General features: G+C 40.4%; 1 protein-coding gene across 1 annotated transcript; it reads right to left on the reverse strand.

The window, feature by feature from the left end:
- Positions 1-27,120: 27,120 nt before the first annotated feature.
- Positions 27,121-41,640, reverse strand: LOC149162672 (nuclear intron maturase 4, mitochondrial-like). Its single transcript, XM_089435763.1, is given in 3 exon segments — positions 27,121-29,157; positions 29,160-29,633; positions 41,131-41,640. Coding segments are annotated over 3 exon segments (2,601 nt in total). The 5' UTR covers positions 41,237-41,640; the 3' UTR covers positions 27,121-27,136.
- Between the last annotated feature and the right edge of the window lie 30,449 nt (positions 41,641-72,089).

Raw genomic sequence — 72,089 nt, forward strand, 5'->3', positions numbered from 1 at the left:
TATAAAAATTTCTGGGAGTGAATTAGATCTCGGCAAAGGATTATTGCTTGCTTGAATTTCTGTAAAGCTCTTTTTTCTAATCAACCTCTCGGGATTATTTACAACTTTGGGAGGATTAGGATCTGGATGGGATCGGGTGTAAATCTTTCTAGGAGCTAGATCTTCAAAGAAATTATTTACAGCTGGGTATATATACAAATTCTGGATGAAGAATTCAACCTCAATATTTTCTAACTCACTATCACCCACAGAAAATAGGTTTAAGCTTTTGTAATCAAAGTTACCAGAGAAGAAGTCCCCAGTATGGTGGCCAGAATGTTAGCACTCTGTATCTTTCCTAGGCTGAGGAAAATTACAAAGGTAACAACAAACCACTTTCAAATTTGGAATCTAGCCCTTCCAGCTTCAGAGATGGCTCTCTCTGTATGATTTTTAAACCTCAGTGCTTAGATTTTAGTTAGGTATGAGAGGACGAGATAGATTTTTTAAAGTTTTGGTTGTAAAATGGAAGAGAAGTCCATTGGGCATGGAGTCATAAGGTTTTCAGTAATCAATTAAAATAAACAGAGGAGAAGAAAACAGGGCAAGGTAGGCAAACTCCTGGATCTCATAGAGTTGTTGTGGTGTGGATGAGATGAATAAGAATTAGGATCAATTAAATATAGAGCATACACAGATGAATTCTATATTTAATATCATAAAGAAAACATTGAGATTGCTTAACAAGCCAGAGCAGAGTACTGCAAGTAAATTCGGCTCTTAATATTCTTGTAAACAACTTAAGAAGGAAAACATTCATGTGAAACTTGAAAGGAAAACAGATTTACAAAAAGGGAAACATCACCATTTGCTTGACACAAGAATCCTGAAAACAAACTACCTCTGTATTACTGAATTGATTACGTTAAAAATATATGACTACTTACAGTCACAGAAAAATCTTTTCTTCTTGCATAATCCAACCCTTACTAAGTCTTTTTACAAAATATTTATAGAGTTTGTCTTGAATTAATTCAAACTTCAAATAAAATTTATTACAAAATAATATCTACTGAAAACATGTAGATATTTCCAAAATAGAACTAAGTAATAGGAAATCTAAACTATTTATGATTTTATGTTCAGAGTTTGAGGTGAACTGTTGCTTATTGTAGCTACTTTTGTGCTTCTTCTGTTTGTCTTCTCCCCAAACTGTAGGATTCATGTTTGCCTTTATTCAACTAGCTCCAGCAACTTATCCCATCGCTCTTCACTAGGAATTGAAAAATTCACCATGCTCCGAAATCTCTCATCTAATTTTGTGTATGTTTGGAAAGTTGGTTTGTTTAAAAATAGATGATGGATTTGATGTTGAATGAAGAGATCATGTTGTAGTCCTTCCATGAAAGCTTCTCCACTTATAGTTCCTCTTACTTTAGCAAACTTAGATGCATCTACAGCAATATTACATAATTGATCTTGATAATTTTCTAATGGAATCAATTTTCCATTAGAAGCTCTTAAGGCTGGGAGCCCTTTCTCCTGCAATACATTAAATTTTCTGTTAAATCTTTTTACCTGTAACTATAATTCTTTGCACTTATTCTCCAATTGTATCATGAGGTTCCTCTTCAAGCTCTTCCTTAGTTTTAAAATTTAGCATTTTAATAATTCTATTTGTTTCTGCTAGTTTGTGTTTTATTTCAATCTTTGTTTGTTCAATTGTTGCCTTGACATTCTGCACTAACTCTTCCTGCTCAAATATGATTTGAATGAATGACCATAATTCTGTGATGTTTGCATTTATGTTATGCCATATACTCTTTTTGGCCTCTGCCAACATCTGAGTTGTTAGACACGGATTATCATACTTTTGAATCTGTTGTATCAATTTGTATTTGCACCTCTGTTAGGTATGCATTATCTTCTTTTATCTTGCTTTCCTCCATCTTTGTGAGTGTTGTTGTTAACTTCTCATTTTCCTTATTTGTTAATGATAATTCTCCTAAAGCTTGAACTAGCTTCTCAGAAGAATCTGAAGTTGATGCTTGTGTTGTTTGTTGTACTTCCTGTTGTGTTGATGTACCTATTATTGATGTACCTTTTTCTTCCAATTGTTTCGTTTCCTTCAACAATGCTTCCATGTCCTGTTCCATCTTCTGGATTTGAACATTCTGTTCAACTATTATTTTGAACAACTTTTCTTTCTCCATTTCTAGATTGGTTACTTCTTTCGCTTGATGGTGCTATGTGGTTGGAAGCTTAAGTTGTTTCCTAAGGGCTTGAATATCTGCATTTTTGTTTTTAATTATCTCCTTGGTTGCCTTGACATCACTAGGATCATATCCTAGTTTGATTATTAAATCTTCTAAAGTTTTAATTCTAGTGTCTTTGGCCAGAGAAGACATTCATTCTATCTTCAACTGTGAATGCATATTATTCAGAGAGGCTTGCAACTTTGAGGCAGTCATGGTTGAACTTGTCAGTGTTGAATAAATCATCTCACCTTCTTGCTTATGCAAATCGATTTGATCGATTGCATGAACCTTTTTGGTATCAACAGAAAATATTGAAGCTTTGTAGTCTTCTGCACTTCTAGGGGCTAGAACTGTAGGTTCCAAAAAGGCCATTTGGAACTGCCCCTTTTCTGTGTCAAATGCAGACAACAACCTGTGTTGAGTGGTGGCAGTTTGCTTCCAAAACTATGAATATGTTGAAGCCTTCAATGCTTCATTCTTCCTCTTGATCTCCTTGTATCTTGCAAAAATATTTTGTTGTGCTGGAATCTAAGATGTAGAAGAGATAGGTGACTCAGTTGTCTCCTCAACATATGGGAATGAAGTGGTGGGAATACCTGTCAAAACCATTGTACTTTGCTCCTGTGAATCCTTTTCTTCTGAGGATTCTTCTTGAATATTTATTACCTGAGGATCACTCTTAGTATTAGTCTTTGGATCCTTCTTTCTCCTCTTGAAGACACAGAAGTCTGCAGCTTGTGCTTCTGAATCTGTAGGGGACATACTTTCCCTTGGTCTCTTGATTTCTTTGTCTTTTGGAATAGGAGTTTGTAGAGATGATTGACTGACTATTTTCTCTTCAGCCTCTTGTAGTGTGTTCTCTATCCACTACTCCTGATTAGCATACTGCTCTATCTCTGGCCTAGGTGTATGTGCATATGGAGTGGTCTTCTGCTCAACTCTCAACTTTGAAATTATCCCTAATGGATCATAAGACCATGTGAAGCTTAGTTTAAATTTCATCTGCTTTAATATTTCCTCCACTTCCTTTGTTGCTACTCTAGTATTTACAATATAAGGCCCAACATGTGCCTTCAATTTAAACTATGATTTCTTTTTATTTGATACAAAATGTAATTCATCCATGTTTAACATCTGTCTAGTGTATTCCAAAGCGAAAATCCTTACTAGCACAAAAACTGGTAATCTATAGGGAGGAAGCTCACACCCATAGATTTGAATCTTTGTATAGTTCTGGTAGAGATACCAGTCTCCAACTTTAGCCTGTTCTGAAAGATGCAAAACTTTCTTGATCTCTAGTGAAATCCTTGGTATAGCATCACTGCTAAGTAGACACAAGGATGTATGTAAAAACTAATCCACAAAATCGTTGAATGAATAATCTTCTGAATTCCTTCTTACTAAAGAAGTCCAGTGAATCACTGGTAATGGACTTCCCTAATCATCCATCTTCTGTAACTGGAACTTGAACATGTTTGCTTGATAAAATAGCATCAAATATACTAAAACTGATTGGTGTTTTAATGCACCTTCAGCTTTAAACTTGAGAAATTTCTCATGTATAACATCTTATAAGTACTAACTATAATTGAAAAGAATTGAAGGCTTCTGACCAACTGAAAATATTGATAAAAACCCTAACACTACCTCATCTACCCACTGGTCTGTATGATAACCTAATAAGCAAGTAACCATGGAAATGACTTGTCTTAACATCTCAGGGAAAATAGAAGCAAAGTATGGGGGATTTGTTCTAGGCAATTCAAAATTCTCAGGCAGAAAATATTCAAAAATATGGGCTCGCTGGGGGAAGGTAAGTTTTTCGTATATCTCTATGAGTGCATCATTAGAAAATGGGTGAAAAGAAGCCTGAGGATTTATCTAAAGAGCTTGACAAATGCTTTTTGGGTAATTGAAAACAAGACTTCATTGTTTTGAGAAATTACTGCTTTCTGGCTTGGGAGGTACCTGAGATGACACCAAGTAATTAATTCTGGGAAAATATGAGTCTAGGGAAAGGTAAAGTGAGGTAGAAATGATTCTCCTATATTTAAATCATCAATTTGGTCTAAATACTTTTGTTTTGCCCAATTATGAAGCTCATACAGATCGAACTCACATTGTGTTTCTACTATCTTGTACTGAGTATCAATCAAAGGGGACCTATCTAAATCAGGGACAGGAGGTACCATAAGATCCTCTTCAAGCATTTTTCCCTTTCCTTTGTGCGAAGACATCTTTAATTTCAATAGGAAATTGAAAAAAAACAGTGTTACCAGGTCGTAATTTGATTGGTTGCAAAAGGGGAAAACTTTGCAGAGGGCGCTGGCGAGCTTGGAAATCTTTCAATCTGAACCTGCGTGGATAAAATAACAAGCAAAAGGGGATAATATAGGTTGATACAGGATTTTATAATGGGAATTGAGGGTGATCAACGGGATTATTACCATTTTGGAGCGTAGCATTTATGAGTTTTTAGACGTTGGCGGGAGAAAATTTAATGGCTAACGACTATATGACTGTTGGCGGGAGATTTGAATGCTAACGGTTACATGACGTGGAGGATGGGTGACGTAGATGGATCGGCGAATGACGAGTGTCGAGGATGGAGCAGGAGCAAACGGGCAGAAGGAGCATCGAAAGGTGGTTTTTCGGGGGGTAGGAGTGGTAGGTGGTAAAAAGAAGGGACCCCCTGAAACAAACGTGGAGTCGCCACGTTACCTCAGGGGGTTTATTGTAAACCATATAATGGACACCCCCCCCTCGTTAAGTCTTGAAAGGTCGAGGGGGATCTGAATATCGTCCCCCACCATTGATCCGAGCGAGGACAATCACAACCACTCGAAGTTGAAAATGCTTTATGGAAAGCGACAAACAATCAAATCACCTTTATTCCAAACTTTTAAAACAAAATTTAATATAATTTGATAAATTGAAGGCATTTGTACTAGCGCGCCCTTTGGGGTTTTTTTTATCTATTATTTTTCGTTTCCCCTTTAATTTTTATTTCTTTTCTTTTCTATTTTTTTTCCTATTTTTCTCTTTCTTTTATATTTTTCTTTTTAAAGACTAAACAATCTTAAAATGAAAAATAATTTACAATATCCCTGTGGGATAAATGGCTAGATAAGCATACCTAGATTACTATATTTACAGGACCCTAACAGTTCCTAGACCTAGTGAGAAATTGGTTTTCACATCGAAGTGGATCTATAATATTAAACATGTTGTTGATGGAAGTATAGACAAGTACAAAGCAAGTCTCGTCGCAAGGGGTTTCTCTCAAAAGGAAGGTATTGACTATGAAGAAACCTTTGCACCTACAACAAGGTACACTACATTAGATCGTTGGTTTCATTGGCTGCTACAATGAGTTGGAATATCCATCAAATGGATGTTAAGACCACATTTCTAAATGGGACCTATTAATACTCAAACCAGCAAGGGACCTAAAATGGGTTCCTAAGAGGGAAACTGCTAGGTTAAGGGCAACGGTGGAGGCTTAGCCCACTGTCACCATAGTTAAGTCTCCCTACTCTTTACAGAGTTTCACTAATGGGAGGAGTCTTGGTAATGTAGGGATCACTTGTAAAGCATATGTCAATGGATAGGTGGAAAGTGACCCTGGAAACTGTTTCCCAAGGATGGAGTGAAGAATGGAACTTGGTTGCTCTTTAAGCAAGGGACTTGGTCATCCAGGGGTAAGGGGTGAGGATTGGAGGGTTGAGGGAGAAGGAATAGGCTTATAGGAAGTGTTCTCAATCCCTATAATCCTTGGGAAACGTGGATTCCCAAATGGTCCTTGGCAAATAATCTCTATTGAGAAGTGGGACCACACAGGGCCAAGTGGACCTAGCCCAGGTTCGGGGATGGAATGCAGCAACCAATGATGTTCCTATCATGGGAAAGGTGAAGAGAAAGGACCAAACAAGAATATTTCCTTCAAAAGGTTGAATTGATCGAGTTGAGGTCTAGCCTTGGGGATGCCTAGGCAAGACTCGATCCTAGAGCTAGGGCTTGGGATTCCTAGAGATTCCACTGTTAGAATTGCCTCAAATTTGGAGGAGAAGGAGGGGACCCACCAGCGCAGTAGCTTGTAGGAGATCGAAGTTTTTCCTTGGGTCAATTCCCAGGAAATTAATTCCCTAGGTGACCTTTGAGGGCTAGACCTAGGAAAAAGTGGTAAAAGGTGAAAAGGGTGAAAGAGATGACCACCCTTTTTAGGGATCAATGCCTAATTCACTTGGGGATACGAGTCAAGGATGATAATGAGTAAGAAGTTGGTTTCTTGATCAAGGAGGCCCGGAAAGTTAGCTTCATCCAATGTTGAGAGAAAGAAAAAAAAAGTGACATTCAAGCATTTATACTTCAAAGCAAATGATGCAAGCTTATTGAGACAAATAATCTCTAGGAAATTTCATTCATATAACATTGGCCCATACAGTAAATTAGCTAAAACATGCTTAATTCCATATTTCAATTATGCAACAACTAACCCTAATTTTAGCAGTCTGCAGCAACAAGAATAAGAACGTTAAAATTTACTTACAACGTTATAGAGTATATCTAACCAGCATTTCGTTTACAAGAAAAATCTCAAAGACAAGAAATATAGCCCAAATCCATACATCAAAATTCATCTGTCTCCAAAAATATCCTCCAAGGAAAAAAATGTGAAGTTCTCTATGATTAGAGAGATCCCCAAATCAAGTGATTATCCAAATGAATTTATCCAATATCAATATATAACCTCCTAAGGAGTTCGAATTAGCCTATGGGCCTACATTAGCCCCTAATGATAAAATAATGTGCAAATAAAACCCCTATTGGTGACAAGCCCACCAAACTAGCTCACAAGTGGAAAAATAAGCCTCACAAGGGGCCAAATAATAATATGTACATGTCGTGGGGCCCTCCAAAGGCCTAATAATGTCCTAAAGTGCCATACTGAGGAATAAATTCCTCAGAATATGATGGACAAGGGGGTGGCCCCTTGTTCTCCAAGTAGTAGACCTGTGGTGCTCCCAGTGGGTCTAAGGGCACATAAATGACCCCATGGGTCTCCATATGAATCGGAGATGCTTGTAGATCCTCTGCAATGGTCCAAGTGGTGGAATGAATGTTGCCATGACATCGTACAAGTCTTGGGACACCTTCCAAGAGTGTGGGGCTCCTGTGAGGGCCTGCTAGGCATAATGTACCAAGCATATCACCATCATCCCAAAAGTGGATCGCTAGTAGTCTTTGAGCATCGATGAAGATCCGTGGAGTGTTGTTTGTTGTTGTGGAGGTCAATGGCTCTCTATGCACACCTATATGTGCCAATGTAGACCTCTGGGGGTTAGGATCCCATATAGGGAGACCAAACCCAAATGGAAACCACCTGTAATCCTGCATAAGATCCAACGTGTCCCCTAGGTTTCTAGTACAACCAGTCATTAAAATAATCATATAAAAGAGTTTACAAACCATGGATAACAAAGTGGGCACTTCATAATGGCATGCCCTTCCGTAGTGGACTTTAGCATGTGCTAGTGTCTCCAAGCTCCAAAGGGGGTTAACCAAGTACCTTATTAGGTGGTTCCAGCCCTTACAGGGGATAGTATGTCCAAGGTACATCTTTCTAATGGGGGTGGCAAATGATAAATAAGTGGAATGGAATGGGGAATGAGAGGGGCAACCTTGGGCCACATATTGGGGCATAGGGGTAGTTGGATAAGGGGAATCCCACACTTGGGTATGTAATGTGTAGGAGGAGCAATCGTGGTACATGAGCTGCCCCGACGTTGATTTTTCCTCATTTCTTTATATGCCTTTTGCCTTTTACGAATTTTCTTTAATTAACTACTTGGGGCTCAAAGGACAAGAGCATGATGTGTAAGATATAGCAGTAATTACCCCCTTTTAGGTAGGGCGGTTCATTTCCCTCCAGGGGTTGGGACAATCATGGGTTCCCGAATGATAAAGGAGGCTCATCTAGGCCCTATGGAACCAAGGTGATGACCATGGATTGGGGTAGAGCTCATGTATTGGCTTTTTCCCACATGCTAATTATTTTGTCTCGGCCATCTTTTGCATTTTGTGGTACAATTTCCTGTTAAATGTGGACAATTATGTTTTTTTCTTTTTCTTTTAGCTGCTTCAACCTTCGGGGCATCATTCCACGCCTAACCCAAGGTGGGGGCAAGAGGATAGGGAAATTGGCCCTATGTGGACCCAGAAGGGAAATGTGGGCCCAGGTGGGAGAAATGATGAATGGAGTATAGTGAGTGGAAAGGGAGTAATATATGCAGATAAAGGAGCGGGATCACGCACCCAAAGTCGGGGTTTCCCTAGTAGTACCACCCTAGAACCAAATGGTCAATAAATCCCACGAGACTAAGATCCAAGGGTAACATCCAAAAGAGATCAAGGGGACAAGAGCACAAACTAAGCCCACCCTTTCCGCCAAATCCCCCCATCAATCCATACCCAGAAGTATCCATGATAGGTAAACCCAATTACCAAATGACAAGACACACCTTCAGATTCGGGAGGCCCACCTTCAAACATATGATCAATACAAGTGGGTGAGGGACCACATGCTTGGCTCAGGTTCCAGAGAAATGGCACAACGAGCTAGTACGAGGCTGCAAGGGGCTATTGGCTGCCAGCTGAGGTTCATCATGGAGAAAAAAAATTCCTAGGGATATCACTCACGAAGTGGTGGGTAACAGGACCATTGATGAGAAAGTGTACATCGAACAACCCGAAGCATTTGAAGTGAATAGCAGGGACTCGCGTGTTTACAGAATCAAGAAGGCTCTATATGGTTTGAAGCAAGCACCGAAGGCATGGTATGCAATAATAGATGCATATCTACTTAGAATTGAGTTCGTGAAGAGTTCTGATGATCTGAATCTATACATCAAGGTCGTGAATAATGAGCCCAACGTTATTCTACTATATGTGGATGATCTATTCGTCACAAGTGTAGAGCGAAGAATTCAAGAATGCAAGAAGATGTTGGCAGCTGAATTTTAAATGAAGGATCTAGGACTGACGCACTATTACCTAGCTCTAGAAGTATGGCAGAGACCTGGGGAGATATATTTGGGGCAAGGAAAGTACATCATCAAGTTATTGGAGAAATTTGGGATGATGGATTCCAAGCCGATGACTACTCCTATGATCTCCAACCTCAAGAAGTTGAAGAGCTCTGACTCTAGTCTTGTGGATCCTACATCATATCGACAATTGGTGGGTTCCCTAATGTACTTGGTAAATACTAGGACAAATATATGTTTTGTAGTGAACATTCTTAGTCAATTTCAGTTGAAGCCTCGTCATGATCACTGGATAGTTTCCAAACATATATTGAGGTATCTTTGTGGCACTATTCATCACTGCCTAAAGTATGATAGTAAGGAAGTCAAGCTAATTAGCTTCACAGACTCTAATTGGGGTGGCAGTAAGACTGATGGAAGGAGCACTATTGGAGGATGCTTTAGTCAGGGAGCTACTATGATCTCATGGATGAGTAGGAAGAAATATCTCATTGCATTGAGTAGTGTTGAGGCAGAATATGTGGTTGCATGTGAAGTAGGAAAAGAAGTTGTTTGGTTAAGGAAGCTTCTGATAGATTTGTTCGAGAAGTCTTTGGGTCTTACTGTGATTAATTATGACAATCAAAGTTGTATCAATATGTCTGGAGATCTCGTGTTTCATTCGAGGACGAAACATATCAATAATAAGTTCCACTTTATTAGGAACTTGGTGCGGGATGGGATCGTGAAGTTAAAGTATGTCCCGACAGATGAACAGGTGGCAAACATACTAACAAAGGCTCTTCCTAATAAGAAAGTTCGAATATATAAGGAACATGTTGGGTTTGGTAAATATTGATGATAAATAAATGGAAGAGATTTGGCTTTGCGAGTGAAGCATTACCTGGGGAGACATCAAGCCGACACTCTGTGTTGATGTCTGGATCCCGAAGTTGAAAAGGTGGTGTTGGTTATTGAGCTTTGTTTTGGATACACACATGTATGTTTGGGTTGGTGGTTAGCAAGTAAGCCTGATGGTACCTAGAGGGGTTGAAATCTTAAGTCCACCTTAGTCCCACTTGGATAGATTGCTCTGGTCAGGGATCTAGTCCATGGCATTGCAGTGCTTAAATTGTTGAGTGACTGGTTGGATAGATTTCCCTGGTCAGGAATCTAGTCCATGGCATTGCGGTGCTTAAAAGTTCTTCATGTTTCCATATAGTTTGAGATCTTCCATTGTATGTGTACATTATGAATACCTCCCTAGTTAAGAGGGAGTGTTAGAAAATGTAACTATGTTTAGTCTTCAATAATGTACTTGTCAAAAGAATAAAGAAAAAGAATTTGTATTATTGTAACAATGACTTATTAAAACATGGGTTTCATGCTTGGGTCATCATTATATAAGTCAAAGTCCCCATTGTGGACTCCTAGGATTAATATTGAGTTTATAGAGTCATTGTACATTCAAAGAGACCCTTCTTGGGCTTTTGAATCATGTAAAAATGTTTTGTATCAAGTCAAATATGAATTATGTACCCTCCACATCATGTTGGCCTAAGAGAGATCAAGTCGGCCTAAGGACCCTCATTCGACCCACAAGAAGCTTATGTATACAAGGAGGTCGAAGTAATTTGGAGAATTCACTCTCAAGCAAGTTCGATATCTCAAGAAGAGTTGAAGAAGTGTGAAGTCTATTGTCAGGAGGTCGAAAGAAGTGTGAGTTTGGGTAAGTCTATAGAGAGGAAGAAAATCAAGATTTTGGTGCCTCTCTCTCTGTTTCATGGTCTGGGTTGGGAGATCAAAGTCTCCTAAGATTTCGCTGTTATCGGAAGCTGCATGTTGTCGGAAGGTGTTGTCTAGTCGAAGTTGCTGGAAGGGGTCGAAGATTTGTGAGGCTGACATGGTGTGGAGGTAAAGTCTGGGCTTGGTCTAGGGTAAAGAGTCTCAAATAATACTATTGAAAGGAAAAATCATCTTGACTGGTTTTTCCCCTCGAGGAGGGTTTTTCCCTGCCATGTGCCTATATCTTGTGTCTCTTGTTTTGTGATCTTTATACACACATAATATGGTAATTGCTTGATGAAAGATAAGATAATAAAGAAGCAAAAGAAGCCAACACACTCACAAGTAATTATCAGGAAAAGAGAATCAAACCCTAATATAATATCTTTGATTTTCCAACGCCTCCCTGGCAACGGCACCAAAATGTTACCGCTCAAAATAGTAGGGGACCTAGGAGGGGATCTTAAAGGGACAACTACTAGGTCAAGGGCAACAAGGGAGCAACAGTTCATTGTCACCTCAGCTAAAGCTCCCTACTCTTTACGAACTTTCATCGATGGGAGGAGACCAGGTATGAAGGGAATCACTGGATGAATAAGTCAATGAAGGGGTAAAGAGTGATTCCTAAGGGCTTATTCACAAGAGAGACTCAATTTTGTGGCTTGCTTGCTTGAGAAGCAAGGTGTATACCTCTCTAAGAAGGGCCAAGGCGATTTCAAGGGATAGGGTTTGCAAATAAGACTTGTGAAGGAGGGACCTAGTCCAAGAGATCCTTGTGAAAACTTGGATTCCAAGCGTCCTTTGTGAAATTATTTTCAAAACGTTGTGGGACCACAGGGGACCAAGAGGACCAAAAATTAGGTCAAAGGGGTGGAGTTGATCAATCAAGGGTATGCTTGAGCTAATTGAGGGGAAGAAGGGGATCAAAGGAAGAATATTCAACAATCTTAATACAATGATCTCATTGAGGTCACTAGCCAAGGGAATCAAAGGGCAAGAAACAATCTCGGAGTTAGGGGTTGAAGTATCTCGACATCCCACTGTCGGAATGGCTTCAAATTTGGAGGGCTCCTAGGAGACACAATATCGTAGTAAAGGTTAGGAGATCGAAATTTTTTTATGGGTAACTTGTGAGAAATGTGATGCCCTAGGTCCCCTGTGGAGGCCAGGAGTAGAAGAAAGAGGGAGACGTGATAAAGATTGTGCTTTTTAGTTATCACCTATGGAAGACAAGTGCTTAATCTTTTGGAAGAAATGGAGCCAAGATGATTCCAATGCTTGGAGTGATTTCACTTAGTCAAGGAGGCCTCTAGAATAATTTTGCATGGCAATTAGGGCATGGGACAATTGCTTCAAGGTCTTTATACTTCGATATGTGATATGTGATGACCTATCGAGATAAAATTTTAACAAAATATCTCTAAAAACATTCACTTATTCAAACATGGCCCATGACATGATGCAACGCTAATGAAAGACAAATTTCCACCATTTCACACAAAAAAAGAAGCAAATTTCAACCTAGTATAGCGAAATTCTTTAGCAACATGCATGTGACATAAGAAAAAGACAAAATAGCATTAAAAGAGCACTCACATGTGAGAACAAGTATATCCAATCATCATCATATGCCAATATAGAAGCTCCAAGACAAAAGTGAAGAGATCCAAACATCAAAATTCATCCATTTATCCAATTTCGTCCTCCAAAAAGAACAGCAAAAAAATCTCACAAGAGAGAATGATCCAATCCAAGTGATGATGATCAAACGATTCCATCGCACTTCTATTTATACACTTCCTAATGAATTTGATTTAGTTAATTAGGCCTAATTTAGCCCCTAAAATAAAATAATGTGCATAATAACAAAACCTTTAGCGACAAGCCCACCAAATAGCTCAATAATGTAAAGATAAGCCTCTCAAGAGGGTCGAATGATCAACAAAGTGATGTCGTTGGGACTTTGAAGAGGCCTGATGATGTCCAAGGGGTGCCATGGTGAAGAAAAAGACTCCAAACATAGTGGAGAAGGGGTTGACTCTTTGTTACCTAATCAAAAACCTGTCATTAGAGGAAATTTCAGCCCAAAAGTGCCCATGAAATTTTCATGTACATAATATGTAAATCAATCAAAATCATTTAAATTTAAAAAGAGGTACATGTAAATATTTTGGAGGGAAGAAAAAATAATAAAAAATAAAAATAAAATAAAAATAAATAAATAAATAAATTGTTTTTTTAATTGTATTTTTGGCTTAGCTCATTATACGTTTACTCAAATTTCAAGTGTATACATTCGTAGAATGCGAAATTAAATTCCACATCCAACGAGTACCCATTATGCATACTTCTGAGAAGACCCATATTGATAAAAATTGAAAATACATTAAAAAAACATGTTGAACACACTTTTTTAATGTATCTTCAATTTTTATCGATGTGGATCTTCTCAAAAGCATGCATAATGGGTACTCGTTGGATTGCCGAAGGTTGGTTCTGTAGAGAGTAAGTGAAGTCAAGAGCTAAGGGGAAAGTAAGTCAAGAGCTAAGGAGAAAGGGAGTTGGAATTGAATTCCACATTCAACGAGTGTCTACACTTGAAATTTTTGTAAACCTAGAAGGAGATAAGCCAAAAATAAAATTAAAAAAACCAGCTTTCTACTTTTCCCTCCAAAATTTATAACTTATTTTATTATTTTTCCTTAGGAGGTCACTTTTAGGTTGAAATTTCCTCTAATGGGTGCTCCCAAGTGGGTGTGGGGGCACAAGGACAATCTCATGGGTCTCCAAATGGATCAAATATGCCTGTAAACCATTTGTAAAGGCTGGAGTGATGATATAAACCCTCCATTCGCGTCGAGAGGCATCCTGGAACATATGCCAAGTGTATGGTACAACTGTGGAGTCCGTTGGGCAAGGTGGACTAGGTGCATCATCCTCATCCAAAGGTGGAATATGAGCAATCAATGAACGTTGTTGAGGATCCATGAAGTAATATATGTTATGGTGGAGGCCCATGGCTCTCAAAGCTCACCCTACAAGTGTCAATGTGGCCTTTTGGAGGGCTATGACCTCATATAGGGAGACCAAGCCCTAGATGAAGACCCACATGCAATCCTGCATAAGATCCAATGTGTCCCCTTGCCCTCCAATACAACAAATCATTAGAATAATCAAGTAATAATGTTTACAAGTTATGGGATCAATGGGGCACTTCATGGTGGCATGCCTTTCCATAGTGGGCTTTGGTAAGTACAAGTGTCTCCAAGCTCAAAAGGGGGTTAACCAAGGACCCTATTAGGCAGTTTCAACCTTTAAATGGGATGGCCCGTCCATAGTACATCCTTTAAGAGGTAGGTGTTAAATGATATAATGATGGAATGGAGTGGCAGTGAAGGGAAACATCCAGACCACATGTCAAGGTACATTAGGTAGATATAACAAGGGAAGCTCGCACACGGGTATATGTATGTAGGAGGGAGTAAATCGTGGTGCATGAGTTACCTCGGCCTTTGTTTTTCCACCCTTCTTCATATGCCTTTTTCCTTTTATTGATTTTTCTTCATAATTGCTCGGGGCTCCAGGGGATGGAGAGCATGATGTGTAATATGTAGCAGTGGATACCCCCTTGAGGTGGGGCAGTTCATCGCCCACTAGGGGTTGGGACAATCATGGGTTCCATAATGATGGAGGGGGCTCATCTAGGGCCCACAGGAACCAGGGTGATGGCCATGCATAAGGGGTAGAGCTCATGTTCGGCTTTTGCCCACGTGCTAAATTTGTATCTCTCAGCCATCTTTTGCATTTTGTGGTACATTTCCTATTGAGAGTGGCCAAATTATGTTTTTTACTTTCTTTTTAGCTGCATCAACCTCTGAGGCATTGTTCCAGACCCGACCCAAGGTGTGGAAAGGGGGAGGAGGAAGTTAACCCTATGTGGACCTAGTGGACACATGTGGACCCGGATGGGAAAAGAGATGAATGGGGCTAAACAAGTGGAGAGGGAGTAATGTAGGTGGTATTGCGAAGCAGGACCACGCAACCAAATTAGGGTTTCCCATGTAGTGCCAAACCTAAAGCTAATGGCCAATAAAGGAGATCCCACGAGACTAAGATACAAGGGTAACCAAGAAATCGGGCAATGGAGACAAGAATACAAACCTAACCCACTCTTTCCTCCGAATCCCCCCACCAATTCATGCTTCAAAGTTCCCATAACAAATAAGGAAAATTACCCAACTATACCAATAAAAAGTCATACCTTTGGGGTTGGGAGGCCCACCTTCAAACATACATTCATAACAGATGGGCGAGGGACCACATGGTTGGCTCAGATAGCAGAGAAAATGGCACATCGAGTTATGTGAGGCATGCAAGGGGTTGCTCGCTATCAGCTGAGGACCATCTAAGAAAAAAAAAATCCTCCCATATATACTACCCACAGATGGTGGGTAACATGTGGCTCCAACTGGGTCATGAGCTCTCAGAAAAGTGCGCAAAGCCACTCAAACAAGAGGTCATGAGAACATCAACAATCTTTTAGTTACCGTAGACCTGTTACCTGCACATATCAAAGACCAAGCACACGGGGCAACATGCCTTTTGTGGTGTCTTATGATCACCCATGCTTAGTATTAGGTCATAAAATCAATATAAAAGTAAATAAAATATGCAAATTTAAATCTAAATGCAACCATTCTACCATTCAAAATATCATATGATGTTATTTCTAATGAGAAAACCATCATGCAATGCATCCTACTCTAACATACATATACTACAATTTCATGTGTCGAGGAAAGGGGTGATACGACTTAACTTGACCGGTTGTGACCATAGTTCATCGTTGAGTTTAGCAATGTAATAATAGTCCTCCCCAACTTTCTCGTGGATCTTGACAGGCATTAGGTCTTTATCGACCAAGACCAAGTCCCCAACCTTATATTCTTTTTTAGGCTTCCACTTTTTGCTTATTTTGTGATTTGGTCATTTGAGAACACAGAATTCTTGTGAAGGGAGAATGGGAGAAGGCTTCTCGATCTCATGTGTCTCGTAGTATGGGATTGGTCCTGGCTTAATCACATGAGAAGGGTAAGTAGGCTCTCTATAAAGGATGAAGGGAGTTCCATCAGATTGCGGGATAGTAGCGTATGACAAGTCCATTTGGAGATGACCTCCAACAGTGGCTCCCCATTTCCTTGATAAGAGCATACCCCACACATCAGGGATGTCTATGACCACAACATCCATGAGAAGTGATATATCAGGGTTCCTAGCCAAAGAAACCTTAAGGTCCTTTATGAGACCTTCCACCTCCATGAGCTTAGAGTTAAAACCACATACCTTCTTATATGGTCGAGTGATGTTAAGACCCAATTGCTTCATGACTTTTAAAGGCATGATGTTTGTGGAAGCCCCTGAGTCTAACATACAATTATGCAATAGGAGGTCGTTGATGGTCAAAGTAAGCATGAATGGCTCATTCCCAGGGTTAAGATCAGGAAGGTGAATGTTTTGCAAGTCTTCGGGTAATTCTTCTTCCTCAAAACCTAGGGATTTCTTAATTTGTTGTTGTTGCTCTGGAAGTTTCGCAATCTCTTTCAAAGGAATGAGTATAGTTATTTTCCCTATAGTAGTCTCTATGTCAATGTTAAGTCCAACCTCTTTGCCCTTCTCCTTCTTCATGGTTTTCTCTTTCCTTGGGGGATCTTTTTTTGGATTAGCTTTTGTTGGGGAATCCTTTTTAGGAGGACTTTTAGGAAGAGGTTCCTTAGGAGAGACTTGCTTGGGAGTTGGGCCATCTTTGTTTGGTTCCTTAGAGGTTGTGAGGCCCTTATTATTGTCCTTTCGTGAATATTGAACCCCTTTAAATCTTCCACTATCATCAGCATTAAGAATGGGCTCCTTCTCTTCTTCTTTAAAGGTGACCTCATTAATTGGAGGATGAGTGTATGAACCTCCTAACAAAATGTTGAAGACATCGAATTCTACAAGGTTAGACTGCTCATCTACCTCTTCATCATCACTTTCGTCCTTTTCACTTTGCTCATCCTCAAAAGATGAATCTTGCTCCACTGCATTAGGCAGAGCTAAGGTGTTTGGGACTTGAGATGAACTTGGCTTGTCCTCTTCATTTTGCTTTTTAGGAAAGGGTTCCCCTTTTGGTATGTAGCTATACTTTTTGGCCCTTTCCAAGGCAATGGTTTTGTTCATGTAATGCCCATCTCGTGAATTTACTTCTTAATTAAGCTTTTCCATTTGTTTAGGATGGCCAGAAGGGTTTCTTCGTGTTGATCTTTGGATTTTCCCTTTTTGACCTTTGTTTTTGCCTTGGGATGGTCATTGACATCTACTCTAGAGATCCGTAGGTTTTCTTCAACCTCCATTGCTATCTCTTTAGCCTAGCCAATGTTGAAGGTTTCTTATCCCTTAATGCATAGGTAAGGTGGCCACCCACAGCGTTGATGAATTTGTCGATGTTGAAATTTGTAACCAGGTTCGGTCTTCATTAATGTATTTGAGATGTATTTAACAAAAGAATGGAGAAAATATTTTTATTATTATTATTATGACTTATTAAAACATGGGTTTCATGTTTAGGTCATCATGTTTTAGGTCAAAGTCCCCATTGAGGACTTCTACTATTTATTCTGAGTCATTGGAGCCATTGTACATTTAAAGAGACCCTTCTTGGGCTTTCAGATGATGTAAAAAGAATTAATTTTGAGTCAAAAATGAATTTAGTCTCCTCCACACCAAGTCGGCCTCAATACAAGTAATTCGACCTCCCCAGAAGGCTATAGATACAAGGAGCTCAAATTCATTTGGAGCATCTCATTCTCTCTCACATTTTTATTTGTTCTTAAGGTTATAGGTATCCCTCAAGCTTGGAGGGAGCCCTTATCAACCTCCAAAGATAAGTATCTCATTACCAATTTCCTTTTTAGGTTTCCTTACTTATCTAGTTTTATTTGCATCAAATACTAATCACATTTCTACTCTTATTTTCCTTGTTTAGGAAAACTAGTTGAAGATTCAAGAAAGAAGTCATCACAAAAACAAAGCATTGGAATTACAAGGTTCGTTAAGAAACAAGAGGTATGTTTTGAATTACAAGTTTTGCTATCTCCATATTCATTCTTGATCAACTATTACTAACACCTTTGTGTCTAGCTTTCCTAAATCTTAAATATTCTTGATTGGGTGATTCATCATTAGATAAATCTACCCTCTTCATATCTTTGATTGCTCTTGTGGAACCCTAGAAAGGTTCATTGTGAAACCCTAACTTAAGGGGATGTTGATGATTATGTGTGAAACCCTAATCTACTTAGGGTTATTGTTGAAAGAAAATGCCTGATTTTTTATGAAGTCTAAAGTAATTGATTGATGTTTTGATGATGTCTTGTTTGGGGTTTTGGTATGGTTATGGAAACCCTAACTTGTTAGGGTTGAATGGTAATCTCTGAAATACTAAAACTTTGAAGTATTGATAATTTAGGGTTTTTTATATTTTGTGTTGAAACCCTAAATAATTAGGGTTTGGTAGAATGTATAAGCAAGACCCTTATAATGTCTTAGAAATGATTTCCTTGGGATGTGTGTGTTTGTCTGATCAAACCCTAGTCTGATCAAGTTTGTTATATGTCTAACTCTTATTGATATTTGTGTAGTTGGGTTTGACTAACACATGTGATATGCTTTTACATGATGATGGAATCCTAGATATATGATTTGACCTAATTGTTGATAGTCACGAGTCCTAGGGTTTGGAACTAAGCCCTAGTCCATGTTGTTTCTCTAAGATGATAGTATTTGTGAATTCTAGAGTTTTGGGAGATAAACCTTAGTAGAAGTGAAAATCTCTGATGTATGATGACAATGTGATCATTTGAGATTTGTATAAGATTGTTGAAATCTGAGTTTTAGTTTTCACTGAGAAAATATAGGGTTTGCAATAAACCCTAGTTAAAGCTAGTCATGTTATTGATTAAGTTGTAATTGGTTTTGATTGTTAAATCTCATGTATGAAATCTAGGGTTTGTATGAAACCTTAGTGGGAAGTCTAACATATGAATTCTGAAAGTTGTTTGATACATTCTAGTTCTATATTTGTTTGAAGTTGTTTCTAGGGTTTGCAATATGAAGTGGTAGGGTATGACATACCTCTGGAAGAAACATTGAAATCCTAGATGTAATGAAGGTTGTTATGAATTGCTCAAAGTTTTGATGAAATAGTCTAGGGTTTATGACAAAAACCCTAGCAAAAAGTTGAAGAGTATGTGTCTCTTGATTGTAAGTTTGTGTATCTAATATATAAAGTTGAATGCTTCCGTGATTTTGATATGGCTAACTTCATGCTTCTATAGATTTGGTTGTACTTGCTATCTAAGTTGTACAGGTACATAATCTTCAAAGATGGTGAAGATGTTCGTAAAATAAAGTTGATGTAATAAGCATGATGTGAATGATGATGATCACGATAACTCTAATGAGAAGGATGGAAGCCATGAAGGATTCTTCGATGTCGAACTCCCCAAATTAAGAGGAAGCTTGATGAAATATCCATAGGTTAAGAGGGAGCTTGAATGAAATAATTCTCCCTAGATTGAGAGGGAGCAAGGATGAAAGGAATCGCCCTAGTTGAGAGGGAGGTCACATCATGGTCATAAAGGACACCTTGATAGAAGAAATTGGAGAATGTATTTTGAAGCACCGTTGAGATAAGAAAATTCGGATCAATTTATAAAATATGTTGTTGCATGAGAAGTAGGAAAGGAAGTTGCATGGTTTAGGAATCTTCTGCCAAGATTCATTAGAAAAGCTCTAAGTCCTACTATGAAAAGTTGAGAAGCAACATCAAGTTGTTTGGAAGACTCAGGAGGTTTGTATCTATTTATGTACATTTGAATGTTTGTTACTGATTGGGTTGTGTTTGTACAAGTAAATATCTCGGAAGTTTGATAGCATGTTTTGACATGTTTAGAGTTGTCAATCAGTTTGATTGAGAGCGATTTGGAAGGATTTGTTACCGATTGGAATAATCGGGAAGTTGAGGCTTTGGGTGAGACATTGCCTAGGAGGACATCTAGCCAACACTTTGTGTTGATGTCTAGTTCCCGAAGTAGGGAGGGTGACATTGGTCATGGAGCTCTGACCTCAGATACGCACCCAGATCCCTGAGTTGATGGTTAGTAAGTAAGCCTGATGATACCTAGAAAGGGTGAAAGCTTTAGTCCATCTTAGTCCCACTTGGATAGATTGGCTTGGTCAGGAATCTAGTCCATAGCATTGCAGTGCCTACACTGTTAGAGAACCTTAGATAGATTACCCTGGTCAGGAATCTAGTCCATGGCATTGCGGTGCCTAAAATTATTCATGGTTCATGTGTTCTGAGATCTTCCTTGTACTTGTGCTGATGAATACCTCCCTAGTTAAGAGGGAGTGTTGAAATTTGTGACTAGTTTCAGTCTTCATTAATGTATTTGAGATGTACTTATCAAAAGAATGCAAACATTATTTTTATTTTTATTATTATGACTTATTAAAGCATGGGTTTCATGTTTGGGTCATCATGTTTTAGGTGAAAGTCCCCATTGAGGACTTCTAGGGTTTATTCTGAGTCATTGAAGTCATTATACATTTAAAAAGACCCTTCTTGGGCTTTCGGATCATGTAAAAAGAATTGTTTTTGAGTCAAAAATGAATTTAGTCTCCTCCACACCAAGTCGGCCTCAAGACAAGTAATTCGACCTCCCCAGAAGGCTATAAATACAAGGAGCTCGAATTCATTTGGAGCATCTCATTCTCTCTCACATAGTTCGATCTCTGAAGCTGGAAACTGGAAAAGTGTGAAATTGTTTAAGGGCTAGAAAAGGAACTGGAAAGAAGTGCGAATTTCTGGAGGAAGAGAGAATGGATGAAAAATTGAAATTTTGAGACAAATCTCACTCAATTCCGAGGTGTATCAAGGGAGATCGAAGTTCTCCAAGTTTGGTCGAAGTTGTTCCTGCAACTGTTCTTGGGTCGAAGTCACTGCTTATGCTGCCAGGTCGAAGTTGCTTGTGAAGGGTTGTCATTTGAAAGAAGGATTGAGGGTTGACTTGGTGTGGAGGGAATCTTTGTCTGGGTCTAGAGTCTTGGATTATCTCAGGAAACTACTGAAGAAAGAATTGTTGACTGGATTTTCTCTTAGATATGGGTTTTTCCTTGGTTGTCCACCTACATTTGTTGTCCTTGTGTTATTGTTTTGGTAATTACTTGATGAACTAAAAAATAAAAGAACATAAAGATAAAAGAATCTCAAGTAATTATCTATATAAGAAAATCTTTTTTGCCTTTCTGATTTTCTAACAGTCGAGAATGTTGGCATCAGGGGGCTTCATCTATTGTCCTTGTGTTACTGTTTTGGTAATTGCTTGATGAACTAGTAAATATAAGAACATAAAGATAAAAGAATCACAAGTAATTATCTATATAAGAAAATATTTCTGCCATTCTGATTTTCTAACAGTGGAGAATGTTGGCATCAGGGGACTTCAAATGGTCAGGGATATTCCTGGCTACCCTATACAAATTTTGGATGAATTCCCAGATATCTTCCCTTTCCCTACTTATATGATTATAAAAAAATCAATGTTGAAGGTTCCTTGGGCATTGCATGACCATCTTCTCATGAATAGGTCCTCAAATTGGTCAGAATCTTCTATGCATGTTGGGGGAAGACTAAGGTACCATTCTCTCGTTTGTCCTTCAAGTGATAAATCAAAAAGCATCATGAGCCTATCTTCATCAAAAATCATCCTAGGGGACATGTGCCAATAGAATTCTTCAACAAAATCACAGGCACTTAGGGTACCATTGCCTTTGAATTCGGGTAACCATCTATTGTATTTTTTATGTAATGGTTTAGGGTCATGACTCAACTTCAAGGGGGCAAAGACACTAACCAAATGCCTCTCACTCTTGGTCAGTGTGGGAAGGTCATTGTTAGAACTAGTTGTCATTTTTGGGGTGGCGTCACTGACCTTTTCAAACTTAGGGAGAAGGGTGGTTTTAACAAGCGATGGAGTTCGTTCTCCTCTTCTTGCAGCAGCCCTAGTTAAAGGAGGAATATTGTCACCTTCAAGTAAACTAGGGGCTTGGACAATGAATGGAGTCGCCAAAGGAATATTAGAAATGTCATTTATGAATCAATTCCTTAATGATTCACTAGGAAGGTAGACCTGCTTCCTTCCCAACAACAACACGAAAGCGTTACCGCTCAAACTAACTGGGGTCCTAGGAGGGGATCATAAAGTGACAACTACTAGGTCAAGGGTAACAATGGAGCAATAGCCCACTGTCACATCAGCTAAAGATCTCTCCTCTTTACAGACTTTCACCGATGGGAGGAGACCCAATATGAAGGGAATCACTAGATGAATAAGTTAATGAAGGGGTAAAGAGTGATTCCTAAGGGCCTATTCACGAGAGAGACTCAATTTTGTGGTTTACTTGCTTGAAAAGCAAGGTGTAAAGCTCTATAAGAATGGCCAAGGGGATTTCAATGGCTAGGGTTTGCAAATAGGACTTGTGAAGGAAGGACCTAGTCCAAGAGATCCTTGTGAAAACTTGGATTCCAAGTGGCCTTTGTGAAATTATATGCAAAAGGTTGTGGGACCACACGGGATCAAGTGGACCCAAAATTAGGTCAAGGGGGTGGAGTTGATCAATCAAGGGAATGCTTGACATGATTAAGGGGAAGAAGGGGATCAAAGGAAGAATATTCAACAATCTTAATACAATGATCCCTATGAGGTCACTAGCCAAGGGTATCAAAGGGCAAGAAACAATCTCGGAACTAGGGCTTGAGGTATCTCGAGATCCCACCGTTGGAATGGCTTCAAATTTGGAAGGCTCTTAGCAGACACAACAGCGTAATAGAGGTTAGGAGATCGAATTTTTTTTATGGGTAACTTGTGAGAAGTGTGATGCCCTAGGTCCCCTATGGGGATTAGGCCTAGAAGAAAGAGGGACAGGTGATAAAGATTGTGTTTTTTAGTGATCATCTATGGAGGGCAGGTGCCTAATCCATTGGGAGAAATGGAGTCAAGATGATTCGAATGCTTTGAGTGATTTCACTTGGTCAAAGAGGCCTCCAGAACAATTTCGCATGGCAATTAGGGCATGGGACAATTGCTTCAAGGCATTTATACTTCAACATGTGATATGTGATGACTTATCGAGATAAAATTTTAACAAAATATCTCTAGAAACATTCACTTATTCAAACATGGCCCATGACATGATGCAACGCTAATAAAAGACAAATTTTCACCATTTCACACAAGAAAAGTAACAAACTTCAACCTAGTATAGAGAAATTCCCCAGCAACATGCATGTGACATAAGAAAAGACAAAATAGCATTAAAAGAACACTTACATGTGAGCACAAGTATATCCAAGAGAAAAATGAAGAGATCCAAATATCAAAATTCATCCATCCATCCAATTTCGTCCTCCAAAAAGAATAGCGATAATATCACAAGAGAAAATGATTCAAACCAAGTGATGATGATCAAATGATTCCATCACACTTCTATTTATACACTTTCTAATGAATTCGATTCAGCTAATTAGGCATAATTTAGCCCCTAAAATAAAATAATGTGCATAATAACAAAACCTTTGGTGACAAGCCCACCAAATAGCTCAATAATGTAAAGATAAGTCTCTCAAGAAGGTCGAATAATCAACAAAGTGATGTCGTTGGGCCTTTAATTAGGCCTAAAGTAGTTCAAGGGGTGTCGTGATGAAGAAAATGACTCTAAACATAGTGGACAAGAGGTTGACCCCTTGTTATCTAATCAAGAACCTGTGGTGCTCCCAAGTGGGTGTGGGGACACAAGGAAAACCTCATGGGTTTCCAAATGGATCAAATATGTCTGTAAACCATCTGTAAGGGCTGGAGTGGTTATATAAACCCTCCATTCGCATTGGGAAGCATCCTGAAACATCTGCCAAGTGTATGGTGCAACTGTGGAGCCTGTTGGACAAGGTGGACCAGGGGCATCATCCTCATCCAAAGGTGGAACATGAGCAATCAATGAATGTTGTTGAGGATCCATAAGTAATATCTACTATGGTGGAGGCCCATGGCTCTCAACGTTAACCCTACAAGTACCAATGTGGCCCTCTGGAGGACTAGGACCCCATATAGGGACACCAAACCCTAAATGAAAACCCACTTGCAATCATGCATAAGATCCAATGCGTCCCCTTGCCCTCCAATACAACAAATCATTAGAATAATCAAGTAATAATGCTGACAAGTTATGTGATCAATGCGGCACTTCATGGTGGCATGCCCTTCCATAATGGGCTTTGGCATGTACAAGTACCCCCAAGCTTAAAAGTAGGTTAACCAAGGACTCTATTAGGCAGTTTCAACCTCTAAAGAGGATGGAATGTCCATAGTACATCTTTTAAGAGGTGGGTGGCAAATGATATAATGATGGAATGGAATGGGAGTGAGGGAAAACATCCAGAGCACATGTCAAGATACAATGGGTAGCTATAAAAAGGGAAGCCCACACCTGGGTATATGAATGTGGGAAGGAGCAAATCATGGTGCATGAGTTACCTTGGCCTTTGTTTTTCCACCATTTTTCAAATGTCTTTTGCTTTTTATTGATATTTCTTCATAATTACTCGGGGCTCCACGGGATGGAGAGCATGATGTGTAATATGTATCAGTGGATACCCCCTTGAGGTGGGGCAGTTCATTGCCCACCAAGGGTTGGGACAATCATGGATTCCATAATGATGAAGGGGGCTCTTCTAGGACCCACAAGAACCAGGGTGATGGCCATGCATAAGGGGTAGAGCTCATGTTCGGCTTTTGCCCACGTGCTAAATTTGTATGTCTTAGCCATCTTTTGCATTTTGTGGTACATTTCCTATTGAGAGTGGCCAAATTATGTTTTTTACTTTATTTTTATCTGCATCAACCTTCGGTGCATCGTTCTAGGCTCGACCCAAGGTGTGGATAGGGGAAGGGGGAGGCTAACCTGGACCCAGTGGACACATGTGGACCCGGATGGGAAAAAAGATGAATGGGGCTGAATAATTAGAGAGGGAGTAATGTAGGTGGTATCGAGAAGCAAGACCATGCAACCAAAATCGGGATTTCCCATGTAGCATCAACCTTAAAGCTAATGACCAATAAAAGAGATCCCACAGGACTAGGATACAAGGGTAACTAGGAAATTGGGCAATGGAGACAAGAATACAAACCTAACCCACTCTTTTCGCCGAATCCCCCCACCAATTCATGCCCCAAAGTGCTCATGACAAGGTAAATTACTCAACTATACCAATGAAAAGTCATACCTTTGGGGTTGGGAGGCCCACCTTCAAACATACACTCATAACAAATGGGTGAGGGACCACATGGTTGGTTCAGGTGGCGGAGAAAATGGCACATCAAGCTATATGGGTGCTGCAAGGGGTTGTTGACTGCTGGTTGAAGACCATCTAGGAGAAAACTTTTCTCCCATATATACTATCCACGAGTGGTGGTTAACAAGAACAATTCCATGGCTTTTTGCAGAGTCCTTAAGCAAGCGTTTCCCCCTTCCCTATTATTAACATGCATTTCATCACTTTAGCCACAAGAATCGAATCCAGAAATCCCCCCTCCCTCGCCCCTAGTAGATGGGAAAGATGTTGCTAGTGAAGTTTTTCAGTGCCGGACTACAGACTGTCAATCAGCCCGAATTCTCCCATTATTAGTTCAAAACTCTTTAACTTAAATTAACAAAACCCACAAGGGCAAACTAACGCATGCCTGTAAACAAATTCAATACACTTAATATTTGAAGTCTGCATTATATAATATAAACTTCCTAATTGTAAACGACAAATGTTACTGTTCATCCTACTTCATCATGGATTCATATAGACATGATCCAAACAATAACCAAACCTTAGATCAGTATATAGTTCCATCCAGTGTGAAAAAAATGAGTACAATAAATTCATACTCTGTTCTACAAGAAAATGTAATCATAAGAATAACACAATAGGAATAGAACCACAAGACAAAAGACATTTTACCGATTTATGCCAAAAATAATTGCTGAAACTTTTGACAAGGTCATAAGCTCTTGAATTAGGCTTAGAAGGCAACAAATACATTGGACTTCCAGATTAATAAATGTTCAAGGGACTGACACTGAATGCCATAAGCAAAGATACAAAGTTACAAACTGAAACCAATAGAGATGCAAACACTGTATTTACTGATAAGATTTGGCCAGTGTGGTGAACAAAATGGCAAGTTTTCATCACTGATAATTAGTGCAAGAGAGGACAGGACCATTATAATGGGTTAAAGATATCCATTTGGTAATTGTACACCTAAGCTGAAGTTTAGCGATGGGATTATTTCAGAAGGCATTGCTTATATTGGTTACCCAGGTCAGGCAAACATGGAAAATAAGGGGTTTCATGGTGATCGCAGGCTGGAAGAAATCTTATCTGCATAGTAGATGTTGCTGCGACTTATGGAAATTTCCAGTATTTTCTGATGATGAAATAAGAATTGGGCAGGGGGAGGGACTGTTTTTTCCCCAATAGGGTATGTGTTCTTCTGTTTGTTTAATTTCATTTATGTGAGAGTTTAACAACCCTGGTGGGTGTGTTTCCCAGCAAGGAAAACTTCCTGCATGCAGAATTGCCGAGGGCACTTCCCCTGCTGGTAGACACTCCCAGCAGATCATAGGCTGGCTAGGTGCACATCGTAAAAGCACCCAGTCAGCAAATGCCCTAAATGGGTGCTTTGGGTACAGATGCCTGCATCTGGTTATGTGCCCAATGTGGGTGTGACTGCAGGTATGGACACCAGAACCTAGGGGACCAAATCCGATAATCTAGCCATGAAGTTATATGCATTTCATTCCGAATAAAAAGTTCCATTGTGAAATCAGTAAGATTGAATTGTTCATTAATTTACGTTGTAGGAGTAATAAGTAAACCATTGTTGAGGATTCAACCAAGGAAATAATCCAAAAAAAGAAAATCCATATGATAAAGAAAGAATAAAATTAGCCATGTGGTTGATATGTGGTTTTTGAAAATGGGGCAAATGTAAAGTCAATGTCTTGAAGTGTGATTTTGCCCAAGTACAAATCTGTTACATGCTCCATACATAGGTTTATATATTTTCTTTCAAAGATTGGATGAGTACTACCCAAACCAATTGGGCATATCTTATGATTCACACCAGAATTATGTCCTTTTCTGTTTCCATATATGGAATATAATTCCGTAACTTTGGTATTGCAGCATGCAATAGAGCATCTAGCAGATGAATCAATACTTTTATGGACTACTAAAAGCCACAAGCTATTACCGAAAGATATTCTGTCACTAAAACAGGAGTTGCCTAGTGATAAAATGTCAAATTTAGATGAGGTTCCTGATTCTGTTTCTTCAGATGAAGGTATGGCACTTAGTTCTTCAGCAAATTGATTCAGTACCCAAGTACTGGATGTCCTGTGCTTCATTGCGAGGGTTACAACACATGAATTTTTTACATGTTTACTAATGATGCTCATGACCATCAAGAAATTTTTGCAGTCAAAAAAGTTATTTATCAATCTCATGGCAAGCCCAATATACCAATGTATAATTAGTGAATCTTCTTGATGAATGAGTGCATGCAGACACTGAGGATGTCCTTTCCTATTTAAAAGCCCAAAATGAATGAGACTACTCTTGATACTGATAATAGGTGCATCTATCACAATTCTCATTTCTGCTGAACACTTAGCATCAGCCATCGAACTTTCAAGGCCTTTCTTTAGTGAATTCATGGTTGCAAATTCTGAATTCACAAATTCCTCAACTTTTTCCTGAAACCGATAATATGAATCCCTTAGATCTTGAGGTAACTCTGATTCAATGATGAGTTCAGACAAAAGATCCTCCTCAGAAGCCTTTCTAAGCCATGCCTTTTTCCTTTTATCCATCTCAGATCGCTTATCCAAGTCCTGTATCCATATAATCAGCATCTCTTTGAACCAGTGATCTGCTTTCATGCCAGGTTTTCGATATTCTCTTAGCTCGTCAGTCATCCCAGGTTTGCCATCATCTGACTCCTTGATTTTCTTCAAAGCATGAGCCAACCACTTCTTTCCTAGTCTTTTGGTCCACGCTTCCCAATGCCATTGCTTTTGTTCAGAAAATAGCTTGATTTTACTACTAAGCTTGTTCACCACTCTAAGAGGAGCTTTATTTTTAGGATTCTGCAACTCAGATAGTGGAACAGTCCCAATATCCATGCCAAGAAATTGTATACCCTCAAAAGCAGTATTTCGTACTCGTGCTTTTGAGTGGTTCACCTTTAAATCAAGGGAATCCTCCAGGAATACAAGGATCACATCTCTAACTTCAATGGCAAGTTCATAAGGACCTGAAATGGCAATAAATATTTCATCCATATACCTGCAGGCATGTAATTTTTTAGAGCTATCAGCAGTTGAATGAGTTCCTTGAGAATCTTGTTTCATTTGATTGCGAAGCCACTGCCGGAGCTTCGAAAAATGTTGCATTTGATTTAGTAAATTCATCTTATGCTCACAATCAGACTTATTATCTAGTGCTTCATAATGCATACAGATCTTATAAAATTCCTGGTCAAAAAGATCCAAGTAGATATTCATCAGAACTGAGGAAAGAATACCTTCTTGCAGATATCCTTGGCCCTTTGGAAAACCACCAAATTCTACATTTAGAACATCTGCATCAAACATCTGGCCCAGAAATTTGTACAGGCTATCATCATGGATATTTTCTTTCATTGCAGCGACTAATTTCATAAAGACTGAAGCATCAAGTTTCTTTTGTATGACAATGCTAAACCACCAATCAGAATTGTGAATCTGATTTTGAATGTATTTTAGAGCCGAATGTTGTCCTCTTCCATTTCTATGACTATGTGAAATTGTGGAAAACTGTGGCCTGTAAACAACCTTCAAAACCATTATAATTTCCTCTTGTACAGCTTTCGATTGTAAGCTGGGAAGCACCAAGTATTCATGTTTAGTTTTCGAAAAAAAAATGTTTGAATATTTGATTTTACATCAAAATTACCATCTACCAGCTGCTTTGCTATAGAACTGAAACAAATAACGTTAGCATCAACTGTAGACAATCCTGTCATGTCTGGTGTTATAAGGTTCAAGTTATGTGTTACACTTTGATAAGCTATTTTGAGAACTTCTGGGGTTGCAATCACATTTGTCAGAAGATCATTGAACTTCCCATTGCTGTATTGCTGTTTAACATACTTCTTCACACGCATTTCAAAATTTCTCTTACAACCAATATGCCTTGGACTTTCTCCCTTAATAGGACTACTATCAATGGACCATCCTCCTAATCTCTCTTCCACAGTATCTACAGGAAAATCAGCTTTTGCAATTTTATCTCTTTTATGGCCACTCACATCAGTCTCCAACCTGCTTCCACAAAAATCATGCTCTAGATTCAAAGTCGAATATTCTTTATATTGGGGGAAGTACTTCAAGCAATTCCCATCTGTCACAAAACAACCGCTCAATAGAATCACACTGATAAATCAATCATACAAAAATCTGTATACATTATATTCACAACAGAAAGTAAAGAAAAACTCAAGAGAAGGAAAGAAGATTGTAGTCAAAAGAAACTATAAGACTCCAAAAAATTGTATAAGTCCAGTTTAATTTTTTGCATGCACCCAGTAGCCTAACTCTGATTCTACAAAATGTCCACTTCCTCGCTCTTCAGAAAATTGTTATGAATGCATTTCTGAATCTCGATACATTTCCAAAAAACATTCTTGATAAGGTTCAACCACTTGCAAGGACAATTAATATGGACTGCCACTATCCTAAACAAATGAACACAGATTGATCGAAGAACCAAGGTTTGCTCTAACACATTTTGGACTTCTTTAGTTAAAATGGCCTAATTACAGTCTAAAATGAAGACTGATTCTTTAATAACCCGTCAAATGATATTCATTATTCTCAGGATAATTGGTTGTAGGCACCTTGAAACATAGCATAAGTTGAGGCCATTTGATGTCTGTTGGTTGCCATGTAGTTTAAGTTGCATAGACCTAACGCCCTAAAGTTGCCAACATCCAAGAAAGTCCTTGGAAACTGTAATGAATAAAATATATATAAATAATGTAAAATAATATAAATGATAATAAGCATAAATAATTATTAGTTAAGTAGTAATTAGGTTGAAGAGGCATGTCTAATTGAGACATGACTCTTCATGAAGAGACACTTGCCTGATATATAAGCAACCCTCTCGTTCTCATTTGTAAATCATTCATTCATTCTTATTCATATTTAATATATATTTGTATGTTCATCTTTCTCTTTCTCATCTTGATTGGGTACGGATTTATGGGCCTCACTCTCTCCACACATGCGAAAGGAAGACTGTCTTTTTTCACTGCTGCATTGACCAAATTTGACCGAAATTTCAAGAGGTTGGAATTTCAAGAGGCCGGAATTTCAAGAGGCTGACTTTGACCAGCGTTAACCGTGTTTGACTTCGGTTTTGTGAGGGAGACTTCTGTTTAGGCAGGTCATTGTTCTAGGCACAAAAAAGAGCCAGTTTGACCCCTGCATTGACTGCCCTAATTCAGGTTGTTGCGTTGACTTTTGTTGACCATATTTGACTGGTTATTTTCGGACTGTTTTGGGTTGCATTATCTTGTTGTTGGAGGCCGAGTTGACCAAGGTTGACCGAGCCGTTTTGGAGGTCAATTTCAACCCGGTTAACTAGAGTTGACTTTCTGGTTAGGGCTTTCTGTTTCCGCTATTTTGACTTATCAGTTTGGGCAAGTGAATATTGTAAATTGTACTCTCTCTCTCTGTTGAAGTTTTGAAGAATTATAAGGAGAATTGATCAAGGGTTTCCCCACATTGGGGTTTGTCCCTGGCTGGTGCAAATCTTGTGTCCTCTTGTGTTGGCTCGTCTTCCACTGTTATTGTTTATGTTCTATCTGCATTTTACTATCATGTTGATGTGATTGCTATACTGGATATGATATTGGGCTAATAAAGAAAATTGAAGTAAAATTGCTCTAAGCATAAACATACCATTGTTATCCTAAAATTAACATGGTATCTAAGCTGAGGTGAAAACAAAGCACAAGCAAGAGTGAAGAGCAATCACTAAAAGGAGCAATCACTGATCAAGAACAAATCTCAATGACCTCCACATCCTACTTCAAGTTTGATGATAAGCTTCATGATAAGTCTGATTATCATGCATGGAAGATGTCTCTTGATTTGACTTTAGAAGAGCAAGATGTCATGAATTATGTGCAGGGAAAGATTTCGGAACCTCCTTCAAATGCATCGACTGCTGCTAAAACAAAGTACAAGAAGGGTGAAGTCAAAGCCAAGAAGATCATCAGGGATTCTATTCATAAGCACTTAGTTGCTTACATCTCCAATTTGAATACATCAAAGGAGATATATGAGAGGTTGGTTGGCATGTTCAAATCTAGCAATGCAAACCAAATTCTTTTCCTCAAGAACAAGCTTAAGGATATAAAGAAAGGAAGAAATGAAGATATTCAAACCTACTTCATGAGGATTACAGAGATCAAAAATGATCTTCTTTCGATTGGTGAAGCTATTGCTGACAAGGAGCTCACTCTCATTGCCCTTGGAGGTCTTCCTCCCGAATGGCATGTGTTCAACACTACTATTCTCAATAACGACAGAATTCCAAGTTTTGAAGAATTGTTGACTAGATGTTCTCAAGAAGAAACAAGGATGATGGAATTGGAGATGCCTTCGAATAGGAATAATCCTACCGCATTCTTCGCTCATGCCAAGAGGAAGAACAATGCAGGTTCAAAGAAGCAAAGTCAAGGAAGACCGAGATTCAAAAATGGAAGGAAGGGAAGATGCTTCGTTTGCAACAAGTTTGGTCACTATGCCAGGGAGTGTCCAAATAGAAGGGACACATCTCATGATGATGATCACAATCATTCCAGGGGCAACAACAACAATCAAAGGAATGGCAGGTTCAACAACAAAGGGAAAAGGAATGCTTTTGCTACTCAACTTGGAAATGATCGAGCTTTGAAAAGAACAAGAAACTCCAAGCACTTCACCAGGTACAAGGAAGCTCTTTCAAATCTGATAGAGAAGGATACAAATTTGAGATTATCCTTGGAGACAATGCCACCTATCCCGTGAAGGCAATTGGGAATGTTACCCTTCAATTGAATCAAGGTAACACCATTCATCTTCAAGAAGTACTATATGTCCCTGATCTAAAGAAGAATCTAGTATCTATCTCGACGATGGAAGACAAAGGATTCAAGGTGGCATTCATAGATGGAAAGGTACATGTGTGGAAAATAAATTTCAAAGAAGCATTTACTGTTGGACTCAGGGTTGTCAGTTTATATCAAGTTGGAGGAAGTCCACTGGGAGCCATGTCTTGCGACACATCTCTTCAATCCGAACTATGGCACCGGAGGTTTGCTCATCTTCAATATAAGGCTCTACCCGATGTAAGGAAGATGGTTACAAGTATGCCCGAAATCAAAATAGAGCATGAAGGTGTATGTCAGGGATGTGCCAAGGGAAAATATACAAGGGGACCATTCCCCTCAAGTGATAGCAAGACCACAGACATTTTGCAATTGGTTCATTCTGATCTATCTGGTATGTTGCCTGTGACATCATTAGGAGGATATTTATATTATGTTGTCTTTGTGGATGACTTCTCTCGCAAAACTTGGATATATTTCTTGAAGAAGAAGGACGAAATATTCTCATGGTTCCATGCCTTCAAAGCCTTGGTGGAAAATCAAACAGGGAAGAAGATCAAGATATTGAGGACCGATAATGGAACCGAGTATGAGTCAAATGAATTCAATGACTATTGCAGGGAAGCTGGCATTAAGAGGGAGACTACTACTGCATATACTCCTGAGCAAAATGGTGTTGTTGAAAGGAAGAATTGTTCCATTATAAAAGCCACTCGTGCCATGCTTCATGATCAAGGACTTCCAAAGTTCCTATGGGGAGAAGCTGCCAACACTACTGTGTACGTTCAAAATCGATGCCCTCATCAAGCATTGGACTCCAAAACTCTCGAAGAAGTTTTCACCGGTAAGAAACCTGATGTTTCTCATTTTAGAATTTTTGGTAGTCTCGTATACTTTCATGTGCCGAAAGAAAAGAGAAGTAAATTGGAGGCATCTGGGAAGAAAGGAACTTTTGTGGGCTATAGTGAAACTTCTAAGGCATATAGAATCTATGTGCCTGGTCAAAGAGAAGTAGAGTTGAGTCATGATGTCACCTTCGATGATGATGTTGCCCTAAGGAAGATTAGCAATCTCCCTATTCCAAGGAAGGACAAAGAAGCAGATGCAGGAAATCAGGGAGATTCACAGGATGAGCCGATGCCCACTGTTGAAGAACCGATGGATCCCACTGATCCTCCTCCTCATGAGCCCTCCTCCTCCAAAAGGAGACCCTCATGGCTAAGAGAAACTCTCGAAGATGCCGAGAGACATGTTGCACCAAGGGGGACATTTCGTGAAAGCAAGAAGCCTAATAGGTAGCAAGGGTACTTAACTGTTATGAGCACCGTTATTCAGTCTGAACCTTGCTCATTCAAAGAAGTTGTGAAGCAACAAGTATGGAAGGATGTTATGACGAAGAGTACGAGTCAATTATGAAGAATGATGTCTGGGATGTGGTCCCTATACCCCAGGACAAATCTGTTGTCACCTCTAAATGACTCTACAAGATCAAGCATGGTGTTGATGGAAGTGCTGAGAAGTTCAAGGCCAGATTTGTTGCTCGAGGCTTCTCTCAAAAGGAAGGTGTAGATTATGATGAGATATTTGCACCCGTTGCTCGCTACACCACCATCCGTTCGATTATAGCCCTTGTTGCCTCGCAAGGATGGAATCTACACCAGATGGATGTCAAGACTGCCTTCTTGCATGGTTCACTTAAGGAGGAAGTCTATGTGGAACAACCTGAGGGGTTTGAAGTTCAAGATCGTCAGACACATGTATGCAGGTTGAAGAAAGCCCTCTATGGGTTGAAGCAAGCACCCCGAGCTTGGTATGAGAGGATCGATAGCTATCTGATGAAGCTGGGATTTACAAGAAGTAAAGCTGATCTGAACCTTTACTTTAAGGTTGAGAATGATGGACCTCTCATCTTGGTACTCTATGTGGACAATCTCTTTCTAATAGGTGCAGACCCTCTTATCGACTAATGTAAGAGAGAGTTGGCTTCCGAATTTGATATGAAGGACCTAGGACTGATGCATTACTTCCTAGGGTTGGAGGTCTTGCAAAAGCCACGGGAGATTTTCCTTTCTCAAGGAAAATATGTTGTGAAGCTACTTGAAAGATTTAGGATGGTGGACTGCAAGTCCTTTACTACTCCGATGGAACTTAACTTCAAGAAGTTATGCGGAAGTGTTGTCGGGCCTGATTTGGGAAATCCTTCTAAGTATCGTCAACTCATAAGGGCCCTAATGTTCTTGGTGAACTCTCGTCCCAACATATGTTTTGTAGTGAACACATTGAGTCAGTTTATGGTCGAGCCTCACCATATACATTGGATTGCTGCCAAGAATATCTTAAGATATCTCCGGGGCACAATCACTTATGGACTGAGATACACTGTCGGGAATGTGAGGCTCCATGGTTACTCTAATGCAGACTGGGCTGGCAGTGTGGTGGATCGCAAAAGCACATCAGGATGTTGCTTCTCTCTAGGTTCTGCTTCAATATCATGGATGAGCAGGAAGCAGAAGTCGGTTGCTTTAAGCACCGCTGAGGCTGAATACATTGCTGCTAGTTTGGCCTCCTGTGAAGCTATTTGGTTAAGGAAGCTCTTTAGTGAGCTGTTTGGACATGTGCTGGATACCACCGTGATCTTCTGTGACAACCAGAGTGGGATTCGTCTTTCTGAGAATCCTGTGTTTCATGATTACTCCAAGCATATTGATATCAGGTACCACTTTATCCGGGATATGGTACAACAAGGAGCAATAAGGTTCCATCATATTGGGACCGATGAGCAGGTCATCGATATTCTTACGAAACCCCTCGGGAAGGTCAAATTCTTAACCTTTCGTGAACGACTTGGAGTCGTGGAGAGACCCTCTTATGAGGGTCCTGTATGAGATGGATAGTGAGCTCTAGGAGCTCTGGGAGGCTTGGGGTACTTCTTGGAGCGATGAGCGACCATAGGGTGACTCACCCTCCCCTAGTCGTGCATTGTGTACAAGGCGAATGGTTCACCTTCCCCTGTGATACCCCATGGTGGCATATGCATAAGCTGAGTGGTTCACCCTCCCCTATGTCATATGAGCAGGATGAATGGTTCACCTCCTCCTGCTGGCACATCCTACCCATGCAATCCAGGACTCATGGGAAGTACCTCTCATCTGACCAATGGGTAGGGAAATGAGGATAGGGACCATAGTACTATGGATGGACGCATCGTGTACTACCGTACTCCCTATGCTAAGATGTTGATATTGATCTGGGATCAATGGAAACTGACTACGGGTCAGTTAAGAGTGGTATGACACACTCGTTGTTGGAGACTGACTTCAGGTCAGTGGAGAATGGTATGATACATTCTCAATCATTTCTTCTTTCTTCATGGTTTAGCAGTGCAGTGACAGGGATGGTACAGATTGTCAGACAATTTGGCAGGTGATGTTCTCCCTAGTTGAGAGGGAGTGTTAAATTTGGCAACTAGGGCCAAACATCACTTTGGATAGCTCTTATGAGGCAGTTGATATTTTTTTTGGATTCCTCTTTCCGAGAGGTGTAGGATTGATATAAAGATCATTGCATTCTGACATGTACGAATAAATTTATGAATTTATTTTGATTATGGACAAATTGTCAAGGTCGACCAGCCATCAAATTAGCCTCCTCCAGCCTTCAACGTTGCATATAAATACAAGGTGCCTCCTCCTCATTTTGGCATCTCATCTCATTCATCTTTCTCTCTCTCATCTTGATTGGGTACGGATTTATGGGCCTCTCTCTCTCCAAACGTGCGAAAGGAAGACTGTCTTTTCTAGCTACTGCATTGACCAGATTTGACCGAAATTTCAAGAGGCTAACTTTGACCAGCGTTGACCCTATTTGACTTCGGTTTTGTGAGGGAGACTTCTGTTTGGGCAAGCCGTTGTTCTGGGCACAAAAAACGAGGCAGTTTGACCCCTGTGTTGACCAGCGTTGACTGCCTTATTTCAGGTTGTTGCATTGACTTTTGTTGACCTAATTTGACTGGTTATTTTCGGACTATTTTGGGTTGCACTATCTTGTTGTTGGAGACCAAGTTGACCAAGGTTGACCGAGCTGTTTTGGAGGTCAATTTTAGCCCAACGTTGACTTTCTGGTTAGGGCTTTCTGTTTCTGTTGTTTTGACTGATCAGTTTGGGCAAGTGAATATTGTAAATTGTACTCTCTCTCTGCTGAACTTTTGAAGAATTATAAGAATAATTGATCAAGGGTTTCCCCACAATGGTGTTTGTCCCTAGCTGGTGCCATATCTTGTGTCCTCTTGTGTTGGCTTGTCTCAACTGTTATTGTTTATGTTCTATCTGCATTTTACTATCATGTTGATGTGATTGCTATACTGGATATGATATTGGGCTAATAAAGAAAATTGAAGTAAAATTGCTCTAAGCATAGAACATACCATTGTTATCCTAAAATTAACAATACTATTAGGGGGAGGTTATGATTCTTAATCATTCCTGCAGAAGCTATTTGTGAAGAGCCCTATGAAACCCTTGATGAGTCACACATGGATAAGCATCTTTTAAAAGATCGTCACTTGGGAGCAACTCCATTGAAGAACATGATTCCTTACTCATTTGATGGACTATTGTTGAATATTTCTTCCACTTGATCACATGGTAGCAATCTTTCTTGAAAAAGAAGAAAAAGTGCTAGAGGAGTTTATGAAGGCAAGGGAATTGGTGGATCATCTACATCATCCATTTCCATGAAGACATGCAGAGGCTTAAGGGAAGCAAGTACATTAAAGAAGAGCACCATGATAGGGGGAGCAACATATCTATGAAGAACTATCATTGATGAAGAAAATATGATGAAGAGAAGCAGCTTGATAGGGGGAGTACTTGGGCACCCCATTTGCCATTGATGTCAAAGGGGGAGAGAATGTTGAGAAGGCAAGAATATTGCCATCAATGACAAAGGGGGAGATTGTTGGTCAAGGTTGTCATTGATGTCAATATGGCATTGTTGAAAATGGCTAAACCTTGATTACTTGGAAGCCCTAGACTAATATAGCATTGCTTGTTAACCTAACCTAGAAGCAAACCCTAACCCTAGATGTTATGTGAGCCCCAGGTGAGCAAAATCTAGATCCTAAATACATGAAATCCTGACATTGATGAAATTGATGAAACCGTAGCTATATCATCATGAAACCCTAAACCTAAATACATTGCCAACCCTTAGCTCTAAATACATATGCATATAACTATATAAATATACATTAATATATAGTCAAAATAAACTAAATAATTATATTATTATATTACATACATTTGAATTAAATACCAAACGTTAATATATAATAAAAAAGTCTCTTGATGCTAGCGGTAAAGACCTTGAAATATATTACACGTTGGATGTTGCATTACGTTAAACATCGACTTCACCAAAACAATTGTCGGCTTTTCTGGTTGGCTTGCCCTCCAAACATGTCCACTCATACGCACACGATCAAATATAAATAAACCATCAAACTTCGGCTAAATGCATGGATTTGAGTTTCAGAGTATAATAAAAAACGACAGATCGTGGAAAATACAGGACTCGGTCAACACATAATTTTTGGAATGCGTAGGGTTCACAACTCGTGAACTGAACAATTTAACAACAACAACGACAACAACAACAACAAAAACCGGATCTACAAGATATCTCAAATACCTTTATTGTTGAAAAGAGCAAGACGTGGACTATTCTCCTCAGTTTAGACAAGGAAAATACATTGCAGGGTGAAGGAGGAATGATTCGAGGAAACTCGGACCTATAGAAAGCATATTTTCCAGAAGTTTGTTTTTCAACCTGTGATCGAAATTTTGTGGCACATGTAGCAGACTGAAGTTTTTTGCATAAATTGAGAACCTAAGCTTTGAAGCCTAACTTTGGTGCACATCGAAGACTAGACCGTAAACTGATTGCAAGGCAAGCGTTTTGAATAAGCATATCAAGTGGATCGAATCTCTTACATTTCCTCTTTGAGGATTGTAGAACACACACTAGTATCTTGAAGTATTGTGTTCCTATGGAATAGTCTAATGTTGATCCAGTTTTTATCTAGCCATGATTGTTCCCATGGCTTGGAGATGTCTGGCATTTCTTCTTTGAGCACACATTTGTTGATCCATCTAACTCTCTGACCAGAAGTTCGACATGGAACCAATGCTCATTGAAATTTCCTGAACTAAGATGCAATGGTGACAACTTCAAACATATTTTAGTAAATGATCCTTAAGAACAAATGAAGACCAAGTGGGTTTGAAAATATTAACACATAGCATGTTCAGAATTCTCATTCCATTAAAGAGTGAACCTACCGTAGAATCTTATTGAAGAAACCTTGATCAGACCTTAAAGTGATCTTAAAGGAGTATTGAAGGACAAGCAAGATACATGTTGAAGTAGCCTTGTTAAAGTGAAGACTTCTAAAGGAGTATAGGAGAACATCCTTTGAAGCCAGCATCAAGAAGCTTGTTGAAGATATTGTGAAGACATCTTGGGAAGGCATTATTGAAGATCTATTTGTAGAAGGTACTTGGAGGCATCTTGAAGACTTGGTACAAACATCTTAAAGCAGATCTAGGAGGCATCCTTGGAGAGCATGGTGCATTGTTGAAAGTCCTCATGGAGTGACGTTAAAGAATTTTGGTTGGGCGACATGAAGAGCAGTGGTGACACCTTCATGTGAAGAACAAGGTTGTCATTGATGATGTGATGAGGAGACTAAGTGAATGGATAGTTGAAGATTGACAAGGTTCGTTGAAGAAAACATTGGGAGTCGTGAAGTATAACCAAATATATCTTGACGAAGTAAAGGGTTGGATCCCAAGAGGTTGGAGCCTCAAAAAGACAAGGTTGGTGCCTTGGAGGATAGGGTTGGAGCCCTAGAGGATAGGAGTCCTCAAGAAACCAGGTCGAAACTTAAACCAGATATAGGGTTGGAGCCCTTGGGGTTGGTGCCTCAGAATTGACAAGGTTGGAGCCTTGGAAGTCCAAGTTGGTGCTTGGCAAATACAAGTTGGAGCTTGGGAGATTGAAGATCGGTGTCTTCATCTAGGGTTGGAGCCCTACATATATTGTACTTGATTTATTGAAGAAATTAATAAAAGCATTTATTCTTATTGTTGTTCATTTTGTGTTCTAAATATAAGTGATCTAACTAGTAAAAGTAGCAATTGGAAAGGAATACTGATTCACCCCGCCCCCTCCCCTCTCAGTATTTCCAACAAGATATGTATGTGTTTATGAACTAAAATTTATGTAAAACTGTAAAAGCTTGAAACATAAAACCCTGTGATTTGAACTATAAAACCAAACTCTACCCCATTAAACAGCAGTACTCCACAATTTATAGGGCTTTGCCAAGACTCGAGGGAATGATACCAGTCAATATTTTGGCACTACACACATTGGTTGGATCCATGTAAGAGATTTCCAAGCAATAGAAGGTACATATCCAAATACACAAAAAACCTCCATATCAGCTAGTTGGGCATGAAATATGCCAGTCAGATTCTTAGAAGTTAGGATAGCTTACTGCACAGATTCATGTAGCAGATTAGAGGAAATGAAAATGAAAATCAGACCATACATCAGACCATTGGGCATGGAAGGCACGGATCAGACCTTAAAAATGAGAATGCCAGGCATGCGAATAGACCATATCAATCAGAATTTTGGATTGTTTTCAGGGGAAGTCCCTCGAGTTTCACCAAAAATGCCACCCCACACCCAAGGCACGGAATGGGGAGACAAGGGAAGGTTTGTGAACCCATTCTTGGCAACACAGCATGGGAACCATCAGGCCAGGCCAAGAGAAGTTTTAACCTATGGTACTGAGAGATGAATATTCGATTAGGATTCTCGCCGGTGTGTGCATAAGATAACTTGAACCTATTTTTGAAGTCAGTACATTTTATGGATAATTAGAATAACGGGAAGGGCAGTCCTCTGGAAATGTTAGTCCTAGCTAAATGCAAACCTTCTGTTCATTATCTTTCTCCTCCTAAGGCGCTGACTATTAAAGAGGGTTCTCTATAGGCAATTTTCGTCAGTGCTACCAGAATCACCTTGGTGATTTACCAATTAATCTGAGTCAAAAAAAATTATTGTTCAATGATTTTTGCAAATTGGTTAAAACGTGTTCTTGAAGGTAACTACTCAACACATTGTCAACATTGGACTTCATCATCATTTACCCTGAGCGATTAAGCAAGTTTGCATCTATGCTATGTTACTCCGTAATTCTCTCTCTGCTTCCTCTGTTTAAGTTGTTGTGAATAGATATCTGAAAAAACACTTGGCTCTGTTCGATCGATTTCAACCACCATGAAGTTAATGTTTCTATCATTTTATGCATAAAGTCAAACCTATCCAAGGCTTTCTCCATGGTCTATTTTCTTTCAGAATCAACATGGTGTTTTCTCCCATCCTAATCTGTATTTTTATGATATTTTTACACAAACATTGGAACTCAAGCCCACAATTTTAGCAGTCCCTACTTCAAAGCAAAATCCTACAAAATCCTGCATCTAAACAACCGAGAGAATGAGATAGATGAAGTGAGTTTTACCAAATGAAGACAATTTGGCATTTTGTCCAACAACCCACAGAGATTTTGATGTTAAACATTGGCATACAAATAAAACAGAGAAGCTGGACATTGAAGGAAACATGTGCATAAAATACAGTACAATTTTTTAAGTGATAAGTACTTACCAAGCTCGCCCACTTCCACAGCTAAAGGCTTCATCCTAAGACCTTTCAGCATCGCCTTCACACTGTGACACCCTCTGCAAAAATTGCCGATACTCATTATGGGCATCCAATGTGCCTCGCTACAGCATGGGGCACGTTCACAGCCGTCCAAATGTGCAGGACACCAATCAGAGCAAAATTAGGAGTCCATCCGTTCTAGATTAATTTTAGGCTAAGTAGGCATCTAGCGCACAATCCCCTTAATTCCCTTGTCCACATTTTACTCCGCAGCTTCAGGAGACTCGAAGAGGTTTTACCATTGTTCACAACAAATAATTTCAAGATGCTCGATATTTACAGTCGGATGTTGATCAAGATGACCTGAGGTGCAGATAGATTTTGATTAATATTATCAAGGAGCTCACTGATTTTCTCCACCCCTAAATCATGGCTGATTTGCAGGTGTCCAAGCGTCAGAAAAATTGTTAAACAATGATTGCAGAAGCACGGCGGGAAAGCGAAAGCGTGAAAAAGAATTGTGTGACCCTCGGCTAGCGTGGTAATTATCATGCCAAGTTAAAGTACACATACTTTGGAACTTAGGGTTTTATGAAAAACTAGAAAAAAAAAAATGAAACCAGCGATGGTCTTTGTTGATAATATTGTTTTCCACCAGATATCTATATCTATATTTATGATTTGCCCAATGTTGTTACGAGGATTGTGAGACTCGTAAATGGAAATATGGTTACTTTTTTTCCTATTTTGGTTTTAATTTTGATACATGAGATGTTGAGTTTATAACAAGTATAAGAATAGTGAGCTTAAGAGTGAGGTATCATGATGGGTAATGCCCATATGAGTGAGGATTTTGGTCCCATGAGAAGTTTTTTTCGGTGAACAATATAATCATATATAATATAATATTATTTTATTAAAAATAAATAAAAATAGTATTTTTCCTTAATTATATTGCCTCACGTGAAATTCAAGGCGCTCAACGACTAGAATTAGTGATTGTCTTTTGTTAGGGTCCCACCCTAACCCCTTATTTATGTCATGGGATCACGTCATAGTCAAGAGTCAATAAAGCCCATATTAATATTTGTAAGTGGTTAACCCGCAATTAATGACGGGACCACAGTTAGTTGCAAATGGGCGGTAGTATTAGATAGATGGTATTAATAAAACCCACGGTATTGGCCCGTGGTATTGCATGTATGAGTCATATATAAAGGATAGAGACTCCCTGCGAGGAGTATCGTGTCTTGTTTTTGTATTCAAGCTCTGCTCTATTGGAGGTTGCCCCCTCGAAGAGGCCTGTGAACATTTCTCTCTGAATAATAAAATCATTGCTATTCTGTGTTCTGGGTATCTTTTCTTCGCATATTCTGTGTTTGGGTGTTACTTTGCAGGTTAAGAGCATAACAAGTGGTATCAGAGCACTTTCCAGGGCTCGGTGGGATCTCCAATTTTTAGCAAAAAAAAATTTGGCTAGAGACGTGTTCCGGCGTCTTTAAACCACGGGATCTGTCGTTAAGCGCATAAACCTGTGGATTTGGGGAGGCATGAACGCAGGAAATACAAGAGGTGGTCACGTCTGTTGGACTCCCTTGTAACCCCTGTGGGTACCCCTTCGAGTAGTAGCGCATTAGACAGAACCGCGCACAGACTGTCTTCCACGTACCCTCTGGGTATATAGGAAGCCCCCTAGCTCCCTTGAAACCTCGCCATAGATAAACCTTCGGCCTTCTTGTGGCTACAGTACACCGAGAACAGCACTCGGAGAGATTACTCGCCCGTACGATAGGGTAGTCGGGTTGTACGGCTAAGGGTACGGTCGATCCTCCTTAGTTAGAGCCCTGAAACATTGGGCCGAGTACTACTGTCAGACCCTTATGTATATTGCGATCTGTAGCACCTGACACTCCTCAAGACCATAGTTCCCTTTCTATCGGGGGATCACACATCATCTATTCCAGATCAGCAAGTGCAGCAGCAGCAGACATCAGTCCCGCAGCTCCATCAGATCAACAGCAGCAATTGTTCCACCATTCAGATCTCTCAGATCCACCAGATCGGAGTAGTTGTGAAGGGTTCTTGTACCTGGATATAATTTTCGCAGGACTTTTGGCGGCATTGACATTTTGAGGATTTGGCGACTGCAGTATTAATCAAGAAGGAGTAAAACTTCGTTAGGAGTTTTCCAAAAAAAAAAAAAAAAAGTCTGAGATCTTCCGAAGCGCTTATTGGTGATCTAGCCCATCAGCATCAGGATGACGAGCTGAGCACGGTGGTACCATTCAATTTATTAGAAAAAAAAATTTGGCGGTCCCAATTTTTCATCAAGTTGGTGTATGGTAGAAACTAGAGCTCAAGCAATGGCCAATGAAAGGCTAGACAAACTTGAAACAGATATGAACGAGCTCAAAACTATGATTAGCGGACTAACTAGCCAGGTACGGCAAGCACTCGATAAGGGCAAGGAGCCAGCTCTCGAGGAACCGTATAATGACCATGAACACCATGAGGGTGAGTCTAGCCACTCTCCTCACGTCTGGCACACCCATTCACCACCCAGTCAGCGACCTCCCAAGTTGGATATGCAGAAATTTGACGGTTCTCACCCGTCCGCATGGCTAGCACAAATGGACCAGTATTTCAAATTGAATCGTCTCCAAGATGATTGGACTAAGCTTGGAGTGGGGACCATGTACTTGGACAATGAACGATGGCAATGGGCAGAATGGCATCAACGTCGCAATGGACCTTTTCCAAGTTGGGCCCAATTTGCCAAAGCTCTTCGAGATCGCTTTGAACAGGGAGACTCCTTTTTGGGCCGTCTCACTAAGCTCCGACAGACGGGTACAGTGGATGAATATATCACCGCTTTTGAAGCCTTAGCCTTCTACACTCAGCATCTCTCAGATGAGTTCTACATGGAATGTTTTATCAGTGGTCTTAAAGAAGCCATCAAAGCTCAAGTTCTACTCCACCACCCTCCCACATGGACGGAGGCTTGCCAGGTAGCCCGTAAGGTGGAACGTGCCATAACAGCCCAATACAGCCGCCCCAATTTCCCCACTAAAGGTCGTCCCCCACAAGCTCACAACACGACTCAGACACTTAAGGTCCAAAAGGTGTCACCTCAGGAAATGGCCGAAAGAAGGAAGCAAGGACTATGTTACTACTGTGATGAAAAATATTCCCCGGGTCATAAATGCAAGGAACCCAAGTTTTTTCAAATAGATGCCACTGACTACAGCTCCACCAAGGAAGATCCACCTATTGAGGAACCGGAGGTGATAGAAGAAGACAACCAAAAGGAGATTGTATCTGACGAACCAGTTATTTCGCTCAATGCGTTGGCAGGAATCTCTTCCCCTCAAACTCTCAAAATCAGGGGTTTTCTTAAACATCGCCCAGTAATAGTCTTGATTGATAGTGGAAGTACCCATAATTTCATCCATCAAAAAATCGTCGAAGCAGCGCATTGTTTTGTACGGGCAGTGTCTAACTTCCAAGTCCAAATTGCAGATGGGGGCACAATGAAATGTGAAGGCCGCTGTGAAAATGTCAAACTTCAAATGGGAGATTATCAGTTGAAAACCCACATGTTTGCCATACACATGGGGGGATGCGACATTGTCCTAGGCGCTGAATGGCTCCGCACCCTTGGGCCAATCACAATGGATTTACAGGAGTTATATATGAGTTTTAAGCAGAACAACTCCACACATACCCTCCGTGGCCTCCAGGCGGGAGCCCCCTCTGTCATAAGCTCGCATTGGATGGAAAAATTGTTAAAAAAGGGCCATCATGGAGTGGTAGCTCAATTTAATGCCATCCATGTAGTCGAAACGAGGTCTCTGCCAATTCATCCTGAGATGCAACAGATTTTAAATAACCATCGGACGGTCTTTGACAAGCCTCATGAGCTTCCACCCTCACGAGGGGAACATGATCATAGCATCACCTTGGTTCCAGGGGCCCAACCCCCAAATGTGTGGCCATACAGATATCCGTTCACTCAAAAGAATGAAATAGAAAAAATCATCAAGGAATTGTTGGAAGCAGGTGTCATTCGTCCCAGCTTTAGTCCTTATTCATCCCCAGTGGTCATGGTCCTCAAGAAAGATGGGGAGTGGCGGATGTGTCCCGACTTCAGGGCCCTCAACAAGTTGACAATCAAAGATAAATTTCCCATTCCGGTGGTTGACGATTTGCTGGACGAACTCAATGGGGCTCAATTCTTCACTAAGTTGGATCTTCGCTCCGGCTACCACCAAATTCGCATGAAGGAAGTCGACATTCCCAAGACGACTTTCAGAACTCATGAAGGCCATTATGAGTTCCTGGTCATGCCATTTGGTCTCTGTAATGCCCCTTCTACTTTTCAGAGTCTTATGAATCACATCCTTAAACCATATCTCAGAAAATTTGTCCTTGTCTTCTTCGATGACATTCTCATCTATAGTGGCACTTGGGCGGCACATCTTCAGCATGTAGATCTACTCTTGCAACTGCTCCGCAAGCACAAATTATTTCTCAAGATGTCTAAGTGTTCGTTTGGCATGGAAGAAGTTGAGTATTTGGGCCACATTGTGGGGCGTGAAGGTGTCAAGGTGGACCCCAAAAAGATTCAGGCAATGCAAGAATGGCCTCAACCTAAGACTTTGAAGAGCTTGAGAGGATTTTTGGGTCTCACAGGCTATTATCGTAAATTTGTCCGCAACTATGGCCGCATAGCAAAGCCCCTCACTCAACTCCTAAAGAAAAATTCCTTCTTCTGGACCGAGGAAGCACAACAGGCATTTACCGCTCTCAAAAACGCCATGTGTACCACTCCAGTCTTAGCACTACCTGACTTCACCAAATCCTTTGTCATTGAATGTGATGCTTCGGGTACAGGTATTGGGGCGGTCTTAATGCAGGAAGGGCGACCATTGGCCTTCACAAGCCAACAACTCAGTGGGAGGAATCTGGGCCAATCTACCTACGAGAAGGAGATGATGGCCATCTTACATGCAGTCGAGACCTGGCGACCTTACTTATTGGGGCGACGTTTCCAAATCCGCACAGATCATCACAGTCTTAAATATTTTTTGGAGCAACGCCTATCCTCCCCACAACAAAATAAATGGTTAGCCAAAATGTTGGGATATGATTATGAGATCATTTACAAGAAAGGGAAAGACAACAGTGTAGCAGATGCATTATCGCGCCAATTTGAGGAGGAAAGTACTATGCTCGCAATTTCCCTTCCCATTCCAGACTGGATTGAAGAGGCTCGCAGGGAATGGTTTTCACACCCAGGGCTCTCCCAACTCATTTCTCAATTGCAGGTAGATCCTAATTCCAGCAAGGGCTACTCGTGGCAGAATGATATTCTTCGCTACAAGGACAGAGTCGTAATATCACCAACATCTACCCTCAAAAGTCGCCTTTTGGCAGAATTGCACTCATCTCCCATTGCAGGACATTCGGGCTTTCAGAAGACGTATGCTCGCACCAGAAGATCATTCTTTTGGACAGGCATGAAAAAGGACATCCTTACTTTCGTAGCCGAATGTGATGTCTGTCAACGCCACAAAGGGGAAACCGTCAACACACCAGGCACCTTACAACCATTGCCCATTCCGGCCTCAATTTGGACGGAGGTTTCTATGGATTTCATTACAGGTCTTCCAAAGTCAGGGAACAAGTCAGTCATCATGGTGGTTGTGGACCGACTGTCAAAGTATGCTCATTTCTGCGCCCTACCCCACCCGTTTACACCAACCTTGGTTGCTCAAACTTTCATGGATCATATCTTCAAATTACATGGCATGCCCACTTCTATAGTGTCTGACCGCAACCCGATCTTCACCAGCAATTTTTGGCAGGAACTCTTCAGAATACAAGGCACTCAACTCAAACTCAGTACTTCATATCATCCGCAAACAGATGGTCAAACCGAAGCCGTCAACAAATGTCTAGAAACCTACCTTAGGTGTTTCACTTCAGAAAAGCAACACCTTTGGGCACAGTGGTTACCTCTGACTGAATGGTGGTATAACACCAACTATCATGCCACCACCAAAATGACTCCCTATGAAGCAGTCTATGGTCAACTTCCGCCTTCCCCTACTTCTTATCTCAAGGGATGCTCCAAAGTACAAGCAGTGGATCAACTCCTACAACACCGCGCAACCATGCTCGCCCATCTTCGCGAGAATCTTCATCAAGCTCAGAACCGCATGAAGCAACAGGCCGACCAACATCGCTCAGAGCACCAATTTCAAGAAGGGGATCAGGTCTTTTTGAGGCTGCAACCATATAAGCAAACATCACTCAAAGATAAGGGTTGTCAAAAGCTCTCTCCAAAATTCTACGGACCATACCAAGTACTTCAGCGCATTGGAGAAGTGGCTTACAAGTTGGCTTTGCCACCTACGGCAAAAATCCATCCAGTTTTCCATGTATCATGCCTCAAGAAAGTGATTGGGAACAATTGTCGAGTTCAAACCAGTCTACCTGAATTAGACGAAGAAGGGTCAATCTGGCTTCAACCCGAACAGGTTCTAGACACACGAGACAAGCACCTGCGCGGCCGCATGATTAAGGAGGTCCTCGTCAAATGGAAAGACACCTCTCCGGAAGATGCAACTTGGGAACCAACCACTATTCTTCAGCAGTTTCCGTAGCTTCAGCCTTGAGGACAAGGCTAGTCTTAAGGGGGAGGGCATGTTAGGGTCCCACCCTAACCCCCTTATTTATGTCATGGGATCACGTCATAGTCAAGAGTCAATAAAACCCATATTAATATTTGTAAGTGGTTAACCCGCAATTAATGACGGGACCACAGTTAGTTGCAAATGGGCGGTAGTATTAGATAGATGGTATTAATAAAACCCACGGTATTGGCCTGTGGTATTGCATGTATGAGTCATATATAAAGGATAGAGACTCCCTGCGAGGAGTATCGTGTCTTGTTTTTGTATTCAAGCTCTGCTCTATTGGAGGTTGCCCCCTCGAAGAGGCCTGTGAACATTTCTCTCTGAATAATAAAATCATTGCTATTCTGTGTTCTGGGTATCTTTTCTTCGCATATTCTGTGTTTGGGTGTTACTTTGCAGGTTAAGAGCATAACATCTTTACTGATAATAATGATTTCCACTATATATCTATATTTATGATTTGCATAATGTTGTTACAAGGATTGTGATATTGATTTCCACTATATATCTATATCTATGATTTGCATAATGTTGTTACAAGGATTGTAAGACTGGTCATGAGAAATATCTTTATCTTTTCATTTTGGTCTTAATTTCCATATTGATATGTTGAGCTTTAATCAGTTTAAAAATAGTGGCTTAGGCACTTCCCCCTAATTATAGTGCCTAACTTGATAAAGACATCTAGTGAGGCATGCAACAAAGGTAGCCAACTCAAGGAATCAATTCTAAGACCTCCCACATGAAACTCAAGGTGCTCAACTACTTGAACTAGCCCACCAAGCTATCTACATATGTAGCCAACTCAAGGAATCAAATCTAAGACCTCCCACATGAAACTCAAGGCGCTCAACTACTCAAACTAGCCCACCAAGCTATCTACATATGCAACCAACTCAAGGAAACAACTCTAAGACCTCCCACATAAAACTCAAGGCACTAAATTACTCAAGCTAGCCCACCAAGCTATCTACATATGTTGGTATTTTCAAATGAGAGACTTTGATGAAGTCTTTGCCTAAAGTGAGGCTTCCTCATTTTTCCTAATTTGAGAAAGAAATTTCATTTCATCATTACATATCAGTCAAAGCTAAATATTACACAAATGCTTATCAATCAACATTACCAATGTCTATCATCATCGCTAGCAAAGTCGTCCCTTGTTCTTTACATATTACCAACCTAGATCCATTTTAACCCCAGAGCTATCAAGCGTTGAGAGGGATCAAATCTCTTGAGGTGCTAACCTCTTTTTTGAGCGCAAAACTTCCAGATGGGTTTGCAGCTCAAGAGATTTGATCCCTCTCGGCGCTTGATAGATCTAGGGTTAAAATGGATCTAGGTTGGTTTTACTCGTGTGTGGCCATGGAAAATTTGTTGAACATCTATTATTCTAATCATTTAGAATATGCTAAATATGTCTTAAGATTAATATGGTCATTTCAATTTTAAATTTGCTCAGTTATTTCAATTTATTAAGATGATAGACTTTGTTAATAACTTGAATGATGATAAATGATGATAAACCTTTTGTTTTGAATGCAAAGTGACAATGTAACGATGTTGAATGATAGAAAATGTGAATAATAAGAATGTAGTCAATTACAAATAGTCTTCATTGTGATCAATCTAAAAGTACCTTTTTATATTGTTCTTATTGGCATACCTATTAGTTTTGTCATCTTTTCATATGGATCATATGAAAAGGGTGGCTAAAATTGTAGGTCATTCAAATCTTTAGTTCAATCTATTGTAGTAAACATCATACTTTGTCTCTCTTGCTCTCCAATATTAATAGTAGCTTTCTCCAAAGTCAATGCGACTTATGAAGTGTTAAACCCCAAATAAGTTTCAATGGTAGTTGTTTTCTATTACATTGTTTGAATGGAAAGTGGCTAACACATTTGAATGATGGAAAATGGAAATAATAAGAATGTAGTCAATTATAAATAGTTTACAATTTCAAGAAGAAAACAATTTAGGTAAGTGAACATTTTATTTAAGATGAAAACTCAAGTATTTTATTTATCGTTGAATTATCGTAACACAGTGATCAATGCACGTCATCAATAAAAAAATGTGTACTCACAGTGAAATCAATGCACATTATTAATCTAATTATGTTGAAATTAATGTACGTCACACATATAGCTATATCAAATAAGAAATCAACATCTACACTGAAACCAATGCGTCTAGTGCAAGTAATCAAATAGGATTAGAAAGCAACATCAACACTAAAATCAATGCATCTACTCCAAGCAACCTGTTGTTGTTGCTACAACACCCTCCAAAATTTTGGCCTACACCAAATTTTGGAGCCTACTTTGATCTTGTATATTGTCATTATAAACATTAAAACTTATTGCATGTGTTTTCTCTAAGTGTTTTTCTCTCATTTGCAAGAAAATCAAAGTGTCGTATTTTCACATGTTAAGTGTCGCACGATGTACAAAAGCTAGTTTTGGTGGTTTCAAGGGGTAATCTTTGCATAAGTGAGTTGGTCTTACCATGTAAACATGTGTCACACTCATTTCCAAAGTTTTAAGCACTGTCACACAAGTGTCATCACGATTGTCGTAAAGTGTATCTTTGGTGTCGCACTTGTCGTTGCAAAGTTGTCGCATTGAGGGATGTTTGTTGTTCATGTGTTCTGGATGATCTATGTTGTATCTTCAAGTGTTCTAAGTGTGTGATCGCAATGAAGTCTTATCATTGTTCACATCAATTTCAATGATCCCACACTTAACCAAATTCAGAAAACTCCCCGACCAAGCAACTTAGCCTCATCTAGCCCTCCTAAATTGCGCATTACACAGTCTCAGCCCTCAAGCAACAACCTTGCATCTTGACACTATACAATGTGCAGTTCCTGCCTCCTAGGACTATGCATTGTGCAGTCTCAATGCTCAAGCTCAACCCATGAGTTCCAAAACTGCACAATCATGTCCTCCAACCAGGCCTAAACTGCACATTGCACAATCTCAGCCCTCAAGCCCATCCCTTGAGCTCCTGAACTGCACAATTGCACATTCACCTAGCCTCCTTGTCTTTCCATCATTGCGCAATGGGCAACTTCAGTCATCAAGCCCTTAGCTTGGCTCCTTAAGCTCCCCAACTATGCAATCATCATGCCCAGTGCAGCCTGAACTGCGCATTGCACAGTCTCAAGGCTCAATCCTGATCCCTGACTGCCTAAGTTGCACAGTCACTGAACCTCTCCCTCAACCTGCCACCTGGTTCTGGCTCAGTGAGTGGATCATCATGCAACATCTTAGACTAGGGGTTTATCGTACTCATGTCATATTGTCATGAGTGAAATTCAAATGCAGGTACTCTATCATACCATGATATGATGATGAAGAAGGAGATGGAGAAGGGAAACATACTAGAAGACACCTTTGTAGTTGAATATGCAAGTTGATCAATTAGAAGAAAGCAAAGGGACACCAGTTTGCGACCATAACTCAAGACTTGATATCACTGAAGACTCCTTATCTCTAATCCATATGGAGGTGGACAAAAGAACATTCTCAAGAAGACACATAGCAAGAAGTAGCAAGAATGACTTGACATTGCCATGTCATCAGTGTCGTGTCATGTCATGTCATGACTCACCATATGCCACATCATTTTTATGGATGATGTAAATTCTTATTAGAAAATGTATTGTAAAGTGGAAGTCTAAAGGACATGTACAAAAGGTGAAGAGTCATGTAAAGTCGAAAGCTCATTGGAAGTCAAACAACCATGAGGGTAGTCAAAGAGTCAGAAGGAAGGTGAAGCATCACCCCATTGGTTATATATACACCCTCATTGTATGAGCAAAGGATTTTTCACCTTGGCTCCTCCCACAAGGCATCAAAGATACAAGCTAGTTCTTTTGAGGAGCAAGTGGTGGCTCCAACACTCCACTATTGGAGCCAATGGTGTTTGATGTATACATGTTTCTTAGGAATTTTACTTAATATATGAAGCTTGATGGCTAGCATGTTCTTAATGCATGGATTATGAATATTGTAAGATTGTTCTATGAATGTTTATGATTCATGTTTGTTTTCAGCTATACTAAAGTAGTTGAACTATTTCGGTTATTTTAGTGCTTATCATATTGAGAATGTATTGTAATGGTTGCAATGACCGTCACATCTTTGTGGACTATTTCGCTTGATGTTAGATGGATCTTTCATGTTCATGTGTGTCTCTACTAGGGCGATATTGCTACCTCTCTCTTGGAGGCTCACTTTCTTTTCCCTCCATAATATAAGAAACTTGACACACCTACATTCGAACACTCAACAAGATGTTAATGATTAACCAATAAGGAATTAAGAAATGCTTGAAAATATAGTGTCTGTTTATACTTGTTTAAACTGATTATATGCCTTAAATTTTGTTGTTGTGTTGTAAGTTAATGTGCTCAAACTGATATATAAATGTACATAACAATAAATAAAGCAACAGTAAAAACAAACACATAAGACAACAAATTAATTAGGAGTTCACCCACAACTCTTGGGCTACATCTCCGTGAGCTCTAGTCAACTCAACTAGGCTCTCTGGGATTATGGTATAAGTCTTTTTTACAAGCTCTTGGCTTAACTCTTGCTGTGTTTACACAAAAATAGCGGGTTCAGGCACCATGTTATCCCTTGGCTCTTGAAGCTCTGGCTCTTTGGCTCTTGGTTCTGGCTCTTGGCTCTAACTCTAGCTCTTTGGCTCTGGTTCTGGCTCTTTGGCTCTGGCTCTGGCTCTCTGGCTCTTCTACTCTGGCTTCTTTGCCCTCTATCAGTTTACAGCTCTCTCTGGGCTTTTCACTTGAACTCCAAGTGACTCCCTTGGCTGTTATGTTGCTTCTGCGCTGCCACTTTGGCTTCTGTACTGCCTCTTTGCCTTAGCTTCCTGCTTTGGCTTCAGCAACAGCTCCCACAATGACCAACAACCCAACAACAACCAACAGTCCCTTCGTTATGTTGTTTTGTGGCTTTTTAAGCCAAATCGCGCTTCCTGTTCATTGTCCCTCTCGGGCTCCCTGTCTTCTAGCCGTTCCTTTGTCCCCAATCATGAGGAATCATTCCCTTTTCGCCTATGTGGCTCTCTGAGCTTCATAACGCACAGGTGTAATGGCGGTTTCCAATGGAAAGGGACCGACACATGGGAAACTGGTAGTTTTTCCTTCCTATTCTGGTTCACTCGAATCCCTTCTTTGAGCATTAGTAATCATTGCTAAACGCTCTTAGGGATGAATGCCACCTATTCCACAACGGAAGGAGCTATCGGCGCTTTAAATTCTCCAGAAACAGTTGTTCTGTGCTAACACAGGAAAACGCTGAAATACACGGAAAAATCCGCAGAAAACAATGTTCCCGGACTTCAAATTTCCATAATCCCGCTTTATATCCCTATCGGGTCTACCTGGGAATCGCTATCGCATATCACAATTGGCCTGCCCCTTTGTATTTCGCAATACATTAAAACTGCGAAAATACATATAAAACATGAAAAAAAACCCCGCTTGTCGGACTTGAAATATTATACAGAGGCATTTCGGAACCCTTTCAGGTCCATAATATCGCATCGCATATCCATATCCGGAGCCAGAGTGTTATCAGAGCCGCCATGCTCGAAATGAATTTGAGCCAACTTCGAGGCTGCAGCAAAATTAAATCTCCCACCTTGAACTTGTTAAATCCACCTACGACCTGTACCATGCAGTCTGCCGGCCTGCCATCCGTTAGGCCAGCTGTCTGTCCGGCGTAGTTCTTCATTGATTGCTGGAAGGATCACCCGCATCCGGGTCTATTGGATTGATTCTTGGAGTACACAATCTTCCTTATTTTCCAAAGAAGAACACAACCACTCCTACTGGGATATTGGTTTCGACAGTCGAAGATATGTTTCTCGCCGCCCTTGAAGAGTTAGCAGAGACTGCAGAAAGCGCAGAGAAATCAGATCAGTCCCCATCTTTTAACAGTGGTGACGAAGACGATGTTGTAATCTCAGACAATACTTTCCGCAGGTTAGGCAGTTATGAAGAGGAGGAATAAGATCCATCATATTATGACGAAGAAGAGGAGCACATAGATCAAGATATGGAGGACCAAGATTTGTATTGGATGTCTTAGGGCCCACTTGCTCAATTGGATGTTTTACACAAGATGTTGAGGCACCCAGAGAAACTGTTAACAAAGTACGACCCTGATAAAGGAGTGAAATCGAAGGACCATTTGGAAAACTTCTACCTACATCTGCAAATGCTTGAGGTAAATTACGATGATGTTGCATGTAGACTTTTCCTTTGTACCTTAGATGACAGAGTAGTTGTATGGTACCACAGTCTTCCTCCAAACTCAATCCAGAATTGGAATGGGTTTAAAAAGTTGTTCCTTGAAAAGTTTGTTGATGACAAAACCCCTTCCATGTTATTAAAAGAGTTGGGCAATCTAAAGATGAAGCAAGAAGAGAAAGTTAAAGATTTTAATTATAGGTTTAATCGTATATTGAATATATTTCCTACATATATGAAACCTCGTGAATCCATCACCATTGATTATTACATTTCTGTCTTACCAATAAGCATCGCGCAATTCGTGAAGAGAAATATGAAAGGAATTTTGGCAAAAAATTACGAAGAGGCCATTGTGGTTGAAAAGGACTTACACGCAATTGGAGTCATCATGGACGATGAATAATCAAAGGACTCCAAGGACACGGGCAAAAGGTCTCAGACCTCCTTAAGTAAGGATAAGGGTAAAGAAGCTACCGACCTTGAAAGCTTGACCTGTACCATCAAGTCTCTATCCAATGAGTTGGCACAATTGAAACAAAGGTTAAGCGAGACAACCATCAACGGCAAGCCCCCAAAAAATTTAACTTCTTGAGAAGGGTTTCCAACTATAGCAATAACAACAATCAACCAGCCAAGTCTGCACAAAACTCAAACATCATGCTAAATGTTGATAGCATGGGCATGGATCAATATTGTTCATTTCATCAAGAATATCATTTAGAAAAGACATGCTCGCAATGGAATCACGACATGAATTCTCTAGCTACGCTTATCATTGACATTGTACTTTCAAATGAGCAAACTGAGCCAGCGGAAGAAAAGGAAGAAACTATTGCGGCTGAAGAAATTGCAAGTGTTGGGCATGCAGTGAATACGTTCAGCTGTGTATACGCAGCTGAAAAGAAAAATGTCGAAGAACTGCCACTAAGTGAGGACCCAACTCAAAAGCAGAATAGTCGATATAAGTTGAGAAGCCAAGGTTCAATTTCTGAACCAAAGTTGACAAGGAAAAAACTGAAAGAACATTTGTTAAGGAAGATCACTCCGCCTGTCAACTCAACACATAACACTCATAACAAGTTTGGAAATACTGCTATAGCGAAAAGTACTTCTGCCAACAACAAAAGAAAGCCTACCATTCCAAAAGTATCAGATAAGGTTACTCCTCTAGACACTTTGGCAATGCCCATTGCGCTTGATTATAATATAGTTGAAGACATGAAGAAAGCTCGCACTAATATTTCACTCTTCGAACTTACAAGAATCATGAGCCAGTGGGAACTACTTGTCCGCGCTCTTGAACAACCTGCCTCAGGTAACAATTCTTCTTCACAGAAGGGATCTGGTAAGTCTTCTGGTCCCCTGGAATATGTTCTTAATGCGTTAACATTAGATGCTAACACACTCTGCTCCGTTTTTATTGACATTCAAAATTTTTAATTACAATGTACATAATTGCTTAGTTGACTCCGGTGCATCTGTAAATGTAATGCCATTATCTATAGCTAAGAAAATCAATGCAAAATGGGATAAGACAGATGCACATATCATTCAGCTGGACAAGACTCTTGTCCATGCGATTGGTGAACTCAGAAATGTGCTTATTCGCCTATCATCCGATCAACGAGTTCACCAATGCATAAACATAGTAATTGTGGACATCTTGGAAGCATACAGTGTATTGCTAAGTAGAGACTAGTCCAGCAAATTACAAGGGTATTTTTCTACTGAATGGTCACATTTATGGCTTTCGTATAAGGGCAGAAACAACCAAATCTAGGTAGACTCAAAACCTTACATGAAGCACACTGTCACACCCTTCAAGGGAAAAAATGAACTAGTTGCTTTCGCAAATCTGATCTTTGGTAATTGCTTCTTGGAGACTGACCTAGGGTGCTACCTTGCTCGACCTTCCCTAGTCCCACCAGACACACGGTTGGAACTCCTTCCTAGTCCAACTAGTGCAAATTACCTTTGTACAATAGATAGTAGTACTACTACTACTAGTGTGGGGTGTAGATTTTGTACATATGATGTATGGATTTTTGTTTTTTGAAGGTTCAAAGATGTAGGAGGGCTCTGGATCTGGTTGTGTTTTAGTAGACCTGTGACAAAGAAAACACTTGATCTCAAGCCGCTTGGAATTTGAGTGCACTAATAACACACCGGAATACAAAGCACTCCTCTTGGGCTTACATAAGACCATTGACCTCAATGTTGGGGTTTAAAGCAATAGGTGACTTAGAGATCATTGTGCGGCAAGTACGCAATACTATACATTGTGTGTCGCCTACTTTGAAAAGTTACAAACAAGAGGTATGGCGTTTAATTTCTCAATTCCAAGCTTTTAACATTATATTTGTTCATAGAATGTGTAATGCAACCGCATTTGCATTAGCAAATGTTGTTGCTAGGTTGTCACCGCTTAGGGACGGTTTTTCTATTGAAATTCTTTATAAGTCATTTGTCCTTGATAATATCACTAATTTACGTGTTTTTAATGATGACCAACAGATACTGCATTTCATGGTGAACATTGATGTATTCAAAGATGCAGCTATTGATGAAGACGAGCACGAAAAAGCATTGTAAGATGCAGCTCGCATGAACAAGGAGAACCCCATGTCGAAGAGCGTGGTATCATTATAAAATTTGTATGACTTATAGACTCGCTTTAGAGGGCCATTCAATGCCAAGACCCACAGTTCAATGTTGTTGCATGAGAAGATTAATCTTGGAATGGAGAAAGATCTGAAGTTTGTTAATCTCGACACTTATTGCACACCACAAGAGCGGCAAGCTTTTATCCGCCTATTCAAGTAGTACCGAGATGTGTTCATGTGAACATACAATGAGTTCAAAACTTACAACACACAAATAATCCAGCATGTTATCCCAATTAAGGAAGGGGCCAAGCCTTTTCAAAAGAAGTTGTGAAAGGTACATCCAACGCTTGAGCCCCTGATTCAAAAGGAGTTAAGGAAGTTGTTGGATGCTCAAATCATATATAAAGTGTGACATTCAACATGGGTGTTAAATCTGGTCCAAGTAAGGAAGAAGTCCGGGGAAATGAGCTTATGCGTAGATTTCTGAAATCTCAACCACGCCCAGACAAAGGCAATTACCCCGCGTCGTCTATGGAATAGATATTGCAGACAGTATCGAGGTCAAAAATGTTCTCTTTGCTTAATGGCTATTCTAGATACAATCAGGTTCTGGTGTCAGAGCCTAATAAACTTAAGACTACCTTTCGAATGAAGTGGGGCACGTTCGCATTCAGGAGAATTCCTTTTGGGCTAGTTAATGTTGGTGTGACCTTTCAATGTTTGAGGGACATCGCATTTCGCAGACTAATTGGACAGAGCGTGGTGGTGTATCTTGATGATGTCATAGTGTTTTCAAAGAAGAGATCTAACCACCTACACCACTTGAAGCAAATCTTCGAGCAATGTCGAAAATACGGGATATCTCTTAATCCCAAGAAGAGCATTTTTGCAGTGTCCAAGGGAAACCTCTTAGGCCATATCATTGTGAAAAGTGGGATTAAAGTGGACCCTGAAAGGGTCAGAGCTATTACATAGATTCCCTTCCCAGTGAACAAGAAAGCCATGCAGTCCTTCCTGGGGAAGATCAAATTTCTCCGCAAGTTCATCTCTGATTACACTCAAATTGTCAAACCTATACAAGAGATGGTAAAGAAGGATGGAATATACAAGTGGGATAAAAGGAAAACGGATTTGTTTTCCCATATCAAGCAAGTTATCGCAAAAGCACCAGCCTTATAGAACCCAAATTTCAACAAGGATTTTTTGATCTACACCTTCGTTTCTGATACTTCTCTTGACGTTGTACTTATGCAAAAAGATGATCAAAGCAATGAGTGACCAATATCTTTCATGAGTGACTGCCTGCAAGGACCTGAACTTAATTATCCCACCTTTGATAAGTAGGTGTATGCAATTTATAAGGAGGTAAAGCACTTATGTCCCTATCTCTTGAAGAATCATTGAATTATCTTTGTTTCGCACCTAGCAGTCAGATCAATGTTTGTCTAACAAGAGTTGGGTGAGAGAAGAGCAAACTGGATGACCGATTTACAAGAGTATGATCTAGAATTTAAACCAGTTCACACCATCAAGGGCCATGGTCTATGTCGGCTAGCAGCAAAAGTGGTGGATGCAATAGAAGATGATCCATTTGGATGGGAGCAAGAAAACAAGATGTATAATGTTGAACGAGCCTCCCCCACTACTATCACAAATTCTTGGTATGCGGATGTACACAAGTATCTCGAGCATGGAAATTTTTACTCTCACTTATCCGCACGACAGAAGAGGGCAGTCAGATTAAAAGCATTATCCTACCATTTGGTGCATCCATAATGGAGTATTGCTCAGATGCTTGGAAGCACATGATTCAGAGAAAGTGTTGCATGATCTCCACGATGGACCAATCGGGGGACACTTTACAAGTGACACAACAATGCACAAAGTTTTGCGAGTTGATTTTTGTTGGCCCACATTATTCAAGGATGCTCATGCATATGCCCACAAGTGTCCAGTCTATCAGAAGTGTGTCTTTCGATGAAAGAAGTCAGATGCCCCGTTGCAGGCTATCATAGTGGAAGAACCATTTCAACAATGGGGCCTATATGTCATTGGTGAGATTTTTCCACACTCATCGAAGAAGCATCACTATATTCTCACTACTACATACTACTTTACGCGGTGGATAGAAGTGGTTCCACTCAAACAAGTGAATGATCAAGAAGTCATCAACTTCCTCAAGCATAATATCATTTCTAGGTTTGGTGCTCCAACTTCACTTGTTTTTGACAATGCAAAATACTTCTCATCGTTAAGGTTCTATGATTTTGCATTGGAAAATGGTATTGTATTGAAACATTATGCTAATTAATATCTGCAAGGAAATGGTCTTGTTGAGTCTACTAATAAGAATATTATCAGCATTATCAAGAAGACTGCTCTATATGAACAAAGGAACTTGCACTCTGCTTTGGTGAATGCCTTATGGGATGATCGCATCACGCAAAAACCTTCCCTAAATATGTCTCCTTGCTTCTTGGTGTATGGAAAAGAAGGCATCCTACCCCTGAACATCTATTTTCCTACCCTTCAACTTTCACAAGAATCACAGGGCAAGCCATGCTTATTGGCTCAAAGTAGGATAAACACCCTTCGCAAGTTGTGGGAAGAAAGATAGAAAGAAAAAGAAAAATTATCTCTCCACCAGAGTCATATCAAGAGGTGGTTCGACAAGAAGTTTCCAGGAAAAAATGAATTCAGTGTGGGTGACCTAGTCTTGAAGTGGGAAAAATCCCACGAAGACAAAGGCAAACATACTAAGTTTCAAGCACTGTGGATTGGACCATTCACTGTGCATGAAAAGCTTGGCCAACACACATATCATTTTCAACCTCTAGACGAGAATATTGACTCTCTTCTTGTTAATTTTATTTTATTTTATTTTATTTATTTATTTTTTCGAAGAAAAAAGCGAACTTTTTATTGAAGTGATAAAAAGTTACATTGCATATGCCATAGCATTCCTTTTGCTGTTATGAAATAGACCATACAGCTGCTGCAATCAAAACTGTCCTTCCTAAGAAAGACCACCTGTCAATGAAAACTGCTGAAAAACGTTAAAGCCTTAAGCTCTTAACTTTTCCAGCCATAAACCTTAAGAAGCCTTCCAAAAAGGGGCATGAAAAAGTCTAAAAACGGGTCTCCTCAGGAGAGGAAAACAACCCTTACATAAAAAGATATTGAGCAATATGTTTTTGTAGTTTTCATTTTTGCAAAGTTCAAAAAAGAGACTAAGATGAAAGTAACAGAACAGTGATGAAATGTAAGACTGAAACGACATCCATGGATCTAGATATGAGGTGGCTGATCCGACACACGGATCTGTCCATGATCCTCCTCTACAATTTTCCAGCTGCCCAGATTCTGCTGCAAACCTTCCTTAGAAAGTTTGTCTGCTGATTCATTACGATCCCTGTATATATGACACAAAGAGAAACTGTTAAAAGAGATTTTTAGGTCCTGTATTTCTTCAAGTAATGATTTCAACATATAATTTTTGCAAGTGCTTTGACCATTAACCCAGTTTATAACGTTTAGAGAATCTCCGAAGATCTGAATCGTGAAGATATTCCTTTGAATGAGCCAACAGAGAAGGAGTTTTAAGGCTGACATCTCTGCAAAGTTATTGGATCCAGTCCCTAGTCCAACTGAAGCTTTGAAAGACTGATTTGCGTTTACATGTATGATCATTCCTGCTCCTGCCCTATTATTCTGCGAGGCCCCATCAAAGTATGCCCAGGGGATGCCTTCTTTTATTTGTTCTGCCCTTATCTGTCTTGGGGTTTTGTTCTCCTCTGGTTCTGGGATATTTGAGTAGATGGAAACGCTTTGGATTGCTATAGATGATGCATGAGATTCCTTGTCCTGAAAAATACTCCGGTTCCTGGCGATCCATACCCCCCAACAGATGATAAGAGGTAAGTTCCGCATGTTTCCTTCTGGATATTGTTGCCACCATTTGACCCAGACCTCAGGCAGATTTTCTCCTACCCAATCTATCTTTTTGTTCATCAATTTTCCTACCTCCACCCACACATTTTTAGCTGTTGGACAAGTTAAAAACAGATGATTGATGGTTTCGGCTTTAGATTTGCATAAAGTACATCTCCCTAGTCCTTGCATATATCTGGATTGTAGGATATCCCATGTAGGGATTTTCCCTTTTAGAATGCACCAAAAGAAAAGTCTGGCTTTTGCTGGACATTTGAGTTTCCATAAATTCTTAGCCCACCATTCCAGGTCTCCCCATCCTTTCCTTGACATGATGAATTTATATCCATTTTGTGGGGAATACTCTCCAGTGTCCGCATGGGCCCAGACCAGCTGATCCTGTCTGTCTTTCAACCTGACATTTGATCTGGAAAGTTCTTGGATATAATCGTTCCATTCATTCCACCAGGTGGGCTCTAAATCTAAGTCTTCTCCGGTTTTCCAAGCTTGTCCCCATATTGTAGAGTAGCCAACTTTCTCCACCTGACTTAAGGAGAGGATGCCTTTTGATTCTAGGTGTCTGATTAATCCAGGGGAAAGGGCATAATTTTCATTACAGCCAACCCAGGGATCCTTTCCTATCTTCATATTTCCTCCATTTCCAATCTTCCATGCCAAACCTTGTTCGATCACTTTGAATGACTCCACAGTTGCTTTCCATACCACCGAAACATTCTTCTTTTTCTTATTTGGGTTTCTGATCCAATCTTCTAAAGGGACCGGATCTATATATTTTCTCTTTACCACTCTCGTCCATAGATTTTCCATCTTAATAATTCTCCAGCCTGATTTAGCTGCCAAAGAGAGGCTGAAGTCAGTAAGATTTTTGATTCCCCATCCTCCCCACTCTTTTGGCCTTGCCACTTTTTCCCAGGCAACCCATGGAAGAACAGAATCCTCCTTTGAGCCAACCCAAAGAAATCTGCAGCATATTCTTCTTATTTTCTCCAGTATCCCTTTAGGTACCCATGTTAATGCTGCCCAGTAAACTGGCATGGCTAGTAGCACAGATTTGATTAAAGTCAATCTCCCAGCTCTGGACAGCCATTTGTAGCTCCAATGCGTAATTCTGGCTTCAATTTTAGCAATCAACCAGTTCCAGTCTTCTTTCTTATAGGCATTGGGCTTCAGCCAAAAACCTAAATACTTGAAAGGAGATTCCATGTTACTCATATCAAAAGGAAAGATTGAAAAAATCTGTGCTTTTTCTTGTCTGTTTAAACCTTCCAGAATTAACTGAGATTTTCTGGAGTTTATTTGCATTCCTGTTGCTTTCAAGAAAAGGTCAAAAATGTTTTTTAATTCCTTTATTTCATTTGAGTTTCCACTTGAGAACACCAATATATCGTCAACAAAAAGGAGATGAGATATGAACATGTTGACCGCCACTTCTAGTCCGTTTACCTTGCCTTCCCTTTTGGCCTTTTGAATCAGTTGGCTTAATCCTTCTGCAACTAAGAGAAAAAGCAAAGGTGACAAGGGACAGCCTTGCCTCAAACCCCTCTGTCCTTTGAAAAAGGAAGTGGCTGCACCGTTGATGAGAACTGCATAGCTGACATTTGTGATACACCCCATGATCCAGCTAATGAAGTCCGTTTTGAAGCCTAAGTGTGTTAGAAGCATCCAGAGATATATCCAGTTTATTCTGTCATAGGCTTTTGATAAGTCGATTTTTATTACTGCTCCCTTCTTGTTCATCTGCTTTACACTGTGCAAAGTCTCCTGCGCCACACCTATAGCTTCATGAATCTGTCGACCATTCAAGAACCCAAATTGTTCGTTGGATATGCATCTTGACAAAATTGGCTTTATTCGGATCGCAATCACTTTTGCAATAATCTTGTATATACTATTGCACAGCGAAATAGGTCTGAAGTCTTCAAAGGTTTCAGGTACTTCCTTCTTAGGGATGAGGGCTATAAAAGTTGCATTGAACGGACTGTAAACCTCTCCCTTCCTTCTGGACTCTTCGACCACTTCAGTTATTTCTGCTCCTATCAGGTCGAAGAAGTGATGGAAGAGTTCTATGGTCCACCCATCCGGACCAGGGCTTTTGTCTCTTGCCATAGATTTGATGACACTTTCTACTTCCTCCTTAGTAACTTCACTCATCAGATCCTCCGCTTCTTCCTCCTCCACATACCGAGGGAAGCTTTGAGCAGTCTTGATTACTTCTGCAATAGTGATCTCACCTTGGTCGGCATACAAGTTCTGAAAGTGGCTTTGCCCGAGTGCTGATAGAGACTCAAAAGTCTTTGCCTCCCTACCTTCCTCATTCTTGAGGTTCCAGATTGTATTCGCAATTTTCCTCCCTTTTGCATAGTTATGGAAAAATCTCGTATTTTCATCCCCTGCTTTGAGCCAAATCGCTCTGCTCTTTAGCCTCCATTCCTCCTCTCTTGCCAGAAGTATTTGGTTTTTGAGTTTTTCAAGAGAGAGGATCTTCTCTTTTGATTCCTGGGAAGCATAGCCATCCTCCTCTGTACTTTCCAGCCTTTGTAATTCCTCACTGATCTGGATTAATTCCTCATTCTGTTTTTGCTTCCTGCCCTTTGCCCATTCAACAGTAGCTTTCTTTAATCTTTTTAGATTTTCCATAAACAAAAACCCCTTATCCTCTGTAGAACTTCTGACTGGATGTCTCCATGTTTCTTTAAACAGTTTGTTGAAAGAGTCTTCTTGCAGCCATGATGCATTGAACTTGAAAGGTGTTGTCGGCTTATGAGGAGGCTTGGAAAGTTCTAGAAAGATTGGAAAGTGATCTGAGGATCCTCCCTCTTCGACCCATTGTCTAAACATAGGAATTCTGGAGGTTAGCTCTTCGTTTATGAGGAAGCGGTCCAATCTTTTTGCAACTCTTGCTTCTCCTACTCTTCTGTTCCTCCAAGTCGGTTTAAGTTTAATTGGATTTACATCTATCAAGTTATTGGAGATTAAAAAGTTTTGGAAGAAATCTGAAAGAGAATCCTCTCTGGCCGAAGGTCCCCATGCCTCCGCGCTTCCAATTGAAAAATTTAAGTCTCCGCCCAAAACCAAATTTTTGCATTTCACTATCGATTTTGACAGTAGTTCATTCCAGAAGGGCACCCTCCCCTGACATGGCCCATAAATGTTTAAAATTGTTAAAGGGAAGCCAAATTCAGGGGATTGAATTTCAATGCCCATCGCCTGCTTCATGCCCCATTGGTTTACAATCTTAATTCTCCCTTCCCTATAACCTACAGCCAAGCCTCCGGAATGTCCAACAGAGTCAATAGCCGTAAAATGCCAGCCCGGGAGGAGGGCATTTAGCGCTGATTCTACTTCTGCACTCTTCCCCAAAGTTTCTTGGAGTAAAAGGATATCAGTTTTTGAGTTCATAATCATCTCCCGAAGGGCCAGTTTTTTGGGTTTACTGGCTAAACCCCTACAGTTCCAGGATGAAAAAATCATTTTAAAACATTTTCAGGGGCCTGCACTGCTCTAAGTGCCCCAGGGATTGACAATTGTTTACCATCTGTGACATCATGCTTTGCTTTTACCTGGGCAGGGGCCTGCACTGCTCTAAGTGCCCCAGGGATTGACAATTGTTTACCATCTGTGACATCATGCTTTGCTTTTACCTGGGCCTTGGAAAGATTGGATTTCCTTCCCCTTGTTTTCCTTTTCAGGCTCTGAGGAGGGGACAAACCTATTCCACCAAAAGTTCCTAAGGACTCAGGTTTATTATCAAGGGATCTGAGATTGTAGTGGCATATAGGAGGAGCGGGCATGAGTTTAGGTTCCTCACATGGATCATCTTCACGATTCAGATCTAAGGAAGGGATGGCGGCCGAGATGTTTTCAACACAATTTTCCACATAGTTTTCATCATGAAATTCCATAGAAACATTATTTTCAGGGATGCATTTTCTAATATGTGCTCCAGGAACCAAGCAAGCATCTTTTATTTCGGAAGTAGGAAAAGATTTGAATCTAGACACATACCCTTTGAGTCCTCGCTGTGAATAGGATTTTGAATGGTTGTCGCTTCCTTGATGGGCTCCTGGATTGCTGCTTCGTTCCCAGGCTCGATTTCTGCTTCTTTCCTTCTGTCCGGGGTGACTTGATTGGCTTCCTCCGATGTCTTCCCCTCCTGCGGGATATCCACCTCCATATCCCCTTCTGACTGAAGAACTGATGGCTCTATCCTCTGGAGAGACTGATTTTGTTTTGCTATCTTCTCCATCTGAGCTGCCGTCTTCTGATATCTTCTACGTCGCCTCCCCAAAGGGCAGTCCCTAGCCAAATGTCCATAGACATGGCATCTATGGCATCTAAAAGGCAAATGTTCATAGTCCAGGATCTGTTCAAAAACATATTCTTTGTACTGGAGGTTAATTTTCTCTGCTAGTCCTCCACGAGGGTTTAGACTGACTAGGATCCTCGCCATAGCTTTGTTCTGGGTTTGCAGAAAGGACATATCCGCTTCCAGGTAGGTGCCCAACCTATTCCCTATTGCCTTGAACACCGATTCTACCCAGAGGAAAGAGGGCAACCCCGGGGCCCGAACCCATACCGGAAAGACATCCGTTTTTTCATGCATCGCATCAAACAAGGGACTCCATTTTTTTAAAAGAACAGGGATGTTTCCGAAAGCCCAATTCCTTTCTACAACCCAATCTGCCGCTTCCTTGTTCTCAAACCGCACCATGAACCAGCCTTTTGCTAAGACCGATACCTTAAAGCTTCTGATTAGATCTGACTGCCAATTTTGTTCTCCCCATGATTTGATGAAATTGGTTGTGTATTTTTTCCCTCTCGCCCTACCTACCAGGGTGCATTCAGCCACCTCCAGCGCCTCTTCTATCTGCACATCCATTCCCAGCACCAAATTTCCTTCTAAATCCTGCGAATTTATCGGCCTCTGCTTTTTTCTTTTCTCCCCTGATTTTCTGATCCCGTAGCCCTCCTCCCTTATTGGCTCGCTCGCCTGGTGGGCTCCAGTATTGCAGCAATAATGCTGCAACTCCTGGGACTCCCTTCTTTACTCTTATCAAACCGGTAATTCGTAACAAACTTGGAAGCGACGGTGCTATATGCACAAGTACTAGCTCTTGCCACAGTTGTCACTTGGTCAGCTGGCACAAGTCCGCTAGGGGCTCAAGCCAACTTCTATGAGCTCTTAGAAGAAGCTTTGTACCTGATGGATGGAAGCTAACTCAAAGGAAGCTGATCTACTTGCATAAAGAAACTGAAAGTCAAAGAGTAACATAAACCCTAACAAAACCTAATTCTACCAGCTAGTCCTACTGATGCAAAGGAGAGGATGCAAACTATTGAAAAAGATGCCATTACTTCTACAAAGGTGAAATGCACATGCCTATGCTATCCCTATCTAAAGAACACATCTTTTTTGTATTTTTGATTACGTTATCAAAATGATCATACATGTACTTTTAACTGGCTTCTTACTGTGCAGGGGTGGATCAAGGAGGAGAAATGCTTGGGAAGGTTGGGAAGGTTCAGAGTGGGTCTAAGGAGTCCCTAACACCCTTCCAGAGAGTTTCACCAAGTTTGGCTATCCAGCAACCTTACTTGTGAGCTTCTACAGGAAGTCTGCAGGGGTTCTACAGGATGTTTCAGGGATTTCTACAGGATGTTAAGAAATTTCTATAGGATGTCCTGACATTGGATTTTGGAAGATGGGTGAGTGAAAGAGGATGCATGAATGGATAGGGAGGTAGGGTAGGGGTCTGAGATGACCCAGTGACTGATGGATGAAGTGATGAGAGGGTGTGGAGAGCTAACTTGTCTTAAGGAAGGCTAAGGCAATGGAAGAGCAAGAAGGTAGGGTTCCGTGGACAGAAGAGTAGTTGTTAGACGAAGAAGCTAACTAGGAGATGGAGCAGCTGGCCTGGAATAAGCTTAGGTGGATGAGAGAAAGATGGATATGCCCTGCACGGTGTGCACTTAACTCAATCAACCAAACCCTGCATACAATCAAAATATTAGCTAATCTATCCAAACTGTCAACGAAACAAATGAACAACAACGTTATTTCCAAAGAGAACCATGTACAACACTTAATCAAAGGAACATCTAAAAAGGTATGAACGCATGACTAACATCTACAAATGAAAAACATTACACCAATGATTGCATGGTCAAGCAAACTAGTGTTTTTGTTGAGCAGCACTGGTTCCACAGTTCCAGCCCCTGATCCAATAAGGGAGAGGTGAAACTGAGAGTGTAGGCAACCATTTTATGGAGCTTTTATCAATCTTTATCTTATCAATCTGTTCTACACATCTGAAGTAATTCTATTCCTCAACAATAACCTACTTAACCAACACAACTAAATCTAGCTCAACAAACTTCGTTTCAGATGCATAAAAGGAAAATCACAGTGCTGAAAGGAAAGATAACAATACAAATAAGGAGGCCCTAGGCTCTCAGGTTGGGCTCAACCCCGAGAGTTATGGCTCCTATAAAAAAACTCAGAGCTGATATCAAATATGACTGCTTCCCATTATCAAAAAATAATCATAAGTCAAGAGTTATGCCAATAATGGCTACAAAAGAACAAAACAGAGCTAGCAGCACGTAGTGCAGAATATGCAAGAATTTTTCAAAAGTCCTTTTCAAAGGCTGAAGCCTTAACATTTATACACTACGAGGCCCTAGCTGGCCTCCTAAATCTATGGGACTTGGCTGCCCAAACTGTGAGTGAACAGCTCCTTCCAAGAAATCTGCTTGGCTGCCTTCTAGATCCGGTTTTGGTGGCCTTTGGAGCTCGGAGTTGGGGGTGAAGATCCCGAGGGAGGCTATTTAATGCCATAGACAACCCCCCTACGAATCCTCAACCCAAGCTTGGTTGTCTCCTAGCCCATGTCTGCTCGGTTTTGCTTCAACATGTGTCAAAAAATCCTGAAATGAGCACGTGTTAGCCACCTAGGAATAGTGACTACCCTTATTCGTACAAATGACATAAACATACTAAAAAATAATGCATAAGTTATGAAAAATGAAGGATTGAACAAGGGTAGTTAGGCCAAATGAGCCCAAAATGTTACCAAATTTGGGGCTCATCATCGCCTCATTCCTATCTTGCTGTTCCAGCTCATATCTCAGAGAAGGGCTCCTTGGCGCATTGGAGGCTGATACTGTTTTGCTGGCTGGAGCATTAACTGGCCCTGATAGAAACAAATTCGCTTCCTGCTTCTCAAATTCTGGTCCTGATGGGTTCTTTCGTGGATCCAAGATTCCACCAGATCCAACTTCCTTCCATCCTTCGATCCTACTGGGGCTTACCAGGCCTTTGGCAAGGGAAGCCCTGGTGACTGCCGACGCCCTTTCACTACCCCCATCAAAACTTAACCCTAATGACGATCCATAATTCACAATGTCCTCGAGACCTCCTGAAAGAACGAGACCGATAGAGAAAAGCTTACCTTTATTGCCTTGGATGGGATGTAGAAAGCTTGCATGCAGCTCGTTTTCCTCCGGCCCACTTATCTGCTGCAAACCCTTGATACCATGATGGCTTGAACCGTTCCCCTCCAAGATCCCTTCCGACTGGAGTTTGAACTGCTTGTTATTCCTTAACCCTTCCAGAGAGAGAGAATCGATACCTCAACTTTCTGTTGCTCCAAAATACCATTCTAAGTTCTGGACGGTTGGATCCTTCCCCCAAACCGATAAGATATCCTCCGGAGCTGGGTCCAGGTCTACAAATTCGCTAGGGTTAACCATGGTTACTGAAAAGGGTCACAAGAAATACTCTCAGGTCATTGAAACTTCTGCAGGTTCGATGTTGGGTCTATTCGAGGGAAAGTGCCAGCACATTAATCTTTTCTCCTTATTTTTTTTGCATAGTAAAAACCCTCGTTTCAAAACGTTATCTTCCGGCTATCCCCCAGCTGTCAACCTCGTGTTTTAGGCCATCGCCTGCCCCACTGACGCTATCGCTGTCCTCCGTTGTACTGTCCAACTTCGTCATCGCGTTCTGCTAGCGTAGCCTGTTGGGTTCTAGGCCCTCGGCCCAGCCGGCCCTGGTTCCGGCTTGCGCCCCTGCACCCGAACCCTCTCCATCCTCAGTTTTCAAGTGTGAAGAATTGTTGATCATTGGTATCCTCTTCTTGTTAATGGCTAAGATGTAAAACAATATTTTCAATGATGATGTGGGGTTGTGCCCTGCCCTATGTACATAGTTTCTTTTCTTGTTTGCTTGTTTGTTTGGCCTTGCATTTTGTTTTTTGTGCATGTAAATAAGCGTCATGTGTGAACGTGTTTTTTTGGCTTCTTTGTGTGTGGCTAAGTTGAAAATATTCTTGTGACACCACGACATTTGGCTAACCTTTGATCCTCCTTCTTTATGCTAGTTATGTCTTTTAGTCGATGATGTTCTCACGGAAAATAAGATTTGTCGGTAAGGAGAGTTTTGTGTCGAACCATGACACATGTTTCTATTCTAGAAACCTTATGACCTCACTCGGTTGTTTATGTTTCGGTGCTTTTGATGAGCCTAGGTATTGCAGCAAGAATGTTGCAACTCCCAAGGCTACAAACTTTACTTATCAACCCGGAGTTCGTATAAACTTGGAGGTGACTGTGCTATATACACAAGTAGAAGTGAAGGTACTGCTTGTTGTCACTACTATGCTGGCACGAGACCCCAGGGGTTCCAAGCCAGACTTCTATAGGGTCAGAAGAAGCTTGATTTGATGGAAGGAGACCAAATCTATTCTAGGGGAGAGCTACTCTACTGTAGAAATGAAGAAAACAACATGCAATCCTAAATCACACCATAACCTAATTAACCATGGAAACAGCTAGACTAAGCAAAATTGCTAAAAACACTAATCTAATGCTAACTGTCTAAGTTGCAGAAGTAAAAAAGCATAAAACTATCTTAAGGTGCAAGCAAAGGAAACTAAGCTAAGTCTGAGTTTAAGCGAAAAACGGTCAGAGATCAAAATTGGTTAAAGGAAGACGTGAGGGAGCAATAGTGCATAAGAACCGTTGGATCAGGCGGGTGGAAGGCGAATGAATGACAGAGATCGGATCGCAAGAGGGTACGTAGGTAGATGGGAAAATACGGTTAACTAACAGGATGGACGGTTGAGATTATGTCACGGAGGCGAAGTCAAGAGTTGGACGGGCAGAATCAATCGGAAAATGGACGACGAAGATCGGCCAAGCCAGTTGGCGATCGGGTGAAGCGATAGTCGTCAGATCAAACGAGGCAGATCGATGGTGGGAGTTTAAGGCGATAAAGTGATCGGGTGATGCAATGGCCGTCAGATCAGGAGACAGATCGATGGTGGAGATGGGAGCGCTTAAAGGAACGTGCAAAAATGGGGGAGCGGGTTTAGAGGGCGGTAAGTAGTATATCGCGCGCCCTCAAAGTTGTAAGTGGTTTCCTAAAATTTTACGCGATTAGCCTCCCCAGGCGACACATAGCATGGGGAAACCGCTCATTTCGCGTGCCCTCGGGCGGATAACGATCGGACAGAAATCCACGCGATATCGCGTGAAGGTTGTCGGATCTAGCAAGGCAGATCTACGGTGGAGATTTGACCGAGCGGGTTGGTGAGCGGGTGTGCGATCTATGGTTAAAAACCATTTGAACATGGATTGACGACTTCCGCTAAGCATTTCATGCTGAAGGAGAATGACAGGGATGTGAGGGAGATCAAATGACGGGAAGAGAGCAAAGGAGAAGATGACCATTAAAGGAACAGAGTGATATGAAATGAACTCAGTGACTGTGTTAAACAACAAACTCCCTATGAAAACCAAAACCCTACGTTTTTGGGGTTGCTACAGAGTTTCTTCCTCACGTCATGGTCCCAGAGGGAGGAGGTGAGGCTGAGACACTTGTGGGCAACCTTGTGGATCTTTTCTTTGCTACCATGCTAATTGGACGAAAGCATAAATGAAGCAAACTGAAACACAACTAATTTGTTCTACCCTGTTGTAATGGAAATGCAACTACTTAAACAAATAAACAGAAAACAAGAAGCTACTTCAGTGAATGAATAGGAAAGCCATAAATCTATGTTGAACTACTGTAATGAAAATGCATCTACTTGAACAAATGAACAATCAAATCATGCATCTATGCTACTACTGTAATGGAAATGAACTACTTAAGTAAATGAACAGAAAACAGGAATCTAAGCTAGAATAACAATACAATAAAGAGGAGCTTTGGCTGCTAGGGTCGGGCCCTAACCCAAGAGCTTCAGCCCTCTGAGTTAACTCAGTGCTGGCTCAAAACAAAACTCATCTTTATTATAAAAGAACACTGTACTACACCGAAACTGTTACAAGTCTGCACTTGGACAGACAGAAGTCCGAATACTTGCTACCTGGCTAACTAAAAAAAAACTGAGGTCCTAAGCCTCTCTATTTATACATCTGAAGTCTCCAACGACTTCCCTCAAAATTAGGGAGGTACAACTCCCAACTTAATGGTAACTTGTCCTTTCACTTTCACTAGCTCGGTTGCCTTCTAGTAGGGAGGTTGCTTGTACTTTCACTTGCTTGGCTGTCTTTTAGTACTCCTGATTTGGCTATTTGTACTTTTAGCTGATGGAGGGATATTTGAATGGATGGGCAGTAAATGAGGAGGATTTACCTCCTATAATTCCTCTCCCTTGTTCCATCCGAGTTTTTACCAAGGTCTTTTACGATAGTTCCTTGCTTTTACCTTTTATCCCTACATTTCCCTTGCTTTTATCCTTTATTCCTGCATTATGTGCACATTAGACCACAAAGCAAAATACCCAACTCTAACTCATCTCATAAGAAAAATATAATCAAAAGTATGCAATAAGTTGTGAGAATAGTTCGTTTGACTAAGTTGGGAGGTGAATTAAGGCCAATTAAGGCCCATATAATTACTCAATGATGAGGCTCATCAGCTTTCACACTTATCCAATCAGTAGGGGAGGAAAAAGGGAAAAATCCAAACAAGCAGACATAAATCAGAGGTCTCTATATGCTTCTCTAAAGGAACAACCTATTTTTCTCTCAATAAGTCAGGATCCCTCTTCCACCCATGAAATGAATAAGTGCTTATGCACATTCCTATATAAATATATAAATAAAGGCGAAAGAAGAGAATGGATTCCTGCGTAGAGAGGTGAAGCAAGCAACTCCGCCAAGGTACTGTTAGGCTCACTGATAGCGGAGCAATATCTGTGTTCATGTAGTGACTTCGTCGAGATACTATCCAGGTCTGCTGGCAGCAGAGCAACACCAGAGATGAAAAACTGTACTCTGAAAATCTAAAGCTTCCGAACTATACTACCCTTTCCAATTCGAAACATTGCGATATTGTTGATCTTATGTTTGTGTTTGGCTGAGAAGGCATAGAGGGGACCATGTTTATTCACAGGGTGAGTGGGG

The sequence above is a fragment of the Pinus tabuliformis genome, chromosome 5_2 (genome assembly GCF_031772625.1).
Source record: "Pinus tabuliformis cultivar Carrire ecotype Pingquan chromosome 5_2, CPIR1, whole genome shotgun sequence".
NCBI classification, from domain to species: domain Eukaryota; kingdom Viridiplantae; phylum Streptophyta; class Pinopsida; order Pinales; family Pinaceae; genus Pinus; species Pinus tabuliformis.